This window comes from Amblyomma americanum, chromosome 1 (assembly GCF_052857255.1).
Source record: "Amblyomma americanum isolate KBUSLIRL-KWMA chromosome 1, ASM5285725v1, whole genome shotgun sequence".
Taxonomy (NCBI): domain Eukaryota; kingdom Metazoa; phylum Arthropoda; class Arachnida; order Ixodida; family Ixodidae; genus Amblyomma; species Amblyomma americanum.
In genome coordinates, this window is record NC_135497.1 from 216025813 (window position 1) to 216097652 (window position 71840).

Genomic DNA, 71840 nt, shown 5'->3' on the forward strand with positions numbered 1-71840 from the left:
TTTTGCTTGTTTTTGTAACGCTGCACTTTTTACTGTCTGCTTAATTTCCCCTTTACAATTGCGCCTCTTGAAAACCAGACATCGGCAGTACGTAGTTGGATGTCCACCCTTACATACGGTGCTAACATTCGTACCGGGTTACTGACGTGACTCGTCCACAAACGCGCAACGTTCTGTTGTGCTAAAATTAATCGCGTTTACCGAATAACAATTTACTGCAATGGATTTTTGTTGTATTGTATAGTATTGTATTGCATTGTACTGTGTTGCATTGTGTTGTGTTGCGTTGTGTTGTATTGTATTACAATGTATTCAGCCGACGTTGAGGAGCAGCTTAAACAAAGAAGTAAAGATTGCAAGAACGAGAGGACAAGCGCTTGTCCTGTCGTTGCTTCTGTCGTTCCATCTTCATTTGTGCTCTGCGGACATTCGGTGCCCTCACAAACTTGCCCAGTTTTGTCACTCTGCTCGCAGATACTGTCATTTGTGCTGCGCGAGTGCCGATTCTAATCTGCAAAGTGCGGGAGCCGTGTGGAACAGGCCGGAGCGGCCGGATGCCGCGGCCCACCGTTCCCACGAGACGCCGTCCGAGGCATCGCCTTTCTTCCGCTCCGGCGCCAGCATGGGCCTCTACGGCGTAGCACGTGCAACAGCCGTGGCTTTCGCTCTCACCACTGGGCCTGGAGAATTCCTCGCGGAGCTCCGCTTGCGTCGAGCCTGAGCAATGGCGAGGCCAGGCCTTGGGGTTGTTGACGGCGATACGTTCCAACGAGGTTGCTGCTGCAACCGAATTGGGCTTTGTCACTACGGAGAGAAGGCGATCGGCGCAGTCGACCATGTCCCATGCACCAGCCCCCTCAACCGGATAACCCTCGCATCGCACAACAGGCGAACGCGGAGGCTTCAAGTTACGACACACACGCGCGCGCGCAGCACCGTTTACCCAGAAAGTACTCTGTGCAGCTGTCACTAAAAAAAAAAAAATGTTGTTCCCGTTGAAGTCGTTTCGCTTACGCTATCGAAACGCATCGGGGCATTTTCTGTTCTCTTCTCAATCACCGCGAGCCCGTCATGTTTCCCTACGCAGTCCGGATGCCACGCAGCCCGTATACGTGCAGCACTTTGTACGGGCATCGCCATACAAAATATTTCAAGAAGAGCCCGTGTGGCGACGGTCCTTTTCTGTATGCAGCTGATACAACTCGAGGGAGCGGATGATTTCTTGCAACGAAAATTACCTGTTTGTGCCCAGCATTCCGGACGACTGCGGGACACGCAACGTTTTCCTTTTAGTCCCCAGCCGAGAGAGCCGCCCTGACCGCAGTTCGTTAGCCCGCAGGGTGCAGACTCTCCGTCGGCATGAGTGCCTTTCTCTAGCGAGTGCCGACCGGAAGCAGCGCAGTGAACGCGCGCAGCTAGACGCGCTGCAGCTGTACTTCAGCCACAGGAAGGCTCATGTGCGGCGGGCGTCCAAGGACTGCGCTTCATGCGCTGCAGCTGCGCACACCCGTGCTCGCTGCTAGCCTCCGCTGCTCGCCGGCGGCCTCCTCTGCGCGCGTGGTACAGGCGTCCCTGTTCCTGGCCTCTTTCCTTTTAAGTTCCGGCAGAAAGCAGTTTGAGTGGGACGCATGCGGGACACCTAGAACAACGATCGAGCTTAGAGCAAACTGCCAAGAGGGGTGAACTCGCCGAGTTTTTCCACTCAGACGAGAACTGGGTGCATGCGCGTACGAAAGGAGACACACATCGACGTATCGTCTTTGTCTCGCCATGCGCCGTACTGTCCACAGTCCGTCTCGTGCTGCACTTCCATTGCTGCGAGTCTGTGGAGGAGGATTTCACCCTCAGCCACTCGCGCACTGTCGGAAGCAAAAGTGGCGTGCACCACTCGGTTAGACTTCCTTGCTGCGTCGTTTTCCGGCAGCGCCTGCTGTCGAGAAAAGCGAGGAGGTGTCTGCTCGTTTCTACACTTGGCGCTCCTACTCGGCGAGAAGACCGAATGGCGTTAATTGCTGTACGTCCCAGAGGCGAACTATGGTGAAAAATGGTGCTACAGCAGTTTTTAATGCGAAAGCATCGCTAGTCCCATTGCGAGGAAAGCCGGCGGCATGTGTGTGTATGTGTGTATGTACTCGCAGATGGTACAGAGAATGGTGATGGTGACGCAGATGGTGACGTCATCAAGCGGCCCTATGACGCGCACAGTAAGCCGCGCACCGCCACTTCAGAGAACACTATGCTTGTCGTTCGTCTATATATGCTCCCCACTGGCCGACCTCTACGTGGCGCCATTCATGTGATTGCTGCATTCGTACCAAAATTCTGACGCAACCGTTTGTTGTACAGCGTTCCGGGTGGCGTGATACGATTTCTCCTTGCATGTAGCTTGCAAGTGCTACTCAAGTTGGAGGCTAGCTTGCGACAGGGATTCGAAAAGACGACATATGCACCTTCATTTTTATGCCTTCCCGGAATTTTATGCCTCACCACCCGGAACGCTGCACGACGAACGGTTGCATACGGTTGCATACACTACTCTCATAGAGAAGTCTTTGTTGTTGTTGTTGTTGACCTCACACAATGGCACATACCCACAAGGGGGATTGACCATAACCAGGCGGTACGAATAAAGTTTATTCTTCTTCTTCCGTTACTCTCCTTCAGCAAATAAAAGTAACAAAAAAACTGCAATAGCAACTTTCTGCTATATGGTTTCCACAGTTTCAGTGGCTATTGGCTTCTTTCGTATGATGTGGCCGTGCGCCCCTCCGCACGCTTGTTTTCCTTTGATACGCAAGAACAGCCCTCGTTTATGTAACACGTGAAAAGATACGGTGTTCTCACGTGAACGCGCTTTTGCTACTCCCATCACGACGCAAAAAAAAAATGGAGTACTATACCGTAAAAGCGTATAGTCCAGGGCCGCGGTAATTCGACGGTGCGGCAGGTGTTCAAGTAGGTTCTCAGAACAAAGACCACAAAAAAAAAGGCACGGAGTTTCGTTTTTTCAGCCAAAGTATGCTGGGTTGCTGTTGATCTTAAGGCGGTGATGTCAGTGCGGGAGGGAAGTGACTAATATCACGGAAAATTCATAGTCGGTGAGGGGGTTAGTATATGCTGTGCACTTGCGCGTTCGGCGAAAACACCCAGCGCGTCTCTAATTTCAACCTGCAAGGCCAGCCCATGACGAAAGGCAATCTCCTCACGCGTTCGTAGCAGCCAATAATTCTTCGAGCACCCGTAAGCCTGCAGGCGGTTGCGGCACGATGCTGGTTCGTCTCCGGCGTTAAATAATGCGCGGGAACCTCCACAATACTAGGTTCAGCCCGATGAACGTGCCCGTTTGTTTTGGAGAAACGGCGAGTCGCCATCGAGCAGTTTATAGGTTATGAAGCGTCAGTTTAGAATGTGCAACACGCATTAAAAACGCGTCACGGCGCTGAATGCCCTGGCGGCACCGCCCCGCCGCGGTGGCTCAGTGGTTAGGGCGCTCGACTCCGGAGTTCCCGGGTTCGAACCCGACCGCGGCGGCTGCGTTTTTATGGAGGAAAAACGCTAAGGCGCCCGTGTGCTGTGCGATGTCAGTGCACGTTAAAGAACCCCAGGTGGTCGAAATTATTCCGGAGCCCTCCACTACGGCGCCCCTTTCTTCCTTTCTTCTTTCACTCCCGCCTTTATCCCTTCCCTTACAGCGCGGTTCAGGTGTCCAAAGATATATGAGACAGATACTGCGCCATTTCCTTTCCCCAAAAACCAATTATTATTATTATTATTACCGCTACGCCTCCGAGTGTTGGGCGATGAAGTACAGCGCGCTGCGCGTTCAGCATCGTGCAAAGAGTAAATTCAGGTTGCATTCATACGCACGATTCGAAACCGATAGCGTAAGGAGCGCCGCGTAACTCAACTGCGCAATCTAGTAGACCGTTTATTTACTAGTGGTCTTTGAATCTCTGGTTAAGTCTCGTTTTTTTTTCTTTTTGGTTTTTTTTAGAAAAATAACTGCTGCACATGCAGCCACACCAGACACGGCCCAACTTCGTACAGCCGCCCCATGCGTAGACGCTGTGGGGTGGTACAGTGCACAGATTCGTCATTACGCGTCGGCGCCACGACCGCGGTTCATTCGAACGTCCGCCATAGCACTCGTGTGACGACGAAGAGTCAAAGGGCCAGTATCACGTGGGGGCTCTTCTTGGAGAACGTTGTGGGTGCTATACCAGAACATGTGAGCCTGTTTCGCGTGCGCGTTCGCGCTTCCTTGCATGTGACACGACCGAGACGATCGGACGACGACGTATTAACGGGAACGCGCACGACCTACATGTTTTTCGTTAGAAGGCACAGTGCACGAGCGTGCAAGCGTATGCTGGTTCAACGAGATACCCAGAGCGTGATTTATGCAGCGACGTGCACTCCGGTCTTCCAGTTACCCGCTCGTTTTTCTCGCCGCATGCACGTAACGAGCGCAACGTCAAACTCGGCGCGGTTGACGCATTAGCCATCTTCTTTCGTCGCCTCCTTGCAAGCGCGTAAGTGCGGCGTCGTATGAAATTTCGCTGAGTGCGCGCGAACCAGCGATTCCAAAAAGCGCGCAGTAACTAAAACGAACTTTATTCGCGGCCAACGCGCGGGCGGCGCTGCGCCGACGTTGTGGGTCCCTTCAGCGGTGACGTCGGCGCGTGCGCCCGTAAGCGTATGTAACAAGGCTGCGCTCGTACCGGCTGCAGCGGCGACACCAGCCAGCGGCGGCGGTTCCCTTGAAGCGCGCGCGGCGCGAAGATGCGACGCCGGCGCCGCGATGCAGTGACGGCAGCAGCCGCACGGGGAGGAAGCGCGCCCGGCCGCGCGTAAAAGGAATCCGCGTGGACGCGTTCTATTTGCGCCACGCACGTCCTGGTGGTGTCGGCGGTGGCTGCGAACCCACATCGGGCTGCGCCTGCGCGTCCTGTTGAGTGCCCGTCGGCCCACTCCGGCGTGCGAATTCAGGCGCGCTGACATTCGAGAGAAAGCGGATGGCGGCGGAGAACGCGCAGGCAGGCGAAACCGTTGCCTCTGTTTCCCTCTCGCTGCTTCCCTCTTGTGCACTCACTCACTCGGCAGCGGTCAAAGTGCGGCTTCGACTTCCCTCGAGGTCCGTGTGCGATGCGACGTAGCGCGGTATTCGTGTTACGCGCACATTCCGCGCCTCTGTGAAGCGATACGTATGCTGCCGGAAACGGGACGCAATCCATGGTTCGAGGATTGTTTTTTTTTTCCCCGGCTTTAGGATGTTTCCTACCATTCTCCGAGCCGTTGAAGCTGCGACGGCCACGACACGATAGGGTTCGCGTCCACCGAACGCACTGTGGACAATGCGCCTCACCGCAGGTCGCTGCGACGCCCTTCCAGCGAGTCAGAAACGTGCGAGCCTACTTGAAAAAAAGAAAAATGATGGACCGTCAATTTTTCGATGTTTAGTTTCCAATTATTCGTTATCATCGAGCGCCCACGTTTCTCCCATTAGAATAGCAGTCTCCAGAAAGCGTGGGCAGGAATAGTGGTTGCACTTGTTGCTGTGCTAGTTGGCGTTCGCTCATGACGATTTTATGGCTTCAGGAAGCAGCCATACAACGACAGGAGGACGCGGCACAACAATCTGTACCGCCCTTCTGCCTTTGTTCGTTTTTTTTGTCTAGCGCTGAAAACGAAACGTGAATGCATGAGTAGCTGTCATAAAGAAGAGTTTCTGCACGCTTCACCGCACATGAGATGGAGAGCCACAGCTGGCCTGTCCTTCCTTCTTGAGAATCAAGTGCCTCGGATAACGTGCATGCCTTTAGTTCATTGGCTATGCAGACACAAGTTAGCAAAAAACATGACATTCCTCTCAACTTATCCAAGCGCTGCCGTCGCGTTTTATAAGCCCAGGAAACTTCGCGTTTCTGAGAGCCTAAAGCACGCCCATCTCCCCCACAGCAGACGCGTAGCAGGCCCGGGTATTCTCATCTGGCGCTCCTCAGAGGCCAAGTGAACGCGCCCAACCACCATCGCGTAGTGCCGCGTGGCACAGTCAGATACCACTCGTTCCGCCGGCGTCTCTGTGCAGTCAAGCACAGTCTCATGACCCGGTCTTATTTCCTCAAGTCATAAAACAATTGCCCATCAATGAGCTTCAGTCATAGTAGCAGCTGCTTATAAATGCACTCATAAAAAATAAACATCTCTCTCCCTCTAAATGCGGGAGGGCAGTTGCAGGCGCAGCACTTCTCGTAATTACAGCACGGCATTGGCTTCCACGACGACCTTTACGTTGCTATGGCAATCGAAGGTTGCCGGCGAGCCTCTCCCCACGTCTGTCTACTCGCCAACAGGTAACAACTCCGAAACCCCTGTAAAAATTCCTCCTGCGACTATGGCGACAATAAGTTTGCAGTCTGTCATCCCGCAGCGCTCTAACACATACTCGCAAATAATAACAGCCCCACAATGCCACTGAACGGGGCCATTGCGCGCGCAGCCGCCGCCTCTATTGTCTGCGCGTGTGAGCGAGGAGGTAAGCATAAGGGGGGCCCACGGCCCGCTCTGCAATAGCCTGACCCATGGACGGGAAGAAGAACGCGCTCATCCTACTGGAGAACCTGGCGTGAGCATATGCGTTTGAATTGAAGTCATAACGAAAAAATAAAAAATACAACCAACACTAAAGTTACCACACTACCTTTACATTTATTGGTCTTTGAGTTTCCTAGTGAGATTCGTCATATATGTCTGTCTCACTTGGCTGGAAGTAAGGTTCGTCAGACAGCGCGTAAATATCAACTTTATTTAGACGTGCAGAAAATGTGCATAGAACTAAGCAAAAAAAAAACCGTGTGCAGATCAGTGAAGAGAGTCACTCGAACAAAACTTAAGTTTGGACTGCAGCTGCGTCTGGCTGAGGCACACGACGGATCGGAGACAGCTAATTTTTTTTTATTTCGCAAGTAGTAAGCGTTCAACGGCACGCCTTGTGCTATTTCTAGGCAGATATAGAAACCCTGAACATAAGAAACAAACAAAAACAATAGGAGCTAGAACCCTCTTAACATTTTTTTTTTAACGACAAGCTTCGTTAAGGCTATATAAAACACGTTGCGGAGCAAGCTGATGGTGGATTTTTCCTATAAAAGTAATTCAGCGCTATCCTTGACATGACAGGACGGACGCCCGTACTTTCATGTTTGTCTCTGTACTCGTTTGAAATAGGAGTGGCGCTCAATTACTTTTCATGAGGCCTCCATCAAGCAGCTGCACGCATATGACATGGGCGAGTCAATTAGTGGGAGCACAGAAGCACGGCAGCCCGGCACAGTGCAGGAAATGCACTGGAAACACCTTGCAGGAAATACCTTTAGGAAGGGCCTGAAAACTTAGCTCCGGGAAGCTAGACCATGCGGCAGCGTTTTGTGAGTACAACTGAATATATCACCGCAGGTCAAACATCCTTGACTGCGTCCGTCAGGATAAAGCTATTCTTTGCTCTTTTTGGTTGCGCTGTATTACGCTCCTTGATATCATGTCAAATGCTATATTAGCTACGCGCGCGGTTAATAAAGTTTTGTGCACCGGAGGGTTAATTACAGCTGGAATGTTAAGGATCGAGAAGACAGCGCGTGCTGTATTCTTGACTGCTTGCGCCATTTGAAAGAAAAAACCCGCGTAAGAATCGACCGCGTGGCCAAGGTGGTATGTAATTATAAGTCGCCCAAGGACTGCTGACCGTGCACCAATATTCCTTGCAAGTGGCCGGCAAGACTCTCGGCGCCGCGCGCAACTTAGGCTAAGAGCTTCCGAGGAAGCGTTCGACGTGCCTTTCAGACCGTGCATATAGGTTCCGCTTAAATGGGGATTGCTTCTCTTATTCAGCTCCGAGATACCTACACCAGAGAAGGCGTTCTCGCACGTGGCGCGAGCTTTGTCCAACTCGGTTCATTTGTACGGGTGGGGGGCAAAACTGGAAGCCTTGCAGCGACATCGGGGCTGACAGGTGGAGCGTCGAGGTTTTTCTACCTCGCCGCTGCCACTTGTCTGTCTCTCCGACAGCTCGTTTCCTCATATAATTTTTCACATAGCTGGCGAACGAAGCTGCGACAGTGTGCATTACTCGCGAGCATGCAAATTTTAAAACATCGGTGTTTTCGGGCCGATCAGAAGGGACAGTGCGGACGCAAGGTCTATTCGCAATCGGTCGTTTACTGTGCGCTTGTTATAATCGAGATGGCCCATGAGACGGCAGCCGAAGTAATGATCAATAGCGAGGCAGTCTTATGCGCTAAATGTACTGCGATAACGATTCCCGGATATATACTATAAATGAGAACACCTCGGTAGGTCTCAACGTGTTCCGAAGAGGCCGGTTTCGTTTCGTTCGGGAAAAACATCTGTCCAGTCTTTAGCGGCCGATCAATTTCACTCAAACACCGATGGATGAACTAAAGATGGGTAGTTAAGACATTCAATTTCAAACTGAACTTTGCAAATCTCTTTTTCGTCCTCTACCTTTTGAACATCTCTACTTTTCTGACTGAGTATACGCCTGCGTCTTAGGATATTTGCCATCTTTTTATATAGATGCATGAAGATGACTGAAATGCAGGCAGGAGAGTTTAAAAAAATTAATTTCTTAGTTAATAAGGGATGGCTTCGTTGGCATAATGTTCAAGTAAATTTTCGAAAATTCAAAGCATCCGTAAAGTAAAATTTCTTCGCCATAATGGAACTTGAACTGACTCAATTATAAGGCGGCATAAATCACGAGACCCTAGCAGACGTGCCCCTGAGTGAACACTGCAGAGATGAGTGCGGGCGCACTGGCGAGCTCCGGAGGATTCTCTTTGAAGCAGCGATGGCTCCGGAACTTCTGCCTCCGTGTTAACTTCCACATCTCAGCTGACATTTACTCCGACACAGCAGTACATACAAAGTGGACTAACCAACATTATCCGAGTTTACAAACTTACTGCACGGTGCTGATCATATCGCACTTACTAGTCACATGATAATTTCACGTCATCTGACCTTCGCTACAGTCCCAGATTAATCGCATTGTAGCATAACTGTCGAGTCATACCGAATGGATGTCCGGGAGTCTGGAGGTCGTTAAGTAAACAGAGAAGAATAACATAAAAGTCCCCGAGGACCCCGAGTATTATTCGCGCTCAAAAACGCGTAGCCTTTCCTCCGATGGACCACTTTGATTCGGAGTATTTCAAGCTTTCACCCGCTTAGTCTCGCACAATTCATTTAAAATTAAATTGTGCATTCGCGATACTCGTGGAATAACATGCCGAGTAAACAGTTTGGAGTTTCTGGAAACTTGCGTATTACGATCTGTAAGGCTGGAAAAACGCTACGCACAGCCCTCCTTAGGCGCCCAGGATGAGCGAAAAAATCAGAGCAAACAAAGATCATGGCATATCTGCATGGAAGTTTCGCGACGGGCACGGTTCACCTAAGCCGCCCACACCAGCCATCCTCTGGCTGCCGGTCGCTGCGCTTCCTTCGTTCGTCCCGCGAAGAGCTGCAGATTTCAAGGGCAGGTGTGGCGCAAGTAGCGCTACTCGCCCGCGCGTGTCGCCCGCAGGGCGCTTTGGCCACCAGCGCCGCCCACTGCGGCTCTGACGCGTGCGGTGCGCGCGCGGTCGCACAATGGGTCGGCAAACGAGCCGGTCAAAAGCGACCATGTACGCGTGCTAAGGGTCTCCACACAGACGTACGAACATATCACGGCAGGAACGCGCACCCGCGGAGGACCCGCCAGCAGCAGCCGAATGGCGCTCGTAAAAGTCCTCCGCACGTGGGAAGAGGAGGGGCAGACCACCGGGGCGTCGGAGTGGGCCGCCGAAAAAGCAAAAACAACGGACGGGGCCCCGAATGGAAGCAGCAGCCACGTGCTGCTCTGAGGCCGGGTGGGCAACAAAAGCCCCTACATCCGCCCGCCGGGGCGCACGCGGCAGCACACCGTAGTATACTACCGAGCAGGCGCGCGAAGGTGGTCCGGGGAGATTGGGAAGCCGTGGGACTCGGGCCGGCCTTGGGGTGCCCGCACGTGCAGCTGGCTCGGGGCGAGAACCCCGACTCCACTTCATTGGAGTCGGAGTTGCCCCGGCTTGGGTGGCGGGATATTCGGCACACAAACCGAGAATAAAAACGCAGAGCCCCGAGAAGGGGGAGGGTTCGGGTCGCCGGTCCCTGACCGAGAGGGTGCGCAGCTGGGCGAGGAGGGCGCGCGTACAAGAACGCAGCGGAGAGCGGGAAGCCGGCCAGCCAGCCACGGAGAAGAAAAGCGGAGCAGCAGCAGGCAGACCCTTTCCGGAAGCCGGCTTCACCGCACGAGTCCGCGCGGGCAGGCCCGCTCGCTTCTCCCGGCAGAGCGACGCAGGCCGGCGTTGGTGGCGGACGGTCGCTCCTGTCGGCTCGTCCGACGGTGCTTCTTCCCCGTTGCCGAGAGAGGACGGAGGCACGCAGCAGCAGCAGTGCAGCACTTGCGGCGCACAAAGCGCCGGCGCGCGCGCGTGGCCCGCGCGTGCGTTCCCCAGCGTCGGAGCTCGACAACGCAGCTGTGCGCTCCGCCGCCGTACGCCCCGCAGAAAACAAGGTGAAGGACGGATAGCGCGCGACGACACGGCAGTCCTCCCGTGATGCTCCAGTGCACAGCGCCGACGTCATGACGCAGCAGGACGCACCGCGCTGGGAGCCGCACGTTCTGTGCGTCGCCGGTCTCGCAGCACCAGCGCCGGAAGAAGACTACAGCGGCAGCAGCACAGGCGGCAGTTGCAGCAGCGACGCCACCAGGCTGGAGTCGGCCTCTTCTCACGGCGAAGAGGACTCCGACTCGGGGAGCTGGTGGTCCTACCCCTCCGAGTGTGGCTCTGTGGTCGAACTGAACCGAGCCGTCGCCGCGGCCACCAACGGTTTCGCCGGCGGCGGCAGCAGCAACAACAGGCACCACGATAGTACTGAAAACGGCAACGCTTTAACCAAGCCTTCGGAATACGCCACCGCTCCACCAGTGAGTTCTCCCGATCGGCACGACATAGTCATTGCAACCGCGGTCGTCTCCAATGACGCCGGCCGAAAAGCCCCGAATGGTGTTCAGCGAGGAGGTGCAGTGATTATTCCTTCGTCCCCAGACCGTCCTCCCAGTAAATCACGGTGTGTCAACGGACGATCGCGCAGCGCCAGCGACGACAACCCCCAGGATTACGACGCCCGTAATCGCGGAAATGCCAGCTACGCAGCTACCATTGCAATCGATCGCTCGATCCCTCAACGCGCCGCGCCTCCATCGCCGGCGTAGAAGGATTAACGACAGCTGACCACCACAACAGCCAGGTGAGAACCGGCAGCCGCGCGCTTCCGAAACCGGCGGGAAAGGACGTAAACAGCGGCAGAAGCGTCGCGATCCGCAAAAGCGCTCTCGCGCCAGAGACTCGACACAGCGCGCCATCTATTGTGCGTCACGTCACCTTCAAAGACCTCTCCTCGGCGTCATCTGGTAGCGACGACGATGACTATACGAGCGGGCAAGGCCGAAATCGAAACTCAGCTAGTTACCATGGGGACGATCAACAGAATAACGCCGAAGCTGACCTGGATGACTCGGGGTTCACTTGGACGGGGACAGCACTTCGAGTTCGAGCGATATCTCGCCCCCCAGCAGTCTGAGCTGGGAGTCAGCGATCGATAGCTCCAGCTCGCGCAAGAGCCACGGCCGCTCGGCGGACCAGCAATGTTTCGTCGACAGCGGCGGTGGCGACAGCAGAAACGGCACGCATTCACCTCCGGGCCTCGATGTGAAAGCCGCGCAGGAGTGGCTGAAGAGCGCCGGACCAAAAGCATGAACGGCACGCACCGCGAAGGGCGACGGCAATTCGACGCTGAGCTTCGTGCAAACAGAGATCTGCGTGTCTCAAAGCGTGAGGCGCGAGGACAGCTACGAGTACTACAGGAACGGAACGCGTATAGCCAAGCTCAACAACGTGAACCAGACTTCGTGGAGTGAAACAAGCAGCACCGAAACCACGGAGCGATGCACGCCCCTGGGGAAAAGCAGCGGCATCGAGAAAACTGTGATCCGGGAGCAGACGACGCCGCAGGCGAAACCGCACAGCAGCCAAGTCGATGACGCAGCCAAGACAAGCGCTCCGCCTCAGCCAGCTCGGCGGGTGCTGCCCTCTGTGGACGCGGCGCGGAAGCGTCAACCGGAAGCCGCGGCTCAGGGGCGCCAATCGGCGACGCGGGAAAGTGGGAAGCAGAAGAAAGAGAGCGCCGGCGGCGGTGGAGTAAGGAATGTCGGCGGCAGCGTGAACCCAACCGTCGTCTCCAGTGCGGCCAACGACGCCTGTCAGCAGCGCGACTATCATCGTTGCAGGCAGCAGAAAGCGGCGCAGCCTCCGATCACCGCGTACGACGACGAAGGCACATCTTGCGACTTGGAAGACGAAGAAGACGGCGCCGCTGAGCGACAGCTACTCGAGGATGAAGATGTAAGTTTTTCTTTTCGAAAGCCCGCCGGCCGCGCACCACCAGAAGCAGCGAGCGGGAACAGTGAGCGCGACAGCAACATCGCGCGCCGTCGCGCGGTCCCGCGGCGGCAGCAGCACGGCGGAGCCCAGCCGCGCGTCCGCGCTGGCTTCGGTGCGGGCGCAGTCGCGCGATCCGTTTCTCGCGCTGGCCGTGGCCACGGCGAAAGCGGCAACCACGGCGAGCGCCGAGGCGTCGCGCGAAATCTACGCCGGGTGCAAGCAGTTCGCTCCCCCCTCCAGATCTGGACGTGGTGGTGCGCACAGCCTGCTCGGTCGGCGGCTCCGAAGACGCCGTCGACCGGGCGAGGCACGCGCGAAGTCAGCCTAGCGATGACATCGTCTCCGTCTCTTCCTCGCCGGTGTACCGAGTTGGGGGAACATCGACCCGCTCCGACGTCCGTCTCCCGACTCCCGTGCGATACAAGGAGTTCTCTTCACTACACCTCAAGAAGTCTGGCGGCGGCCGAGAACATGCAAACGGCCACTACGGAGAAGGCGACGTGTCTCCTCTCTTGGAGCGGGAGCCGCTGCCCTGCGAGCAACGCTCTTTTCACGTTCACTCGGACGTGCTGCCAAGCCGAGCGGACAGTTCGCCCCCGACAAGCTCCACGCCGTCCCCCGTGCTTCTCGAAGATCGCGTGCGTGTTCTACAGACCCCTGTAAAGAGCAACGCCATCATCGTGGACAACATTCCTGACTCTGACGACTGCGATGGGCCCCCGATAACAAGCACACCGAAAGTGAGCAACGGCCACTGCAGCAACAAACGTCCTGCTACGCTTCCTGTCAACGGAGCAGCGGGCTCTGTTTGCCACCGCAAGCCGCCACCTTTCCCGCAGCAGCAGAAGCAGCTTGCGTCGCAGCCGTTGCTGCTGCGGCCGCCCAAGCCAGTGCCCCCTCCCCGTTCGCGGTCCCCACTCGACCCAGCCGAGCATCTCGAGCGCATCACGGGCTACGCCACGGCTCGTCGCCTCGCACAGACTCTGCCCAAGCCGCAAGTGCAGCTGCCCGAACCACACGTGTCGCCCGCCTCTGGTCGCCTGGTGTCATCGCGGCGCCGCTTCTTCGAGAACCTCCAGCGACAACAGGAGCAAACCAAGCGCACCAGCGAGGCGACAGCCGAAGAGTCGGCGGAGCGGCTGCTCGGATTCCGCGCCAGCGCGCAGGCGGCGCGCGAGAGTCTGGCCAAGAGCTCGCCCGACCTGGCGGCGCTCGAGGCGGACGCTTGGCGCAGCCGCAGGCTCCACGATCGATGGCCGCCTCCTTCGACGGAGTCGCCGCATGCACCGCGCCAGCCGGCCGAACCGATCGGCAACGCCGCAGTGCTGCCGCCCCGGAGCCCGGCGCCGGCCGTACATCCCGACAAGTTCAACCGGCTCGTGGAGCAGACGCGCAGCCGCTACGCCCGACGCCGCCCGCCCGCGCACGATGAACGCCGCCGCAGCAGGAGCCTGGGCTACCTCGAGACCGACGTGGACACACTCTGCTGTCGCCAGGTGAAAGGACCGGCAGCCGAAGAAGAAGGCGCCCAGGACGCAGCAGACGACGCGTACCTGAACCGTGCGCGCAGCATGGACCGGTTCCTCGAGGACGGCACCGTGGGCTGCCCGCTGCTGGGCGACGACCAGCGGACCAAGTCCGAACACGAGCTGCGTATCGAGCGCTCCCTGCAGAAGCTCGAGCTGCCCGAGTGGTACACGCGGCGTGCCAAGCAGACGCCAGCCGAGACGGGTATCCTGCGGGCGCGGCGCGACTCCGCGTCGTCCGCCACCCGCGCTGGCTGGCAGGGATTGGGCAGCCGCACGCCTTCGACCGCGAGCCTGGCCGCCACCACTCCGGAGAGCCGCAACCTGGTCATCCCCAAGCGAGTGACAGCGCCAGACTGGCGATGCTGGCATGCGTCGCGCGAGTCCCTCACCTCCAGCCCTGGCTCCCACGACGGCTCCCTCAGCCGCTGGGGAAGCGTGAGCAGCGCGCCTGCGGCTGCTTGGTCCTACCGATCCATGCGGCAGCCTTACCTTGGCTGGCGAGCCGCCCCCAGCACCGGAACCACGACCCCGTTGTCATCCGCGGGCAGTCGGCCCGTGTCCCCCGGAGGCGGTTGGACTGCGGCCTTCGATTACACTCAGCAGCAAGATCAGCAAGAACACCGGCAGCAGCAGCAGCAGCAGTCACCGTGCATTCCCCGGGACCGCTACTCGTACGTTCAAGGCATCTACGGGGACGGTGGTGGTTGGAACGTGGACCGCGAGGACGATTCGGCCGCCGTCTGCTCTTCAGTGATCAGTGACGTCGGTGTTCCGTCTACGTCCGCGCCGTCGAACGGTGCCGCCAGGCCCGCCGTGTGGATGGAGTCTTCTTTCGTGGGCTCCAAACCGGGCTCAACCTCCTCGGTGGTGGCCGCTCAGTCGCCCGCCGCTCCCGCGCTCGGTGAGTACGGTCGCAGTGTCGGCATCACGCTCTGAGCGGCGCCACCGCATAGGCCCGGTCTGTCCCTGAAGACGAGCTCACGAGCACTGAGGAATCGCGCACCTTGCCATCCGGGCCTCGCGCGACGCGCGCATGGCAAGGTGCGACGGTTGTTACGCCCGCTATCCAAATTGCCGTGGTAGAGCATGCTGATTTGTCAGTCCTTGGCTGACAAGTTCGTAGTCTGAATGCGCGCGACAGCCGCTTACACCAGCAGGACGCTGTTTGTTCTAGTTGCGTTTCCCCACGTTCGTGAAACCCCTTGAAGGCGCACCTCTCAAACATCGTTGTGACTGCTTGTTGGAAATGTTAACCCGGTAGTTTTGGAGGTGTCTTCCGCTGCGCAACCATGTATGGCTGTCTTGGTGTACTTTTTGTTCTGCGACCGTTTGTGGTTGCATTTGACAAGCTGTTTTTCGGCGCCAATCACGTCATGGGAAACTGGCTGCAGATGCTTGGACTCTTGTGCAGGTGTATTTGGATGCTTCCTACCCTGTGTTGCCGCTACACGTATGCCGTGCAGCAGGTTTTCACATGCATGCACCATGTCTGACCACTCCGGTGCAGCGTTTTTACCTGAGAACGGCCGGCTTGAAGGGGTTTCACGCTTGCGTTGGGTGTCACATCATGAAAGCCACGCTTGACCGAAGTGCTCCGTAGGGAGTAAAGTGGGAACACTATGTGCTTCACGACCTTGCAAATATTTTAGCCCTCCCCACGCGCATATGCGGAAGTGCTGTGTTAATTCCCTTCTGATCGACTTTCGAATGTACAGGTGACTGTCATGAGTGGTGTGCCCTAAATAACGACCGCGCGTCCGCTCCTTTACGAGAGACTAGGGCTGAAGGCAGCGAAATTAACGGTAAATTTGCTGAATATTTGTAGAACGTCTTCGCGCGCTACGGAATTCCTGCCCTGGATAAAGCGGTGCTTTCATAAAAGTGACACCTGACGCAACAATCCTGGATTGACTTGTTTTTGCGGTGCGAATATGGGGCGATCTCTCGTTGCACAAAACCTGTAATCAAGGCTGCCCTACTTCAAGTAGCGACGCTCAATGAGCTTTTGAATCCTTATATCAGGCGAGTGGTGCTCTTGCGTGAAGGATATGGTCGGACAAACACCCCACAAGTTTCTCCCGCCATCTTCGTTCCGTAGCTGAAAAAAAAAAGGGGGGGGGGGTGGAACTTACTACTCTCGCATCTAAGCCTGTGCCTGATAAAAAAAGAAAGATAAAAGTAGTGTTGCTTCCAGGAAGCTCTCTAGGCGCGGAGGCGTTCCTCGATAAAATCGTAGTATGAATAGCGGTGGATTGCCTCTTGACATTCGATGTCTTGTCGCATTTCCTTCTGATAGTCGCAGCGTTCGCGTCGCAGGCATTTCGGGGCGACGCCGAACGTCGCTGCTCGGTGCAGATCGCGCACTCTAGAACTGCGCACGGCAGAGAATTCCTCTAGCGGCACGCACACGTTGCGAAAGCACCCCGCTGCAGCCGAACGAACCAAGGTATTGAAGCCAGGGAACACAATGGAGAAATGATGGAAGTGACAGTGATGTGAGCATTGTTTTGGGATCTTCGCCTGAGGAAGGAAAAAAGCCGCCATATTGTTCCCGGCGTTATGACTCTACACATTCTTCCCGCTTTAGGAACATGCGGTACGTGTTAGCGTGCGACTTTTCGCGCCGTTCGTTTTATATATATATATACATATACATATATACATAGATATTTGCTGTGCTGCCACAGTTGTTGCAACTTCAGTGTGTCGCCGATCATGGTGGTCTGCCATGTTTCCTATAAACTCGCCGTTCCGCGCCTGCCAAAGAATCCCAGCAATGGCTTTCGTGCCCCATTCTTTCGTGTACATATCGAATACAGCTGTCCTGCCACTGCTTTAGTTCATAATTTATTGAAGCGTCCTTATTCGCCCTTAGCTGGCCTTTGCCCTATGCTGCCGCCCCCCCCCCCTTTTTTTTTCATCTTTTGTCCGCTGTTCCTGTTCCTAGTGGCGCGCATACGTAATGTCAGAAAAAAAATATTATGAGGCAGCAAAGCTTATTTAAGCGTACGGACAAGTTACGATTCCTATGCTTACCATACGTTTGTTGAATGTGCTTTTCGCATATAAACAGTGAGAGTTTGTTTCGCTTAGATGCCTAGACAGCCGTCTTGGTCTTCGCAAAAAAAAAAAAGAGTATATATAAATATATATACATACACACATATATATTATATAGTGTCAGGACTGTCACCAGACCAATCTTTCAGCAGCGTTCCTTCTTGTCGTACCACTTTTGCCTTCATTGTTCCCACTCTGGGCTGTAGTGGCTGCGGAAGTGAAGCGTTTCAAGCGGCGGCTAGGCATTTCTTTAGCAACTCTGCAGCCCAGGAATTGCAGGATGCCCGTGTGCTTCGTGCGCCCGTTTTCGGCTTGGCGAGTGTCGACGCCGCGAGCCCACTCTTACTTCATCCCACACTGCCTCATGCTCTTGCATGTTGTTTATATACATGTATAAGGCAAAGGATTAGTCGGTCATTAGCGACCAGTGCATCGTGGAGAGAGGTTTCGCGAAGCCGGCCGTCGAACGCTGAAATGCTCAACACTGGTTGAGAACAAGCTGCGGTACGTTTCGCAGCGTAATCAAAAGAGAGCCGGCAGGCGTTTGCTAAAACCTTGGTCGTTGATGTCTGGTGAGAAGCGACCACCTCGTTTGTACGTGGCCTTTTCGACCCCCTTTCATCGCGCCCTCCGTCCTTAGTGTTGTTGCCCAATTCGTGGCGGAGTAAGTGAAACCTGCGAACCAGTCAGAGCAGTGTTTCTAGCCGCAGGCTGCGAATCGCAGCGGGTCGGTAATCGTGCGAGTAGTGGCCGCAAACCTTCTCACATCAACCACGTGTAGCGTAACTCGGTGACGCGCACAAGTCCCGCTGCCACCTCCTTGCGAAGCTTTCTTGCTGGTAACTCTTCGACACTCAGCAAAGGCGCGGTGATCCGAGGCCTTTGGGAAAGTGTCGCCAAAAGACCGGTTTCGTTTTGGTAGGAGCGCTGTCAAAACGTTACTGCCGTTGCAGACGCTTTAGCGAACGAATTAAATCACGGTCGGTTAGAGAAAACTCGGCCCGTTCCTGCAGATAGCGAAAGTGTTTCATAGGGTCCTCTGCTGCTACCACTGCTGCTGCCGCCTTCAACTTCCGTTTGTGCATCTGGCCAAAGTTTCTTGCGTGAGGTCTGCGCTAGATTATTCGATTTCGGTTCTAGTATTTTTTTGCGTTATAATTCGATTTTAATTCTTGTATCAACAAAACTACGCCCTCAGATAGTGCACTAAAAAGTGAATGGGCAAACAGTCGCCTTTTCCCGACTCAGCAGCCTTATAAGCCCGAGTTTTTTCAAGCCCTGTCTCGTTTTGCTCCTCGGCCAAGTGCGTCGTGATGCAGCGCATCGAAGTCGTAGCAAAAAGGAAATAAGAAACAACACAGATACTTGTTGCATGTCTCTTCTTAATGGAGTTCTCTGTGTTTCGTGCATGCCCCCGCGAAATCAAAGTAGGAAGGAAGAGGGAAAGGATGCGAACATCCCGAATCACGCGCGAAACCGGTCGTAAATCTTACTCTAGGTAATCTTGCTGCGCCGGTGGCTTTTATGCTAACCGTAAAGATAGTCTAGGCATGCGAGAAGGTACCTTTTCAGTTGCGCGACACAGGGACCCGTTAGCGGCCACTACTTTCGCGCTTGACTCTCATTTATCCGCTACTCTTAGCTTTGGGGGTGTTGACACCAAGGCGTTTGCATCTCTGTACCTTTCAAATAGTCTCGGTGATGTCGCCGCTGGTTTTCGTTGTATCGTTTTCTGGTTACTTTGCAGAAACAAGCAAGAAGCACTGATGATCGATTTGGGAATAACTCATCGATCTATCTGAGAAGTTCCTTGAAAAAATAAGTTTCCTTCGCGGAGTTTGTTGAGCGCGCTTCCGTCCTTTCCTGAGTTTCCAAAAGGATTTTTTTTTTAAATTTAGAACCATCTGTTTACTGTCGGGCCCGCCTGACCACGTGAGCTTATTCCGACTCCGCCCCCTGAGAAACACTTCGCGAGTGGCAGCCTCCTCTTTTAATTTCGTCCGCTCCAGGGAATCCCTCCGTTCCGCTGCCCCGCGCATCTCGCACAGGAACGAGAGCGCGGCGATTCGCCTCACCAGTCCTAGCGCATTCTGGGAAGCAAAACACTGGCGACACCATTTATCGGCTGCTGCGTACACACTTCCGCGCGTATCGTGCGCGTTAGGGCAATGCGGGGACGGCGGGGGGTGTTGCTCTGTGTGCCGTTCGTTGACTGTTCCGCCTGCTGCGCTCTCGCCCAACCCTATGCGCCCATTCTCTCCCCTTCTTTTCGCGGACGCCTTGTGGTCGTCGTCGGGGGCGGTCTACGTTAGCTTTGTGACGACTGGGACACATTGCATTGCGCCGAAAAGGCAGCGAACAACGGGCGAAAGCAGCCGTCGTTCGCTCATCGACTGAGCAAACGACGGGGGAAAAAAATAAAATGCAGCAAAGGGAAAGCCAACCGGGTGCGCGAGCGCTGGCCTGTTGTTTGTGTTTGTGTTTGTACTGCGACCGCCTACGTTGTGCGTTTACTTTCCCCCTTTCTGTTTCGTCTTCATCTCGTTGGTGTTCATATTTGTGCGGAGTTTCCGAGACTGGTGCCGACGACGGCAGGAGGAGGGGAGTCCCAGGGTTTGGGAGGGGATGGACAAGCTAAACTTGCCGTCTCCTCTTGTCGTCTCGCTGCTAACGTGCTGCTGCTGCGCCATGTTGTTGTTTTTGTTTGCCGTTTCTCTCTCCTGGCTGTGTTTTGTCTGTTCCTGTAAGAGTGCTGTTCGTCTCGGCTACACGCGCTGCTCATCTGGCGCTGTCATCTTCGGCACGCGCGCTGCTCTCGATGTGGCGGGATAATTTAGGACGGCGTGGCTGCATGCGTTTGATTGGCGGATAGCGGCGGCGCATTTTTACGAGCCGTCATGTGAGGCACCATGTTTTAGTAATCGCTGCTGTTGACCGAAGTCGGGGACAGTAGTTTTTTTTTTTTTTGCATTCATTCATTACGAAGCTATGTAACTTCAGTACTCCGCCCAACCCCGCATCCCCCCGAGAACCCTTAGCGAGAAGCACACGAAGGTGCACTACAAGCTCACGGGTGTAGCCGAGACGAATAGCCGTGTTCATACATACTGTGCTGCTGCTGGTGGTGTGTCTGGTTGACGTTGTTGGCCTCTTCTGCGTATGTGCTGCGTAAATTGCGTGTATACGGCGTGTTTCGCGAGAGAACGTAAGAAAAAGAGTGAGAGTGTTGCGCGCGAGAAAAAAAAATGAGAGAAAGAGAAGCAAGAGAGAACTTGCATAGTGTAGTGTTGCTCACGTGTATACCCGCAGTTGTTTATTTTAAATAATGAATAAAAGCCATATTTCCCCTTTGTTCCCTGTGTTCTGGTGATGGCATCCCTGATCTTGTTCCGTCTCCCGCTTTCTGTATGCCTCACTTTCCTCTTGCCGTCGCCGCTATTCTCTCACGCATATCGTGAAAGGGTGCTTTAGAACACTTTGTTTTAAACCTGCCCCAAACTACTCGCACATACGCGCTTTTAAACGCAAAGTCTGCGCTGCCTCCGAACAGATCAACAGATGCAAACGTTCGGCCAGTCACGACGCTTTCGTCTAAATTTGCCCCACTGGCGCAAAACGTTTCACTCCGGTCGATCCGTTGCAACAGCTGTCAAGGACACACACACCCACAAAGAAGATAACTTTGCGCTGTTCGGTGCTAGTGTAGTTCTCCTACATCACTGACATTGAAACGCACTGTTTGAGGGGCCGCCTTTCGTTATGAACCCTAGGCATTTAAGCGCTGTATTCGAACGTGCGAAAGGAACTTGGACGATTGTCTCAATTGCCGCTGGTTCTTGTACTTGGGTCTCATCTCCTCTATATGTCTGATTTTTCTCTTACCTCCCAGACACGTTGACTGCTTGGAAGATTCTTATACCTTACTCTTTCTCCTTTTATTTCCTTCTCGGTGAACGCCTCTCGCGAAATCGTGTTTTAAAAAAAAAAAGGCGTCTACAGAGCCAGTCCTTAAAAGGATCTTTCCCCCGTCAAACATTTCATTTTTCGCATTCTCTACCGGGTTCATTGAGCTGCTTTAGCACATTGGGCACAAGTCTTCTGTCCTTGGTTGAACATTGTGTCGTGCTGTACACTTTTGTTTAGTCCATCTGCTCATGGCGTTTGTTTATTGCTCATTTCGGAACCTGCTGAACGTCCTGTGTTTTGTTTCACTGGCTATGCTCTGTCCTACTGTGCTTGCGATCTGTGTCGGTTCTGAGGGCCGCAGCGATGGCCCGTTGTTATACCCGCCTTCCTTTTACTGTATCCAACCCACTCTTGCGTGTTGCTGCATCAGCCTCACCGGGGCTGCCCTGTGTATGAATACGTGAATGAATAAAATAAAGGGTTCAGTGGGGCAGAAGGTCGACAGTATCGGACGTTCTGGCCCGCTGCGCCATTTCTTCGCGTGAAATCTTTTGCCATGAAATCTTGCGGTGAGTAGCACACACAGAATGAGCAACAGTGCCGCACACTATAATCGGGGCTCATTTCGCCGGGATCCGCACATTCACATGCGATATATTAGGGGGCGCCGAATTCGCCGCCCGATATGTGCCTCCTTTCTCTGTGGTATACGTTGCGTTCACACGCTCACAGAGTGATGCTATGTGGCGGCGAGGCGGCTGCAACCGAAGGTGTGTTGCGGCGGAGGCGACGTCGGTCTAGTCCTTTAATGTTTTTCCCCCAATCATTGTTTGGTTACTGTGTTGGTACCGACGTGATTTTCGTTTCTCTGTGAGAGTCCTGCTAGAATTTGTGCTTTTGTTTATTACGTATAGTGTTTACGAAGCCTCGCTTGTACAAAGAGCAGTGCATGCCATGGCTTAAAAACCTGAAAATATACTCGTTGCCGCAGTAAAGTATACAGTATGTGGTCCACGTGCTTTCCACTGGTCGCTACTTCAGATGCAGTGGTTGTGTTTATGTTCTTTTTTTGTTTTGTTTTTGTTTATTCCGTGGTCTTCTTTTCACGCTTGAAAAGAAATGCTCCATGATGGCGCACATTGGGCGGCAACAGCCAAAACTGCCGGTTTGAGTAACATTCGCGCATGGGAGCCCTTCCGCGGACCACGCATCGCCAGCGGCTGCTGCACGTAGCCGGTGCGCCGTTCGCGTTGCGCGCGTTCGGCGTGCGGCTGCTTCCTTCGTGCGGATAAAGCGCTCTCCACCGCCTTGGCAATGTTTTCGGAAGAAAAGCTCTCTGGCGCCACGACAGAGAGGTCAAAGTGAAATAAACGCGCGTTACAGCGCAGTGGCCTTCAGGGACTTTCAACGGATACACGTTTCTCGCTCACATTTCGCACTTTACTCTCTCCCGACTAACGCACATAGCACATGAATTCTGGCCATCTTGTGCTCCTGTGCGGTAGGCTAGGAAGCGACTCGAAGCAGCCTGTGTCGTCGTGTTTCATACGAGAAGTCGGCAGCGTATCGGCGCGTGGAAGAGCACACCACATGCGCCGGTGGAAGGGCCGGAGCGCACAGTGGTCAGTTTGAGACGACCAGGCGGCAACTGTAATGCTATACCTTACATCTAAAATTAGGAACCTGCGTTTTTACCCGTGTGCGTTTCGCCCGTGTGCTGTGCGATGTCAGTGCACGTTAAAGATCCCCAGCTGGTCGAAATTATTCCGGAGCCCTCCACTACGGCACCTCTTTCTTCCTTTCTTCTTTCACTCCCTCCTTTATCCCATTCCCTTACGGCGCGGTTCAGGTGTCCGCCGATATGTGAGACAGATACTGCGCCAATTCCTCTCCCCCAAAACCAAGTATTATTATTATTATTTTTACCGTATACCGCCTCCGCTGCAGCATATTCTAGCCGCGAGCCTTCCTTCTGATACGAAAAACAAAGGTGCATACGGCACGAGCGCTGACCACCCTTCTCCCTGTGTCGCTGTCCTTTGGCAATGTTTTTGATCGCAGCCTACAGTGAGCCTACAAAGCACGTGACACCTACAAAGCTGCGCTTAATAATAATTGGTTTTTGGTGGAAAGGAAATGGCGCAGTACCTGTCTCATATATCATTGGACACCTGAACCGCGCCGTAAGGGAAGGGATAAAGGAGGGAGTGAAAGAAGAAATGAAGAAAGAGGTGCCGTAGTGGAGGTCTCCGGAATAATTTCGACCACCTGGGGATCTTTAACGTGCACTGACATCGCACAGCACACGGGCGCCTTAGCGTTTTTCCTCCATAAAAACGCAGCCGCCGCGGTCGGGTTCGAACCCGGGAACTCCGGATCAGTAGTCGAGCGCCCTAACCACTGAGCCACCGCGGCGGGGCTTAAATTTCTCTTTAGGGACTCTCGTATCGTCATTATTGTATTCTTTTTTTTTCTTTTTCATTGTGGACAGCAACCACATTGCCATTTTGTGGCAGTCTGTCTGTAAGGTTCCGATTCTTTTATACATTTTTCTTCGCGGCTGCCTGTGTGCAAACGCGACTTTTGCCGACAGCGGTGCATCCTGGCAGAGTGAGGACGCAGTGGCGCCACCTGTGTGCTCAGCACCCGCGTCGTTTGTCTTGCCGCCGCGTTCGTGCATGCGAGCCACAGGTATACGCAGCATGCGCTCCGAGAATAGCACCGGGCCGATCGACCCGCCGTTTGCATGCTAAGAGCCCCTTCTAGTTGGCACAGCACGGAAAACTGGGAAGCTTTCCATTGCAACCACCGACGCCTGCAGCTTTGTTGTCGTCTAACCGATCGAAAAAGCCGCTCTGGATCGCGTGTCCTTCTGTTTTCTTCTTTCCTTTCCTCGTTATTTTTAAGTGACAATGAACCCGAGCAGAATTATTCGTTGCGCCCGAATTTGAGAAACGAAAATGCGATGCAGTTACGTGTGCGAGGAAGCTGCTTAAGTATGCAATGTTGATGGCGCCTTTGCCACGGCTTTCGGCTTTACAAAGAGATTGCTTCATTGAAGTCAGGATGTTCCTCTCTCACTGTCTCATTTCAGTTCTGCCCGTTTTTATCTTTGTCTTTCTTATATCTTCGCTGGCAGCGAAAACGAGGGCTTGTTTCCTGGAATTCAAACTTGCTGATTAATGTTTGTTTTTTTTTTTCGTAGAAGGCAAAAATTGCCGCACGCGGCTTCTCTTTTCCTCAGTCACCTCGGCCGGCCGGAGGTCGAAGGCTTTAGCTGACGGCTGTCGGGACGCCGCGGCTAGGAGCAGAACGATCACGTTGCGGCGAGGCAGAGTTGGGATGGTGTCAGGCCATCTGCACCCTTGCAGCGTGTATGGCTTTCGCCCTTCGTCGAGCAGCAGCGAGCAATCGGTCTCTGGTACAGCGAATCGAGTGGGAAGATAAATAGGAAGGAATGCCGACGGCGTCAAAGCCCCCGCGCCTCGAGTCGATGCTTTTGTATGCGTTCTTTTTGAAAGAAGAAAAGGAAACAAAGAAGGAGGCGAAAAAGTCGACTGAACGAGGTGGAGTGGCGGCGCTTGTAGACGAGCCGAGGCAGCGGGCGTGAAGGCGTCCGGGGAAGATTCCTGGCTCCCCGCACCGCGAGCGGCGCTGTTCGCCCGCGTGAGGCGCGCTGTATTGCGCGCCTTCCGAAAAGGCAGAGTTCAGTGTCTGTTCCCAGCTGCGTCGTTAGCTTGGCCCCACGCGTGTTGGAAGCATGCGTGATGCGGCCTTCTCTTCGGCGGCCGCAGTGGAGAGGGAGAGGTGGTGGTGTTGTAAGAGGTGCCGAAGCGAAATGTAATCACGCCATGCATCTGAGGGGAATGATAAATGGTATATGTCATATATAATTCCTCTCAATTCTTTGTTAGTGCTCATCAAAACTGCGGCGCAGTTCTCGATAACCTTTCGGAGCTCGGCATGTGCAGTGATTTGTTTTTCGGACTGTAGCTGCCGGCTCTGTACGATGCCGGCGCCTGTTTTAGCGTCGTTATTAAAGTGTACGGGATCTCGGCAGGAGTAGCGCTTCGTGCGTGGGCTAATCGCTGGCTAACTGCCCCCTTTTCCTCTGAGCTCCCACACCTGCGTAGTGTAATTCCTGTTCATTAACCCACTGACTGCGCCGTTTGCCGCTCAGAACCAGTTGTAGCAGTCACCACGTCGGCACAGTACGGCTCGTCCGAGTCCGAAACGCCGGCCCGGGCTAGGTCAAGTTTGCAATGCATTCGCCGTGCGCAGGGCGGTGAAGGCTGATCGTATCAACCGTTAGTTCGTTCGTCCCGTGAAACGGTGACGGAAAAGTGAAGCCCCGGACGCAGCCTGCGGGTGGCAGTCGATATGCAGCACGAAGCGGAAAAGCCTGCTGCGACCCCTCGCAGCTGTGGCATGTCCGCGTCCTCAGCCATTGTTCTTTCACACGTACAGGCGTTGGTGGAAGGGGGCACCATCCTCGCTGTCATAGGATGGCTTACTCGTCAACATAATAAGCCTCTCCTGAGGCCCTAGATGAGAGGAGATACCTGGTACGGCAGCCTTACACATAGAGGCATAATAAGGCGGCGAACCGGCCTTGGCTGTGTGTTTGGGCGGTCTACCATCCGGAAGCTACACGTAGGTTCCGTACTGATATCGACCGCATGGGACTGCTCAACGTGCGCTGACATCGCACGGCACACGGGCGTCTTTGCATTCGGAAAAGGAAAGCGGTGATTATCGGGCGTTCCTCTTGGGCGTGCAGATCGCGGGTCCCCAGTAGCTATCCCACTGGCGAGTTGCGTCCGGTCATTTGACGCTCGCTTCTGTAATTGCGGGACCATAACCGACCGTCTCGTGTGCTCCTCGGACTAGCGCGATTCATATCAGCTGCGGCGAATCCTGTGGCACCGTAAACGCACCTAGTCCAGTGAAGTTACGTGGCCACCGTTTTAACGTTGTTGTTTTTTTGACACGGGGAGTTCTAACGATCCGTTTTCCATAGAGCTCGTGCTTCCCCACACTCTTACTTTTTCTTTTCGTTAATACTGGCGATGCCCGTGGTGCTGCGTCCGCCTTAGAGATTACTGGCGAAATCCACTCGCTCCCGAAGGTAGCAAGTCAACCTAGATAGCCACCTATCAATTAAGTTGCCGCTCTGTGTTCTATTCAATGTTGACATTTCATCAGCTTAACGGAAGGCATCGGCGTACGCAGTGAAACCGCCCGACGGGAACTGAGTCGCGATCTCCTGAGCAAGCGACATCGTTATCCAGCGGAGAAGTACCTCAGTGATGCACAAATTTACGGGGCACTGAAACATAATCGTCTCCTCCATGAGTCGCATAGCGCAGAAAAGTCCCGAACAGCAATATTAAAGTGAAGGAGATCCATTCTTGTTCATTGTGTGTCTATTGGCTGTGGGCAAAAAAGGTCGCGATAATCGCCTTGGCCTCGTAGGCGGCAACGCAGCCCATATCCCCCCAGTGACTAGTGGCAAAGTCGTAGAGAAAGGAACGGCTGTAGTCGCAGCTCTACTGTGGCTCCTGCTCCAGGCGGTAACCCTCTCCTTCACGTTGCCCTCGATCATCGAGGGCTCCCACGCCGTAGTTGTGCGTCGAGCAGGCGTCGGCGGTAGGTCGTGTCACACACGGAGTAGGCCGGTTGGCAGTCACGCTCCTCCTGCAGAAAAACACCCAGTCGCCGCATCGGACTTCGTAGCCGAGCGGCCTAGTAGATCTTTTGGATGCTCGATTAAGCTCCGGCAAACGTTTTTCCTCAATTTTGCCCCCCCAGACTATTTTGGAACGCCCAGCGAGGGAGAGAGCGCTCAGGATGGCACGCTCAATTACACCGCTCACGTTGCCGGAGCTCACGGCGCGTCTCGGAGCTTCGAGGGCGTGCAGCGTTCGGGCCGTCGCACGTTCCGCCGTTCAAGTCGCCGCTTTCGGATCCCTTTCACTCCGGCGGCGATTTTTGTCGGCTCTCCTGATTTCGCAGCCTGCAGCAGCTCATGCGGCGTCACAGTCCCAGGTGACGGCTCTGCCGTCAGTGTCTTGCAGTAGCAGTTTAAATGACGACTACGCTGTTGCACGGTCCCGTAGTACGCGCGCGAAGCGGCACGCGGCAGTTTGCGTAACTGTAGGTTGTGGCGGCCCTCGATTGCCCGCTAACGTTAGCCCGCCTGTCCGGCAGCCCGTGCCAACCACCAGGCGTAACGACTGTACGTGAGGCATCCTGGCCGCCACTGCTTAAAAGATAATATTGGCACGAAATACCATTCAACCGAACCATCAAGGTGGTGGTGCATTAGGCAGTAGCCGTGTGGCTTCCGCATCCGACAACGTCTCTCAATGCAACAGTTCCGCAGGGACTAGTGGCGCCGCGTTAAATTTCAGTGTCATGGTGTCTGGTTGTTGCGTGTTGCAGGCGCCTTACATGATCTGCGTGCGTGCATGCGCATTAGCCATTCATATAGACAAACTCTCGTGATGGTATTGTTTTCGCCTCGCCGTGTCGGAAAGTTTTGTTGCACTAAAGGAACTGCGTTTTCTGCGGCGTAGTTGACACTCTAATATATTGTTCTGTACTACACTGTAATGCATAATAATATATGCTATATTATATTTATTGTCTCCTGAAGTGGTTAGCCCAGCTTCCTCGCCGAAGCGTCTGTACCAGTAACCGTTGCCGCTGACAACAACGAGAGTACTGGGCTTAACCATGATACAGGTGGCGAGGCCCTCTCGATCTCTGCTCGGCAACCAGGGACTTGTCGCTTGGTGAGCATCTGTCTGACGTAGTGAAGCCAAGTCGGCAGCCCGTCTTGACCTGTGCTGGCTCGAGTGTGCTTTGTAAATTATTGCGGCACGACGCCTTAGTAGAGAGAGGCTACGGATCGTTTCGTGGCCAGTGCGTGTTTCCTCAGCAGCATCAGGGTGTTCCGAAGAGCACCCTCTAGCTGCGAGCAACCCGCTCCCTATGCCATAGCACCGGGACTCGGCTACTGTTCAATCAAACACGAGGCGTCCCAGTTTCCAAGCGATGGTCACACTGTAGTTTCAGCGCTTGTTCAGAAAAAAAGGATAAAAAAAGCAGCACTGCATGAGTGCGTATAATTCATTTGCGGTGTAGTTTTACTTGCTGGAACCAGAAATAGCAACGCAGCTATGAAAGCAGCGAGCACATCGTGCTCAACACTTTTCTCCTCCTCGTTGGTGCAGCAGTCGCGCCAGCTCGCGAATGAAGCTTCCCCGCTCTTTTAGCGTCCTTCATTTAGGTACTAACTACATTACCTGCATTAACTTTTCATGGCGCGGTATGTCTCAGCGCGAAACACTGTCGCTGGTTGCGTGCTACGAAAGGCAGCCACACACACACACACACACACACACACACACACACACACACACACACACACACACACACACACACACACACACACACACACACACACACACACACACACACACACACACACACACACACACACACACACACACACACACGCACGCACGCACGCACGCACACACACACACACACACACACACACACACACGCGCGCGCGCGCGCGCACACACGCACACACGCACACACGCACGCACACACACACACGGCCAAACGCACGCGCGCACACGCACACACACACGCACGCATACACACACACGCACGCACACACACACACACACACGCGCGCGCGCGCACGCACACGCACACACACACACACACACACACACACACGCACGCACGCACGCACGCACACACGCGCACACACACGTGTGTCATTTAATTCTTCCGCACGACGCCTGCGGACGTTTCTTCTATCTAATGAGTCGCGCTGTTGCTGGATCGCAAAAGTGTGCCGTGTCCCAGGTTCCGAGGATCGATCCCATTCGGGCCCAGTCCCGATCGACCCGTCCTCGCGCGGCGCAATCGACGCGCAGTGAAAGCCGCCGCGCGTCCATTACGCGGGCTATAGCTATAGCTTAATCGGGACACGCGGGGAAAAATGTCGCTGAAAGCGACCGCTCCCCCGGAGATGGGCGTTGAATCCGGCATGCGGCGCATGATTGAAGTTTCGCTCTTCTCGACGCTTCTTAGCTTCCGTCAGAGAAACTGTTGCGCACGCGTGCCTGTCCCGTGCTCTTGGTGAATCGAAACGCGCTTAACCTGTGCAGAACGACGTCGAATGAGGGGACACTCGAGACCCCCCCCCCCCCCCCCCCCTCCGGCCCGTGACTTTGCTTTTCAAGTGGCTGCGCGACTGGTCATAAGACGCGTCAACTTCGGTCATGAAAACACATGCATGGAATTGTGCCTGCTTGGCCGTTTGCTTTGTTTAATCGTGCACTCGTAACGCTTTTTTTCTTTTCGAAGAACAAGAGCCCACTTTACTTGATCTGCGCTTTTAGAGCCACCAACTTATGCAATGATGTTGCGGCAAGAGCATCGAGGCTTCGCGAGGCATCCGGGCTCTTTTTGTCCGGAAAACTGAGTTTTATTCTCGCGTTTTTAATGCAAAAATAAAATGCAGGAAAAAGAAAAGAATCAGTGTAAGTGTTAAACTGACGCTACATAGAGTTATCTGCTACGCTCGCACTACAATGAAGAGCAAGAACAATTGTTTTCTTTCGTCCCGTTATCCTTGCTGCGGAGTTTTCGGTCCAAGTTATGCATAGTCGTAGTTGTGCGCGGCGCAGTATAATTTTGCACCTGGTGTTTTGCATTGCACTGAATGATCGGGCAGTGTCGCGGTACACGTATGTTCGCAACAATGCCAGTCCTCATTTCGTTCCTTGCCTTTTTCTCTCTCTTTTTTTACCCTTTTTTTATTTCGTTACAGTTCACATAACGATCGTGTATAAGGCAGTCAGACAGCCGTCAGCGGCTCCGTGTCCAGAGGCTACAAAGCCGCTCCACACTCCGGCAACTGAGCCGAACACAGCGGTACACGCCACTCACTGACCTCTAGCGGCGTGGCCAGAAGATGCTGCTTTTGTTACTCCTTTATTTCTCTCTCACTCTCGCCTTCACTATACTTTCCAGATTACAATAAAGGTACTTTGTAGCGCTAACGGTATTAGCACTGCACTTTAAACTCAATGCATCGGCCCTGGAGGTACACGGCTTTTTCATTACAGACCCATATGTAACGAGGTTGGGCTTCCAGCGGCCCCGACTGCGTTCTATAGGCCGGGAAAAGCCTCAGACACAACTCGTAGTGAAGGTGCTGGTTCGCGATGTATTAACCCTGCCGGACACATGCTCCTCGAGGCGAGTGGCTGTTCTAAATGCAACGCTGATCGAAGGCGTAGAGAAGCGGTGTTGCGTCGAAGCCTCTCTGCTGGGCACGTCACTCCTGTCCTGCGTTTGCTGGAGAAAAAGTGAGTCCCAGCGTTCTGTAACGCTTACGCTTATTTCGTTCATGGTGCATGGAGCGGAGCCCGATTTCGGCTTGCGCTTGAATAGACCTGCCGTCGTTGACGCAGTCCAGCTGTGACGGATCTGGACTGCCTCAACGAAGGCGCTTCTTGTGCGCTGCAGTCACTAAGGAGACGCAGAGGGCCGCTTCCGTTTCCACTTTATGGTTGTGCAAGCTGCTCCCAGTCTCAAGAAGTCGTTCTCGGTGCGGACGTGCATCTGCAATCGTACCAGAGGCAGGCACCTAGACAGGAGGTGTATCCCCACCTCAAAGTGTGAATGTCTGTCTGCATTTCGCTTCTACAAAAGGCTGAAAAAAGAAAGGCGTCACCAGCGACGGCGCAGCGCCCAGCCTTTTCGGACTCCAGTTCTCGTTTTACTGTGCCCCGAAGGTATCGGCACAAGTTTCACAAAACGGCTGTGGGACGGCGGCGTCTGCGCACCAAAGATCGAAGGTACGACGTAAATCAAACCCACGTCTCTAATATGGCGGCAAGTGTCAGCGGTGTGGTGGGCACTTGAAGCTAGCCATGACCTGCTTGATGCAGTGCGGGACCGCGCAGTGGCCCAGGGACCCAGCTGGGTCTAAAACTCACTTGCTCAATAAAGTTTTTCTGTCTGTCTTGAAGCGAGTCATAGGCTGCTCCGGCGCAGTCAGAATAATCCGTCGGATCTCCGCGCAGCTGCGCGCCCGCTTCGCTCCAGAGTTGCAGCTGTCACCAGACCTAGCACCGTTTCAGAGTTGAAATGTAGTCCAGTCTCAATACGGCGCCCAGTCGGCTATATCTTGTCTGTCGACGGGTGGCAGAATGAAAGAATTCACTATAGAATTTCCGACCGTCCTAAGATCACGAGAGCGAAGCTATGCCGCATAATGAGGCAAAAGAAAGGGAGGTAAGAAGAGCGTGGTAGGGGTGTACGGCAGCCTGTATGGGAGCAGCATCCTGTCGCGCATGCGCCGCTTCCTTGCAGCCCGTGTACGTGCTTTTCGTTTAGGCTCTCTTTAACAGCGCGAGCCCGCGCTTGCTTAATTTCCCCGTGGGTATACACAGACCGTGCCCTTCCTTTGACAGCGCGAGGAGCAGCAGCTACCGCCGCCAGGGACGGCATGCAGGAAGCGTGCATACGTAAAATGCCGACCGTTCCACGCGGCCGCCCACGCGTACGTCTGTGGGGCGCGAGCTGAGTGTAGCTTGACCTTGACCTTGAAGCACGCCTAGCCCGCTTCTCTTTCTCCCCTGCCGGTTCTGGCTTGCTGCCTGCTGTGCCATCGCCGCCAGCGCTGCCGCGAGCTGAGGAGTTGACAAAACACGGTGTAGTACGCGTAGTATACGTGTTTGTAGACGGGCCGCGTTCGAGCGGTGCGCATGAACGAGTTGCGCCAAGTACAGACGGAAGCTAATGGCCAGCGAAAGAGGAACGCTTGCAGAGGCAGGCAATCAGGCAAGCTTACGCAGCGCTTTGCTCACGTGGTGGAGTTACCGTAATTACAGTCCACCTCGGCACTGCAAAATGAACACTCTAGCTATTTATGTGCGCACCTTCATGCCGACCGTTTGGGTGCCGTCGGCCGAATGGCTGCGTACAAAGTACTACATACAGCGTGTCATCTGCAAGCCACATCGTGCGAAGCCCCTTCTCTCTTTTCATCTTTTTTTTTTCATTTTAATTTCAGGCTACGCCCTATTACCGAAAGGGGCTCTCTACGATAATTGCTATGATTTCACAGTGCGTTGCATCCGTTTAGCGATAAAAGCGCGGCCCTGACTTTTCCTTTCGCCATAGCGCTAGCTGTCTACTTCCTTTCTTTAAATGAAACGTTTCTTCATAGTTTTTTTTTTTTCATGTTCCAGGCTATTCCGGCTGGAATGATCGATTTCCCGAAACATTTGATTCGGCAAGAGCATTTAAGTGTACGCAGCGAGCGCTGCTGAATGCTTCCAGCATTCCATCCTTCTCCCTTCTCTTGGGGACGACCAAATTGCCGTCCGATAAGTGTAACTGCCAACGAGCGGGTGCCATGCCGGGTGCCCCCTGCCCTTGGTCGGGACAAGCGATACGACCATGAGAGAGGCGCCCAAATTAACGCAGATGCTTGCCTGACGCCTCCGCAGCGAGGCATTCGAAAAACGTGGCCAAAACGTGTAGTAGAGGGCGATATTCCTCTAATCGTTAGTGGTATGTTGCGATTTGAAGCGGCATTTGATGGAGGCCGACGATTTTCTTGTTACACCGCTCTTTCTTTGTCAGTGAGCCTTGTTTTCTGCCACCGCAGTATTGTGTAGGTTACAGTTCAAGAGCAAATCGTAACGCTTCGTTCCACCGTTATGGTGTCGTGATAAAGGACGTTCCATGCGCCAACGCAAGCGATCGAAAACCATGCAAACAAATCATTGAAACACCCGCAGAAGAGGGCCAGGTACGCGCTAGCGTTGGCCTCCGGCATAATAATAATAATAATTGTTTTTTTTTTTTGGAAAGGAAATGGCGCAGTATCTGTCTCTTATATCGTTGGACACCTGAACCGCGCCGTAAGGGAAGGGATAAAGGAGGGAGTGAAAGAAGAAAGGAAGAAAGAGGTGCCGTAGTGGAGGGCTCCGGAATAATTTCGACCACCTGGGGATCTTTAACGTGCACTGACATCGCACAGCACACGGGCGCCTTAGCGTTTCGCCTCCATAAAAACGCAGCCGCCGCGGTCGGGTTCGCACCCGGGAACTCCGGATCAGTAGTAGAGCGCCCTAACCACTGAGCCACCTTTTTTTTTCTTTTCCGCAAAACTGCTTTCCTACGTCACTACCCTCTCGGCCAGTCACGATTTTCCAGTCACGCCGACGCCGGGTCTTCCGGCGAATGGGATCTTTAACGCTATCGCTTTAAAAATATGCAGCACTGCAGTGGGAATTGAACTGTACACTGAGGTCGATTACCAGCACGCACATCGTTAAACTGCACAGGCTACAGACTACTGTGATTATTCTTTATCATTCTGCGCCATTCAGGATCATCTGAGATGTAGCCTATACAAGATTCATGTACTGCTAAAAGCAGGCGCCTTATAAGCTTTATATATATATGTAGGTATCCATATCATACTAAAGCATCCTGCGCTCAGTTTTAGAACCTGAAGAGCCCAGGAAACACTCAAAAGCAGCTGACCGTCAAGTATTGGTACCCGTCGGCGACCCGCGGTCACACACATGTTTCGTTCGCAGGGGCACCACTGCGCCAGATTCAACGCCTCGCAGCCAATGCCAGCTCAGGTTTCATACACTGGCGGCGTGGCTCAGGCGTGGTCGACGACGATATGCCCTTGGACTTCAGCCTCCTTGCTGGTCCTGAGCTATTACCAGAAGTCTTCGTTTTAGCCTATATTCTAGGCTCATTAGACCTGCATCGCGTCAGGCGCGTACACATTAGTGGTTGCGTGAGATGTTGGCAGGCGGTCAGTTTGCTAGAAAGGGGCGAGTACTTGGCCTCTTCCACACGTTCTGTGTCGCACTGCCGGGCCTATGGCAGCGATCTTATCTCGTCCCCGGACTAAGCGCCCAGAGTACGCCGAGAGTATGTATACGCCCTACAAGTGTGCAGGTACTGATGCCGCGAGCCACGTCTGCCTGCCACGAGTTTGCGTATCGTCCCCACGCGTTCGCGAGCGAACTACACACTTGGGAAGCGAGCGGCTCGCGCTCGTTTTAGTTTTTGTTTTTTCCTCTCTACTCCGAAAAGCTCTTAGTGTGCACGGTCGCACCTTTGGCCCGGGTGCAGCCTGGGACGGAACGACGAAGGACCAGCACGCCCCCCCCCCCCCCCCCCCATTTCCTTTTTTTTTCGTGCCTACGCATCTTCAGAAGAATGTATGAAAGCACTGAAGTAGCTCGTAAACGATTCTCAACATTCCTGATTTGTCCGTGGTCAAAAAAGAACTTGCAGCTGCCCAGGAATGTTCACAAGGCTGTAAGGTATACATCTTGCGCGTATATTTTTTTTTTATTTATGGGCTATATTTAAAAAAGAACTGCCATGAAAGCAATGTTGCAGGCTAGCTGAAACGCTACTTTCAATGTTTAATCATGACCTGACCTAGGAAATGTGCTGATGATCAGGGTGTGACGCGCAAGGCATGCGAGCAAAATGTGTCTGAAAAGTGTCGTTGGTTTCATTGTCGCAGGCGAAGAAAAGGCTTACGAGATGTTACGAGGTTCATTACCAAAGACGAGAGCTACGAGCCAAGTCTAAAAAAAAAAAAAATCCCGTTACCGAGACGAGCAAAAACCAACAGTTGCAAAATAACACTGAAATCCAACCCGCCGAACCTGTACACTCTAAACAGAAAGGAGTAGAAAGGGACTGAGCGGTACTATAGCGCAATCATTCTTATAAAAGGGACTACACTAGAGTATAGTTTTACTCCCTTTCAACTCCCATGTAGGAGTATTCGTGTTTAGGGTGTATACGTCACAAAAACGTTTGTAGTGCCGGCTACTGCAATAAGGCATGGGATTAACAAAAGCCATCGTTTTTTGTGAATTAATCAATCAATCATTCAATCTCTATTAATAAATACCAGTACAGACGTTATTACAGATGCTATTCAGGATGAAGTCCCAAAAGCTCCGGGGGACCCCCTATGTGAAATAAAACAGGTCAGTTCAGTACACGCGCGCAAATAATCAAGGAAAAATTCTAGTGGTCAAACACGAGAAAAGCTCTCTGCAGCTAACCCAAAGTGAAACGTATGTAAAAAAAAAAAAAACGTGCGGTCGGGGAACAAAACTTCTTTTTTTATTATTATTATTTTCAGCGTGCAGATTAGTTCAACGTTGCAGCAGTTGTGAGGGGGCGCAACAGTGCGTCTGATTATGACATACCTATACACATTGCTTTCTCAACCTCACCGCAGTCATTCTGAGCCAACAGCAAAGCAAATAACAATAATAATAAAAATAAACGCGTCACGTTGGCATGTCGTAGAACTTTCTGACGGGCTAGTTGGTACATCTCTATTAAACAGCGTGCGCTAACAGGACGTACACAGGAAACTTGGAGACAGAGGAAAGAAGCGCAAAAAAAATGCGCTTCTTTCCTCTGTCTCCAAGATTCCTGTGTACGTCCTGTTAGCGGACGCTGTTTTAATAGAGTTGGCATGTCATCTCACAGGTGGGACTCATGAACCACTCGCGTATGTGGTGTGCCTTGGGTTTGCAATTGGTGGTGTGATATAGGACGGTCAATCGAATTATTAGCGTCCAACGGGCCAAATGAGGTGGCAGTGTCAGCGGAGACGTACGAGCCGGGCGTGGTCACACGTTCACATAACGGCAGGAAGGGGGGGCGGGGGGGGGGGGGGGGGCGCTGGGATGATCATCTGCGCACTTCTGGGAGCCCGTGCACGTACACGCAATCACGCCCCGCGAGAGTAGTCCCGAGGCGCGTGCGTGAGTGTGGAGAGAAATTCCAGGGGCCATTGGGCAATGAATGGGAGAGGTAAACACGGCGCGCGCCGCCCATCGCTCCGAGGCAGGGCAGCGGCGGGCGTGTGACGCGGCAGAAGCCACATTTGCTGTGACGTCTGGGATTCCGCTCTTCTCCGGTCGTTTGCGCGCCTGTACATCGCGCGCACACGCGGGCAGCCGACGCGCTTAGATACGACCCGTACGTGCCTCGCCTCTTCACCGCGGTCTGGCAATCGCGCTCCGCGACCGGCTGGTGTTTATGTACTGCGCAGCGTCGCGTGTCAACAGTGTACACGGGGGAGGGAGCTTCATTGTATCCAGTACACATTTTGCGGGAAAATGTCGTGGCAGCTGCAGAGAGCCGCTCTTGAAATTAGGTTGTCTGGCTAGGCGGATGCCTTGCTCGAGCGTACATTTTCGAATATCAATTCATTAGCTAATGGTGTCTAAGTACGGTACAAATCGTTTATTTAATTACCTGTCGGGATAAGCGCCCCGCCTAGTTTCCGTTGGTTCAAAACAATGAGCGATTAGTGCGTGCGTGCGGGTGTGTAGAATAAACTAATGGTAACAATAGTAATATGGTTAATTGGCAGTTTACACCAGCACGCAGTTTTCTGCTGCCGTGGTGGCCGTTTGCCAAAAATCGACATTATTGAAATCAGGCTTCAGACGCAGTGACATTTTTCGTCACAGAGAAGGAAAAAAGGCACGATAAGTACCGGGTAAGTTGACGGCATGCAGGTGTAGGCGCCAAGGAAGGGGATGACAAAACTCTGTGCCAGCATCGGGCAGGACGCCCGCAGGACCGCCAGGACGTCCTGACTACCTCCGGCTGCGGCGCCCCTCTTCGCTGTGGACAACGGAACACGAAATGCTTCTTCGGAGCGCGCGTATAACTTCTCCTCAACTGTAGTAGTGCTACAACAAATGAAATCGAGTGCCTGGTCCCTGAAAATAAACACGTCGCCAGTTCAAATGTCTGCCTGCTCTGTGCACATCAGTCACCACTGGACTCGGTCGAGGTCTCATTTTTTCTGGGCTTCGATGTTGGCCGCGTGGGTCCAAAAAGACGCCCCCTGGACAGAACAACAGGTACCACTGGTCATCGGTGTTTTCTAGTTCAGGCGCATTAATTTTCTGTTTACGAAGATTGAATTGAATTCTGGGGTCGTATTTTGCGAGTTTTTTTTTTCTTTTTTGTCGTCCCACTCTGACATTGGTCAGCCCTGCCTTGATGCCAGAGTCGGCAAGCGGCACTGCACGCTGGCTGTCAACATACCCTCATAGTCGGCTGCTGCCGGTGATGGATCGGGGTGGGGGAATCGCCGCAAAATGCGTCCCCTAGCTGGACGCGCAACCTGGTGCACGATGTGACGAAGAGCGCTTGGATGAAATCGCAGGCACGATGCACTGCGCCTGGCCACACCAAGAAAGCGGTTTTCCTCCGTGGTCAACCATGCGCTTGTTCCCATTTTTTTTTTCAAACTGTTATGTAGCCAGGTTCACAGTAATAAAAAAAAACAATGTCACGCTACGAGAAATAGCTTTTTACGCAATCGATTAAGCCTGAGGTTCCACTTCCACCAACAAACCGCTTTCAAGTGATGGCGCTGGCCTAATCGTGCAGTAAAGCTTGGAGGACAGTGGAGACCGAACAAGTCCTAGAGGTACACTCACGCGAACATGCACCCGCCCAATTTATACTCAGACAAGAAGACGAAAGTACAGGCATTTCCGTGCTATCTCTCCGAGACCATCCGGTACAGAAGTCAACAGCGGCCAGACCGCACCAACAAATGCCGAGAAGGTAAGAGTGGCCCAGGATACTAACTCCGTGGCATGGCTAACGCTTTGAATGTGCGGGAAGGTGACGGGAATTTCGAGATGCTTACGCCTGCCGAGCTGCTTAAGGAAAGTCGCTGTTGGGTGACGTACACAAAAAAAAAATACATGTATAGGAGAAATCCTGCTGCCGCAAAGTGCTCGCTGTGTCTTCCTCCCGCCCGAACGAGCGGCTTCAGCGACAGTGGGGTGCATCGAGAGACGCTCCAGTTTCATTCAGCTGACACCAGGGGGACGCACATCGCCACCGCTCCATTTACACGCAGCCATCCGCGGTCCGGCACCGTGGGCAGCGGCCGCCCCAAATGGAGCCATCTGTACCATCGGGCTGCGCCACGTATCGCACCCCCCGGGTACCATTAGGAGCGGCGAGCGGGGCTCCGCCAGAATGTTGGACAGTCACACTATTATAAGAGCGCAGTGGCTTGATGGCATAATATCTTGTGTTCTTGCTACTTACTGCTGCCACTTTCACAGGAAAAACATGCAAATTCCAGGTGAAAACTTCACGAAGACCGAGTTGTCGCAGGAAGCCTCTTTCTTCGACGGCTCTTGCAGACTCCCACACGGTGGGAAGTACGCCGCCGGGCCGCGTCAGCCTGCAGGGCGCCTTGTCTAAGCGCCGCGGCGTGCGCCACTCGCACACACACGGACGTTGGTGTTACAGCGCGAGAACCAGCCGGTCTAACTTTGTTATGATGCATTCCGGTCGGCGATCCTGAGCACTCCGAATCCGCGAAGGAGCAAGATGTGTAGGAACCATGCCGTCGCTGTCCAATCATAACTCTGGATCTGAATCCCCATCGCCTATTGAAACACATTCTTCGGTTTCGCGGGAAGAGAAAACTTGCTGCGGTTCTCCGATCGGAGCACGCCATTAGACACCATTCGCAGATGTCGGTTTTTCCTCTTTTATTTTACCTCAATGCGCTATTAATAGCGCGGAAATTCATTCCAGGACTTGCGCGACAAATTTTCGCCAACCTAATATTTCTGTTCGCATTGCGCAGTTCGTCTAAATAATAATAAAAACTCCCATGTCTTTATGAGCGTGCACTGAATACATGCCCGCATAGGCAGCAGGATATACCGTATTTACTCGCATAATTTGCGCGCTCCAAACTTTTTACCCGGATTTTTAGAATAAACTTTCACTCCCATATTTTACTGTCTCTCTGTTGCGCCAGGCCACCAGCATGTACGCGGGTGCGCGCATGCAAGGCAGGCTTGGGAAGATCGGCGCGGCCGCGTCGCCGTGCAGCGGCTGTGAAAGCTTCGAGTGGCGAGGGCACGAACTATGCGCCGTTTAACCGGCTCGCTCGCGCTGGCGGTCGTTTTCCCGGGCGATCAGTTGCGCGCGCGCACGAATCCGAAACTACCGAACCGCTTTCCGTTCGGTCAGCCGGGCAGCACGCGAGGGTGCAGTTTAATCGCGCCCGTTATTGTTTTTCCCTCCCACTGCTGGCTTCGTATTGTTATTGCTGGCTTCGTATGGTGCTATTGCTGTGAGCTGCGCACGCACTGCCATGCCATCCCGCGGCAGGAGAAGGAGGAAAGGCAGGGAAGAAGAAGAAGAAGGTTAACCGGAGGAATAATCGGTTTGCTACCCTACACGGGGGAAAAGGGGGGAGGTGATAAAAAATGAAAGAGAAATGAGAGTCACTATGAAAAGTCCGCGTTCGTTAGAGTCACAGCCTATCGTGCAGGCCAGAAGTTCGCAAGAAGCGGAGCAGTGCCTCGGAGGCCTTCACCGCCGACGACCGCCGCGGCCAGTGGCCGAGAATCTTTGTTTCTGTCACTGGGCGTGGATCGAGACGCTCCAGCGCACGGCAGAGCGACTGCCTTTCGGCGCTGTAGGCAGTGCAGGCCATCCCGCGGGGAAATACATAACGTGGGTGTCGTGGGAGGTGGTATGCGTGTCATATTTGGAGCCAGCTAGCTTTTTTCTTGGCCAGCGAGGGATGCGAGATGGGGGCCCGGTCTACGTATAGGCGGCAATATTCAGTATATACTGCGTGTTATGACCTTTGTAGCGTTTCTTTAGGACGTGCTCAGAAAATTTTAGCGTAATTTGCGCACCCCCTTTTTGAAACCTTAATTTGAAGAAAAAAAAAGAGCGCAAATTATGCGAGTAAACACGGTAAGCAATCCATGTCGCGCTGGTGCGCAGCGAATGAGAAGGTAGCCCCGATCGAACACTACACAGATTTCATCATCGCTATTATTATTATTATTATTATTATTATTATTATTATTATTATTATTATTATTATTATTATTATTATTGTTATTATTATTATTATTAGCACGTGTAACGAGACAACGAAACGCTACGATCGTACTTGATGAGGGGGAGGGGGGGCGCATAGCACAAATGAACTGAAGCCGGAAAAAAGCGGGAAAATGCTATCGGACTCGGAAAACGTTCCCGACACGTTTCGACTCTCGTTCAGAAAAAAATCGAAACTAATCACTCGCTGAAATGCGAAATTCAAGCCGCTTCGAACTTCCGAGGCGGGAATTTTACTTTGTTATATGAGTTCTGCTTTTGCCCCCTCGCTTCGTGAAGAGGAATACTCGAGCGGGGCTATTAAAAGTGACGTCCGGACGTCAACGGAGATGGAAAATTGAAAGCCCCTCGCCTGGAGCTCAGCCGCCTTTCAGGTTGCTCTCTCGCCGCTTCCGGAGTTGGAGGTCTCGATTAACGAGACGGATGGCGCCCCACAAGGCGTGACAGGAGCAGAGAGGCGCTCTGATTGCGTAATGAGTTTTGGCGATAAGCTCGGAACGTCCCGTCAGGGCGCGCGGCTGCCGACGGCGTTTCCGTTCTCTCCCCCTGCCCGCAGAGAAATCCGGTGGCGGTGATGCATACTAGACGAACAGCACGCCGGCTGGATAAAGAGCGAGTCGTGGGAGCCGACGGCGCCTTATTTTTTTTCATGTTCTCGGCTCTTGCAGACGGGGCAGAAGCTGAGGTCGCGCTTGCCGACGTAAGCTTATAGGGACATTGAGGACAACTTGATCCCTGTTTCGTGCTTAGAAGAAATCGATTTTATTGCTCTTTCTGGCTACGGTGATGTTTGTGCGGCAGCTAAGGACGCCTTCATTGTTGAGAAAATTTGAATTTACAAAATTTTCCCGCCATTCCATTCAAACTGGTGATGTCAAGACCAAAAAGGACTCCGTAATCCCCGTTTAGAATTCAATGGGTGTAGTGTAGCATCTGAGACCTGTTCCCGAAAAGCTAGTGGCGACGCACCGCACTTTACTTGCGAAATTGGGCGGTGATGGCGCCGTAGTGCATATTTTTTTTTGTATATTCTAACTTATAGCAGCTCCGTTTTCGGTGAGAGTATTCTCTATGTAATTTGAATGCGTTATTTTTTGTTTTCTCCTCAGTATCCACTTAAACGTGCCCTGCAACGCTTTTTAAACACCCTAAATAAACTCGTCCTGTCGTTAAATTGTGCTATCATGGACTTCTCAGCAAATTGCAGTCCATTTCGGATATATCGAACTTCAAGGGGTTCGCAAAATATGGTTTGGTTTATGGGGGTTTAACGTCCCAAAGCGACTCAGGCTATTAGGGCCGCCGCAGTGAAGGTCTCCGGAAATTTCGACCACCTGGGGTACTTTTACGTGCACTGACATCGCACAACACACGGGCCTCTAGAATTTCGCCTCCATCGAAATTCGACCGCCGCGGCCGGGATCGAACCCGCGTCTTTCGGGCCGGCAGCCGAGCGCCATAACCACTCAGCCGCCGCGGCGACTTAGGTTCGCAAAATAGTTCGATAGCACTCATGCTACTTAAGCGCTTCTTGCAGTGACATGCCGCCGGACGGCGTCCTGGTAGCGCGCCACCCAATCACGTGCGCCATTACTGGAACTATCTGCCTCGCGAGGTAAATAAAAATATGAAAAAAGACAACGACGTGATTACGTCAAAGATGACGTTTCACTGGATGAGGCATGTGGAGGGGCACCTAGTATTGAATGTGCTAGGAAGAGGAGAAGGAAATGTTCTAAGAGGGCGAAGGGTAAATTTGAGTTCCTCCTAACTCTGCTTCCACGCTTCACATTACAAAAATTCTTACTGGAGGATATTCACGAAGTAGTGCCTTTAGATATCGAATGCATACTGCACCTTTATTGAAAACTGTTTCTGGGCTCGTTTAAGAATACCTGTTTCATCTGACCATCCTAAGTGCACCGCTGGCCGTTTCTCAATGCCTTGCGCTGTTTCCAGAAGCTGAATTCGGGCCAGTAAGGTGCAGCTGCAGCACCGTGCGAACCAAACAGTTTTCGCTAGCTCACATGCCTATGTATACACATTCTAGTCTAATGTAACGATGTTACCGGATGACTGGATTAGGGAGCGCGGTTGAGGATACTTGGTCCAGACGAGTCACATTCTTTGCGAAGCAGCGTACCCCATCGTGGTCATCACCACCAACTATGAGCGTGTTCCTTTCACATGCCGCTAAGTCCGGCTCTTAGACTGCGCGTTGAACTCAGACACATGAAGTGAATGCAGTTTGCTGCCCTACCTGAGAGTAATTTATTTCCTCATTTTCAAAGTATATTCTGGTGTTTTTACCGCATGCTTATAGCCGTGTGGCTGAAAGCTCACGAGTATAGGCGGCGCTTATATTAGTGTGACACACAATGAAGTTAAGACAAAAAAAAAAAGATATACGCTGTTGCAATATTACGGACACTCACTCAGCCTTGCTCACACATATATCATTCAATTATTATTTTTTTAGGTCAGCACTCATGTTGTCCTTTCACTCACGCTAACGGCCACCCAAGCCCGCCGTTCACAATTACAATAAAAGTGCGGGTCTCTGCGCGCTTCTGAAAGTGCATCCGCCTGCAAAAGGCAAGCCACCCTTACGTGCCCGCCTTGTGTATACATCTCTGATGTCCTTATTCTCGTCCATCATAACCCACTTCTCAACTATATCTCCCCCTCCCCCAGGGGATAGTGGACAGATAATCATGGATAGAGCCGATCTTTCTCTGCCTCTCTCTGTAAATAACTACTCTCCCTTTCAGGTTTTTCTTTCCGTTTTTCTACCAGCGCGAAGCGTTGCGCCTGTCGACAAAAATGATTGCTGGTCGCGGGGAGCCTTTTGAGCCTGCTTCGCGCAGATTTGCGCTGGTACACTTATTAGCCGAGCTGCCCTAAAACGACACTTCGAGTTGCTGATGAAGGACGCAGGAAAGGACCTTGGATGTGCTCTTATATAGAACACTTCGGTACACGGAATCTTTGTCGCATCACACTGGCATGGCTGCCTTGCGCTCCGTCGCACGCCGAAAGTGGGCAACTTTCGAAACCATCGTCAGCGGCGGTGCGTATTATCCACGACCGGCGTAGGACCGCTGCCACGGTCGATAATAACAAAAAAAAAGCTCGCGTTTCTATAAATTTACGTGCTTTCGAATTTCTAAGCGAGAGGGATATCATGACGCTCTGAGAAAAGCGAAACCATTCAAATCCGCACACCGAGCAAACCCAGGCGTGCAAGAACAGAGAAACCGGCAGGCTAACTTTCCTTATAATTGGTTGGTTTTTTGGGGGAAAGGAAATGGCGCAGTATCTTTCTCATATATCGTTGGACACCTGAACCGCGCCGTAAGGGAAGGGATAAGGGAGGGAGTGAAAGAAGAAAAGAAGAAGGAGGTGCCCGTAGTGGAGGGCTCCGGAATAATTTCGACCACCTGGGGATCTTTGACGTGCACTGACATCGCACAGCACACCGTCGCCTTAGCGTTTTGCCTCTAACTTTTCTTACCCTTCCTGGTTTTCAAGGCGACAAACGAAAAGTTAGAGGACCCCCTTGGCGCATAACCGGAAAATGGTTATTTGCCGCAGGATTATGAGATTAAGTTTATCCGCAGGTAGATGGTGACCACGAGGCGGCTGCTCCGAGCCAGCGGGGCTCCACGCAGGCGACTGCGGCCCCGTATACAAGCAACACGCTCGTTTGGCGCAAATGTTACCATCCCCTCGGTTGCGTTTTTCTCGTTGCTGTTACGTGGCAAACGCGAAAAGGAAATCGATGAAAGGCTTCGCCGCGAAGCCGTCTTCGTGGGTGTACAACGAAAACCCGAAAAACGCATGCGGCGCTAAGGTCGAACTGATCGAAGTCGAACACGAGGCGGGGGCAGCAGCACACGAGCGATAAATCTCTACTACGTTGCCCGCACTCCGCCCTGCGAAGTGGAAGCGTAGCCGAAGCCAGATAAGACGAGGACAAGAAAAGCCGACACGAGTGGCTCCTCTTTGTGGAATAAAAGCGCCTTTCATTTCTGTCCTCTGCTCTTCGTGTCTCGCACTTCTTCGCCGGGCAGCGTCGCAAACTCCCGGGTCACCGGTTCTAACTCTGTCCCTGGCAGTGACAGCATTTCGCCTGAGGTGATCAAATTCAAGGCAGCGAAACAAGGAGAAAAAAAAAGCGCAAAACCGGGAAAAGGCAGAAGGCGGTACAGCGATGTGCAAAGGAACCAGAGGCGCAAGAGCCCTATTGCGACTCCGCATTAATTCAGTGTGCACTGCTCCCAGCGTCTGCCGCATAGCCTCCGTTCCAGAGGAGCACGCCACTTTCCTCCGCTGACGATATACGAAAGTACCCGGAGCGAAGCGCGGCTACAGGGAATAAAGAGCGGAGAAAAACTGACATGCACGCGCAGAAGAAGAGAACAAAGAGAGGAGACGGGTGCGCCTAGACAAAGAAGAAAGGAATATCGAAGTCGTGACGAGCGGGCCACTTCTTTATCGCCCGGAGGGGACGTGGAGTGGAGAGCAAACACGAATCCCGGAAGGCGCTCTTCAATGCTTCTTTCCCCAGCCGCACCCCCCCCACCCCCCCCACCCGTACCCCACCGCTCGCGCGCTTCATTATTTTCTCGTATATGTCGCTTTCTCCGTAACTTCTCTGTTTCTCTCTCTTTCCTTCTCTCTCTCTCTTTCTCACACAACTGATTGCGTTGCGTCTTCGCTCAACCCCAGCGGAAAGAAGGCAGCCGTGTCCGGCAGCTGGGCCCGTGTTTAACCGCACCTCCCTTCGCCTCCACGGACACGGGTTCGCGGGCGAGCGCATACTCCTCTCTCGACTCATCTCCCGGTTAGGGCGTGCTCACAGTGTAAGAATATATGGGCGTGCTGCGCAGGAAAAGCTCCCAAGCCCGCTAATCCAGCGTCTTTCCAAACCTAAACGCAGCAGCTGCTATTGGACGCTAGCTAGTTTGCCGTGGCTTATCAACTGGCCATGGAGTTGTAGAGCAAGAATTGGAGGTCGCCTACGTCGTCCACGACGGTCCTCCTGGAGGTAATGTCAAGGTCGGAGTCTCGGTTCAAGCGGTCACTATCCGTTGACATTCTTGGCCTCGGTGCCTTCGCTTAGGCAAAGACTAAACCGCGCCTAACCAGCCTGACGAGTGATACGTAGGCTCAGTGACAAACTGAGGGCTGTCCGAAAACCTCGTTATTCGTAGAACGCAGAAAGTAATGACGTCCGTCTTGGATGGGGCGGCTCGAGGTTGCCATGGGGGCTGGTGCCATTTGTACCGTGCATCCCATAGATTTTGGTCGTTGAAAAAAAAAAATGGCGCGCAGGGAGGTTTTCCAATGCAAAATTGGTCTCCTGGGGTGGAGAGAAAAACTGCCCGCCCCCTCTCTCATTTAAATCAGCCGCTGCGCTCAGCGCGAACGAAAAATTCAGGAAGTTTAAAATCACGCAGGCATAAGCGCAAATACTGTGCGCTTTGTTTTGTTTTTTCTGGGTCACCACGCTGCGCTTTTTTTTTTCATCTTTGTTTCATGAAATCAAGCAAATGATAGCCAAAGTAACATTTTAATCTTCTGCAATGAGCCTGTGACTACCTTACAGCACACGGTAAGTACATATCTAGAGATGGCGCTTAAAACAGCGCAGGCGACCCTTCAAGCAAGACGCCTATTCTTCAAACTATTCATGCCTAGCAGCATTTCCGCCCATCAGATGCTCGCGGAGAAGGTGTGCGCTCAAGACGTCGTTGCCAACATCCGCACCGAATATCGGCCAGCTGCACATGCTACAAGTAAAAAAAAAATAAACGAAGGAAGAAGGTTGAGCTTACGCTCCACTCATTCAACCCGCTTTCGTAAAAGCCGAGAAATGCTCACTCCAACACTGCGACAGCCACGCGGAGGAAATTGCTCACATTTAAAGGAGCGCCGCAAATTCCGCTTTTCGATTGAAATGATGGTGTTGCCGTTGGCCACATAAGATGGCACATACCCACAAGGGGAATTCGTCATAACCAGGAGGTCTGTATTGCAAATTGCGTGCGGCAAACATGGGGGATGTAAAAAGAAATTTTCAATTAGATGCCCAGGATTTGTTTCTTTCCTTCCTTTGTGGCATCTTGCGATATTGTTTTAAGCGATCATTTTAGCAATCAGCTTTCACGGCAGCGCATACCTGCAACAAGACGTCATTAAAATGCTACAGAAATTTGCAATGCTCCCCTGAGTGAAATAGTGAAGTAAGTGAAGATAGTGAAATAAATAACAATGTAAATTCGCTGCTTGATGCTCCGGATATGAAAGCGCTCCACCTCTGCAAAGGTTTTGCCTAAGCGAACGATTCCTCCCAGGCTTCGATGTCGACACACCGCGACGAAATCCCGAATAAAAGCGCTCTTTTCTACGTTCGCGATCAAGGACTTCCAAGAAAAAGCCCACTAGTGCAGTCTACCGTGTTCCGGTCAATTAACGCAGATCGCAAGCAGCACACTGACACAGCCCGTCTCAAATGTTTCACACGTTTTTTGGTACATCGAAACTTGTTACATAAGTGAAAATACAGGAGGTACCATAGCTCATGGCTGCACTGGGACCTCCTGTTAGTGCGAACGTGAAAAGAATACATTGAAAAACCACAACAGCAGGAGTTAATATACAAGGGTAGCTAATTAGTGCTGCGAATGACATTCATAAAAACTTGCAGTGATAAATGCAAAGAGTGACTCACGTTTGAGAAAAGTTATACAATATTATATGTGCTACAAAAATGGAAGCACGCGCTCTCATCGCGTGATGAGCGCGCGTACATGCCATTTTTGTTCCATTTTTTTTCTCATATCACGTTTTAACTCAGCCACAGTGCAGCAGACTTTTCCAGCCCCTATAAATACTGGTCTGCAACAATCATGCACCACTCTAATTAAGACATTGTACCACTCTAATGAAGACATCTAATGAAGACAAAGTGGGACAAATTTGGCTACATCGTGCAAAAATACATGCGTTTTCGAAAAGCATGCGGGCAAAGCAGCCTTTCCAATGCACGTAAACTTTCCAGTTTAGTCGAGCCACAGCGCCAAGGGTAACCGCGTTTTTGGAATTCTAAACAATTCTCCGCCAACACTGTCTCAGTGTTCGACTTAAGATCGTTAGCTGCGGGACCTTTAAGTGTTTACATTGGTGTGCTGAGCAAACCTGGAGAAAACGGAATATAAACATCCGCAGATGTTTCCTTTTCGGAAACATCCCTTCTAAGACACAAGCAGCGCCATCTACCTCAACGGTTTTGCACTACTATTGTGATTTACAGCCACCTTCGCTATATATGGTATATTTCTTCGTCATATCAGTTCATAAATTTTATAAACGTGTGCATCACAACACGACGAATCATTTGACGCCATCCAGAATCCCCTCACCTCACTTCTTACTGTTTTGGTCAATTTGACCTTCATTGCAGACAGACGCGTTCTTGACAAAGGTAAGTAATAAGAGCTCACGCTCTTAAAACTAATAAGGCTATGACTAACAACCGGCTACAAATCTCGAAATGCAAATAGACGCCTAACTATAATGGTTAAAACTTAATTATTAAAAATTACTTAATCAGCTTACTACTTTGAAAGATTCACTGGTTTTCTGCTGACCGCCAACGCTGGTAATACCACGCTGAAAAAAGCCAGATTTTACCTAAAAAAAAAAACTAGTTTTGAGAATTACTTAGTAGTCTTCCCTGAAACGCCTAGTATATTAGCTGCCCCGCCGCGGCATCATCCACGTCCACATTCAGGGTTGGCAAATAAGGTGTTCCTATGCAGAGCATTGATTGTCTCGTGTGACCTCCGCTCTATGCTGCAAGGACGAAGCGACCACGGACGCGTGATGAGCTTCACTGCGGTAAATACGGTGTTACGTTTCGAAATATCCCGAGCCTTGGTACAGTGGGTTTCGGACGGACATCCGCTGGTCTGGCCAAACTGCTCCAAGCTGCTTCCTCGGGTTCCCGGCGCGCGTATGTTTTCAATTGTGTGCATCGGGAAAGCGGCGCCGAGAGGGTCGTGCGCTAAGTGGCAAAGCCCATTACAACCAGTTGCCGGAGGCGGCGAGAGTGTGTCTGGGTGTCCTGTTGGGTGGCCCGTGCCCGGCGGCGGACGCGGCTGCTGTTGTTTACAGCGAGCCCCACCACCTGTGTACCAGCCGTTCTGAAGACGCCTCCTCTTCCATTGTGCGGAACTCTGTTCGCAAGTGCTGCTTCGACTTGTGCCTTGTTTTCGCTCCTTCCACCTGGGTCGCATTTCGTGTTTGTCATCGCTGCTGCAGGAAGTGGCGAGGGTGTGTCGGGGACGTCCCGGTGGGTGGTTCCCGAAGAAAGTGCACGTGACCCAAAAGGGTAGTGATTGGACGCTTTTCATTAAACCAAGTTCCCCAACTAGGGACCTGGGGAGACGGGACCCTTTAAAACGAGCCGCAGTGCTCATTGTGGGACCGGAAATCGCTTCGATCACAATGTAAATAAATCTCTGTTAGTTTTCTCTATTGCTCGACTCGTCTCTGCATCGTCGTCAAACGCGATGCCCGAGTGCCTGCTGCCCGACTTCTGACGATCGGCTCTTCGCTACCCGTTGGGTCCGCTAACGGAGCAGACACAACGCAACAACTGGTTGGCAGCGTCGGGATCGACTCCGCTGGGATCATGGTTGCACAGTTCGGTGAGTGCTGGGATTTTCTTCACTGAGGTTTCACCAGGCTTTGTACTTAGTTAGCTTACAAAGGTTTTGTATATTGTGGCTATCTTTGACATGTTGTTTCAAAGTAAGTTGAAATATTTCCTGGTAAAGTGAAAATCTTGCAGCTCTAGAGGCAGCCATGGATCTGAAAGCATTAAAAAAGCCGCTTTTGCTGGAGTTGGCCATAAATTTGGGTTTGGATGTCCGGGACCAAACAAGAAAGCCAGCCATCATCGCGGCTATCGAGGCACTTCAGGCAGACGACGATGAGCTCTCAGAATGTCTGGAGCTAATTGCGGAAAGAGAGAAATCAGAGCGGGAAGCAGAACAGAGAAATGATAAACGCTTAGAGAAAACGCTTGAGCTTAAGCGTCTTGAACTGGAGGTGCTAAAGGCTCGAAACGAAAGCGGTGAGAGCATAGCACCTAGCGTAGGAGAGCCCAAGTCGGTCAGAATGAAAGCACTCATGCAACCTTATAGGAAAGGAGAGGACATAGGTCTGTTTTTGGTAAACTTCGAGCGCACGTGCGAGAAGGCAGGGTTTACCAGGGCAACGTGGCCACAGTGCTTGCTGACTCTATTGCCAGGTGAGGCTGCCAATGTGATTGCCCGCTTGTGTAAGGAAGATTCAGACAACTACGACAAAGTGAAGTCTAGTCTGCTGAAAAAGTACAGAATGTCAGCTGAGGCATTCCGTCAAAAATTTCGCAACGCCGAGAAGCAGAGGGATGAGTCATACCCAGACTTCGCGTACAAGCTGATGGCTAACCTGGGAGAATGGCTAAAAGAAGCTAAGGCGTATGACGAAAGCGAGAAAATGATGCAATGCTTCGGCCTCGAGCAGTTCTACCGTCGCTTGCCTGAAGACATAAGGCACTGGGTGCAAGACAGGCAAGACGTTACGACTGTCTCGAAGGCAGCTGACCTGGCAGAAGAGTTCGTCTCACGCCGTGCACTCGACAGAAAGGAAAGCCCCAAGAACGAATACCAGAACAGGAAAGCATCTGGAGAGAGGGGGCAACTTTTAATAGTGAAGGAGCAGGCACGGAGTGTAGAATCTTCAGAAAAGGGCGCGGGGATAAAAGAGGAAGCACCTGAAGCAGAAGAGCGCCAAAAGAAAGCATTTGAAAAGAGACGGGCGCCGGTGTGCTATAACTGCCAAAAGCCGGGACATATGGCGGCGGTGTGCAAAAACCCAAAAGTTGTTTGCTTGTCAGTGGACAGCAAGGAGGAAAATTTGAAGCATCTAGAGCCCTACATCCGAGATTTTGTACTGAATGGAAAGCCGTGTCGCGTGCTGCGAGATTCGGCAGCTACAATGGACGTAGTCCACCCATCGTATGTAGAGCCAGAGCAATTCACCGGGGAGTGTGCCTGGATTAAACAGGCGGTGGAAGCCAATAGCGTGTGCCTTCCTATTGCTAACATAAGCATTGAAGGCCCCTTTGGAGTACTTCGTACGGAGGCTGCCGTGTCAGCCAGCCTGCCGGTGCAGTACCCCTATCTGTTTTCAAACAGATCAGATCAACTGCTGCGGCAGAAGGACCTCGTGTTCGGGGAGGGGACTGTCTACGCGCTAACTCGCCCGAAAGAACGAAAAATTGCCGCTGAGGCCATGCCGCTGGAAGCGTCAAGTAGCGTTGGTACAATGGAAAGTGAGCCTTCTGACGCGTCAGGAGAGGTCCCCGCAACGGCGACTGAAGAAGTAAACATTCTGGGCAGGCCTGAAAGTAGCAAAAATTGTATGGAGCTTAAAGAGGCCTATGGTGAGCTTCTGATAACACCGGCATTTGATAGCCTGCAAAGATTGCTAGGGGTTGACCGATCGTCCTTGATAGCTGAACAAAGGGCAGACTCCACACTGCAGAGTCTTAGGTGCCGGGAGGAAGAAGGTGTTGCAAAGAAAAATGTGCTATTTCAAGAAAGGTCCGGGGTACTCTATCGTAGGTATCACGTGGTTGCAGAGTATGTCCCCTAAAAACGGCCGACTGCTCCGCTGGAGCCTCGCACTGCAGCAATACTCTTTTGACGTTCGGTACAAAAGAGGTAAACTGAACGGCAATGCCGATGGCTTAAGTCGCTGCTTTTAGTGTAACTGATAGCCTCGGAGATTCTGGCTTGTGTGCATTTTTTTTTCCTGACTTATGCGTACTATCACTTTCTTTTTATCGGGCATGTTCAACTTTTGTTTGTATGTTTGAAGAATGCTCAGGTTGCTTCAATTGCTGCCGTAATTGTGCAAGGATTAAAACCGTTTTGGTTGAAAAGAAGCCTGGTAAATTTCAGGGAGAGAGTCATGGCACTTGCTTGCTTTGCAGTTGTGGTTTCTGTGTTGTTCAACTGATGCTGCCTTCCTAGGAAGTAAACTGGCCTGCAGAGAACAAGAAGCCGTCATTTTGAGAAAAAAAAAAAGGAGCTGCAGAGACTTCCTGAAGAAACAGAGTACCAGCATCAGTGAAGCACATGGTGAACACCATCCGCCCCAGTTATCCCTCTGAACAATGATTGTTGACCTTTGTCCATCGGGATCTCGGACGCCGCCGGAGAAGCTGTTACGTTTCGAAATATCCCGAGCCTTGGTACAGTGGGTTTCGGACGGACATCCGCTGGTCTGGCCAAACTGCTCCAAGCTGCTTCCTCGGGTTCCCGGCGCGCGTATGTTTTCAATTGTGTGCATCGGGAAAGCGGCGCCGAGAGGGTCGTGCGCTAAGTGGCAAAGCCCATTACAACCAGTTGCCGGAGGCGGCGAGAGTGTGTCTGGGTGTCCTGTTGGGTGGCCCGTGCCCGGCGGCGGACGCGGCTGCTGTTGTTTACAGCGAGCCCCACCACCTGTGTACCAGCCGTTCTGAAGACGCCTCCTCTTCCATTGTGCGGAACTCTGTTCGCAAGTGCTGCTTCGACTTGTGCCTTGTTTTCGCTCCTTCCACCTGGGTCGCATTTCGTGTTTGTCATCGCTGCTGCAGGAAGTGGCGAGGGTGTGTCGGGGACGTCCCGGTGGGTGGTTCCCGAAGAAAGTGCACGTGACCCAAAAGGGTAGTGATTGGACGCTTTTCATTAAACCAAGTTCCCCAACTAGGGACCTGGGGAGACGGGACCCTTTAAAACGAGCCGCAGTGCTCATTGTGGGACCGGAAATCGCTTCGATCACAATGTAAATAAATCTCTGTTAGTTTTCTCTATTGCTCGACTCGTCTCTGCATCGTCGTCAAACGCGATGCCCGAGTGCCTGCTGCCCGACTTCTGACGATCGGCTCTTCGCTACCCGTTGGGTCCGCTAACGGAGCAGACACAACGCAACAACGGCCTGTGCGGTGAGGCACCGCAGGACTGGGCTTCGTATAACAGCTCTCGCTCTAAACAAGAAAAAAAGAAAGCGGACTGGGCTATATATCTAAAAAAGGACCACCGGCTCGTGCACAGAGAAGCGGCGGTTTGTAAATCACAGAGCGCTGTAATGCCTGGCGTGCCTTCCAGCCTAAATGGATAAAGACGCGGACTGCCTTGACCAGAATTTCTAGAAAACCAACGTGAAGGCGAATGAGTCTTCTGAAGAAACGCTGGTACCTGAACGGACTGGCGTTCGCGGAAGCAGCGGCGACAGTGGCGGCGCCACGTGGCCGAGTATTATGTCTTCGGATCGCCGGACGGAGCGTTGCTTTCATCAGTCACGCCGGGGATGACACTTGATGGACGGCGGCGTCTCTGACAGTTCTTCGTTTCAGACAACAGGCAGGGGGGGGGGGGGGGGGTGCAAGGTCGTTCACCCCCTCCCGTGCTGGGAAACTGCTTGGAATTCCTTTGCCACGGGGGTGGCGACCTCGAAGCTGTGGTCACTGGCGACATCGACGCGGCAGTGTTCGAGGAACTGTCTTTTCATCTCCCCTTCGACGAGCTGTGCGAGCATCAGAGCCGCCACCTGCCGTGGGCGGTACCACCAGTGCCTGCATCGCTATATTGATTGGACATCGTTCTGCAAACTGTATTCCCCAGTCAGGGATCTGGGGAACAGGAAGGGTATTTAACGGGCTGCAGGTTTGGCACCTATAGAGACTCCCGATTGCGGGGAGACTCCGCTTTGCTAGGAGGCTTCCGTCGGCTAAGAAGCTCCCTTTAACTTAGAGGCATTCTCAGTTGCTCCTACTTGCACATTATGTAAATAGTCTCTGTATAAAGTCTTCCTTGTCTTTTTCTTCGTAAGCACGTCTCCGATCATCCTCGTCTCTTCTCCGGCCCGACCCGCTACCTGCATCCCAACAGCATGCACAGAATAAATCTGGCCAGAAGGCTGAGCGTTTTAGCAGTGTTCACATGCACATGATTTATGCTTCTTAAATCGCAGCGTGCTCTCCTTTCTTTCAAACCATTGCGACCGGTCATCGCAGCGCTTGACAGCTCGAGCTTTATGATCAGAAATTTCTGGTTTCCCACTCACGCGAGACACTTGTGAGTGATGACACGTGCGACTGGGGAATGCGCTGCTTGCGCAAGATGTCGACAAGACCGTCGAAATATACGCACGCGGAATTGTGATGTGCGGGAAGAGAGAACGAAAGAAGAGGGATCAGGCGTGTCATCATCGCACAGCCGAGCATATACATGCTTAAGAATTTCACCGCATACAGAAGCGCTGAAATGTCACACCTCTGGGCTGGTGATTTCGAAAAAGGGGGAAAAAAAATCTGGTCATACAGGATACATTCCCGACGCTCGCGCATTTGAGAGCGAAATATATGCTCATGTTTGCATGTTCGTGCGTCTTCAAAAATAAAAATACGAGCTATAATCGTCGGGCGCACGGGAAAAACAAAATACTAACAGGTTCAGTGTTAAGATAAAATCCTCAATTTTAATGCGATATCATTATAGAGGCCCCGCTCACGAAAAGCTGGCGACCGTCTGTCCGTGTGATGAAAAAGTTGCCACGGTAGGCAGATGGGAGCCTGCCCACGATGGCAGGTGACAATGAGATTAATTCAAATAAATGCAACTGTCACCTGTCTAGCGTTGGACTGCGCATCAGCTCATTGGTCGACAGATAGACAGCCTCTTGAAGAACTATCTGTGAAAAAAAAAAATGAGCTAACGGGAGCTCGGGAGGAGCAGCCCGAGTCTCACAAGCCGTGTTTGAAATGGCCACCTGCAGGAGCAGCGACGCATCGCTTGTGAGGACTCCCCGCGATCTATGAGTCTATGAAGGTTTTTTTGGTGCAGATGTCGCTTTAAGGTCTGCGATCTCTGTGCCATGACGACGGGAACGGAAGGCAAGAGAACGGGTTGAAGTAAGAAACACGCCAGAAACCATGTCTGTGACGAAGGGTGATGCTGCCCAGTTGTGCAAGGCCTACACACCGCGCAGACCGGTCGCTTTGTTAACGACAGCGTGCCGCTTCGAGTTAACAAGCATGCCGCATCCGTATACGCTTTGCAACGGCAGGTCCCGTCTTCCGGGGTATTGCAAAACTTGCGGTTGCAATACCTTCTGCTGAGTAGCACCCATATGATTGGAAAACACGTAAGAAAGCTGGAACGCATGGTAGCTTCTGTAGCATAGCTGCAATACTCTAAACAGAAATATGCCCTTATGGGAGTAAAAATAGCGTAAGCTATCTCTTTTGGGGCGGGGTATGCTTCCCATGTCGCGGAGTAGGTTTAGTTCACTACGTATACGAAATGCTTACTATTGTCAACGGACGCATATTCACACTGCAAAGCGTAGTAACTTGATGCAGTTTGCAATGTGAGGAGGCTTTTAAACGCAGCACCAGGGGTCTTGAGGTAAGCAAATAGAGGAGGTGAAACCAGAGTCTAAATATCCTTAACTGCTACAACTTCGCATGTTTCGAAGAGGGGAACTTGTTTCCGTTGCCACACCGTAAGTGTCCTGTATTTTTAGTTATTGGAAATCTGCCTCAGAGATTGGGCTGCACCCCTTGCCCCTAAAAGGAAGCGCGCTAGAGGACAGCTCACTCCCTTTTTACTCCCATATAGGCTCATTAGTGTTTAGGGGGAAGATTTTCGGAAAGAGAAGACTATATTAGCATGGCCTCAGCACACGTCTGTTAAAGAACATATAACATAATCTCGTAAAACGTTTACTTCATGGTTTTGTCACTGCAGATGCTTTCGCTCTCTCGCATTTATCGTGGAAACCCATTTACTTCAGTGAATCGCGAATCTGAAGCAAACGTCTCAGCGCATGCGCGAAAATGCTTCCAGTAAATCAATGAAATTGAACGTTCAACCTTCTCTTTCCTTGGGTCTTCGTCAACGCGTGCTGATTCCATTTCTGCACATCGTACTGACAAGCCCAAATTCTCTCGCTTCCAGACAGAATAGCTCCATAATTCTCCGCGCAAGTTTCCATGCGCAGCCGGCGTTGAACTGGCAGAGTGTTAGTACAGCAGCCGCTTTTGCACGGGACAGGTGATGTCTCCGTTCGTCTTAGGTGGCGTCCATTCTAGCGCGTGTTCGGTTTTCTCTTCTACCGCAGCATCAGTCTGGCGTTTAACGATTATATATACTGGGGAACAACTTGCCGTGGCTGCGTCGTAGGAGGTGCGAGCGCGATGCAGCGGCTTCCACAGGTGTGCCGTCTTCACGCGCTCATGATCCAACCACACAGGTCCGAATGAGAGCTGTGTAGAGCAGCATAATAGTGCGGCTTACAGGCACGCTACTCAGATGTAAACCCTCGAGGACTCTCCGTGTATGTGGCTGGCGTCTAATCACCACCAATGTACTGCGAAAGCACCGGTAGTTGATGCGAGAGAGAGAAACTGCAAATAGGGTGACAGAAAAGAACTAATTGAAATTAAACGCCGTCGCTGAGCACGGTCTGAGCGCATACGAACGCGCGTTTTAACATAAGCGGCCGGGAGGGGATGGGTGTTGAGGGACGATCTTTCACTTATCGCCTTTCGCACGCGATTTCCCAATTCAGGGGCACAGGGCAGACAGGAAAAGGCTAGCGAGAGTGGGAGGGAGGGTGTAGGAGCTGGGTAGACAAAAGGTGCCATTTTGCGGCCGCCGTCGTGCCGACGTTTACGATGTGGCGGGGAAGACGGTGACTAATTAATCAGCCTCCATGGCGGGCGGCCTTAGCGAATGCGAGGGGAAGGCCGAGTCGGCGAGCTGCTACCGCACTCGCTAGCGCCACGGGCACGGTTAATTAAAAGCGCCGCCGCCTCCCCCTCCGCGCGTCGCTAGCGCGGACGCTCGCGAGATCGAACTTGGCGACGCAGATTACGCTCGATTCACGCGCTTTCTTTATTGCAGCCTGCTCCCCACATCCGCCCTTTCAACGCGCACGCACATACGCGCAGATCATTGCAGGTACGAGCGCTCTTGGCCGGTGAGGGTGACCCGAGAAATTAATTACTGGCGTCCTTTGCTTCGCACAGCTTCAGGTACTCGTTGCTCCTGCTGCGCACATTACCGAAGAAGGGGGAAAGGGAGAGCTGCATGAGCAGCGAGGACTATTCATGCAATCGCGCGCTTGCCCGCATTTCGGAACTCGCGAATGTCCGCGAATGCGTCGCGTGGCCGCTTTGCGCGGAATGGCGTTGATAGAGGGCGATGCCCTGTTATTTCGTTTGGGCAGCGAGCGGCTGCGGCGCCGCGAAAATGAAGGGAGGCATACGTTGAGCAAGAGGCTCGGCTCTGGCCCGCCCGTTAGGATTCACGCGCACGCGCGTAGGCGGCAGTACAGCTCTGCGCCGCAGTAGCGCGGACGGAATGAGTTCCATTGCGAAACAAAGCACTGGAGTCCGATTGCCACGGGTTTTCATTAGCCCAGTCAAATATTTATGAAGAAATGGCGGCGGATTGCTGCACGTAATTTTTTTCTCCGCCGCTATGCGCACAATTGTGAGCGCTTTGGCGACGAAAGCAGGGGCAGAAAAATTCGGTAAATAAAAAATTCATCCCAGTAGTGTGAAGGCTAGTGCGACATATAATATGCACCTTCGCTGTGCTTGCGTCAGTTTTACAGCACTTGCAGGGGGACTGTTTCAGATGCTACGGCCGTGGCTTCCATATAACTGTCAATGTATTTTTTTTTATTTGCAGTCGGAATAACGCTACTATGCCTTGAGTCATCAGCTGCCATGGTATATTTGAACCGGCTTGCGAAAGCGTTTGCGGGTCACATAATTTTCCGGCCGAAGATCTTTGTATTTAGCAGGACTTAAGTACTTCACGCGCGCTGTCCCCTGTGCTTTTCGCTCGCCGTATTCTTGGTTGCTTCTGCGTCGGTAGCCGCATTGACCGCGCACCGTCCATCACGTGACCGTGCGGTCCCTGCGCAAGCACACCGGCGTGTAATGCTCTCCCGCATACAGGGTGGCTGACTGCACGTTTCGTCGAATCGAAACTCGCCGCCTGTATACAGGTTACGCATACAACCCAAAACGCTGTGTCAGCGCTCATCAGCATTACCTGCTATTTGCTTTGGCTATTCGCCGGCGTCTGTCGGGGCGTGCTCTTGCTTCGTTTGCTTTGCCTCGTTATGTTTGGCATTCTGCTGAGGCTCGAGCCCCGTTGGGATAAGCGGTAATGCGAGAGATAACGCACGTGCTGCGCAAGCTCGCAACGCTATTATACAATCCAGAAAGGGAGCATGCCCTCCAGAGACTGCACAGAGTCACTGCATCGTAAATGTAAATGGCAGCTTACGTCGAAAAGGGAGGTAAACAACGAGCTGCACCCTGGTGAAGCCCTTTTGAGGATAGTGGAAGCCATGCCGACACCAAGAACGCTTTGGCGGAACGATTTGATGCTGTCTTCGAATTTTGCATAGACGTCTTGTGCGCAAAACTTCATGCTCACGAAACAAGAACAATGCGTGCGAATTGTAGGGACGAAATAAATTATTATTATTATTATTATTATTATTATTATTATTATTATTATTATTATTATTATAATTATTATTATTATTATTATTATTATTATTATTATTATTATTATTATTATTATTATTATTATTAGCCGCGTATCGCTCTATCACTCGTACTTCTCGAAGCCTCGGTGAGGGTTTTGACGAAAACATGGAGCGGTATACGGCGTCATGCTTGGAACTGCAAATCATGGGCAAGGCAGGCAGCCGTTCAGTTATTGAACCCTCTCGTTATAACTCTAACGTATAGTGAACTACTTTTTTTGGCGTGGATGTGGTCAGTGCAATTAGACGTGCCAACCGTGTACCACTTCGCTGTCGGCACTCTTTTTCTTCGAGGTCTCGATGACAGGCTGGACGGAAACGTGGTAACAAGTGAAACGAAGTGCAGGGCGTTGCCAGTCGCTGTATGTGAACTTCGTCACAGCGGTAGATCCATGCCCGAATACGTTGACGTATGACGAAGCACTTTTTGGGGCGCGGACACAGGCAGCGTTGCACACTATGGATGAAACAGAGTATATACTCACCCACTCCCAAATAATTGAATGTCGATAACACAACTGGTAATGCGGAAAATCGGCACTAAGTGGCATGCGACAATTATTGCGCACAGAAAGATGCAGCCTGTGCGGGGTCCTTGCGCCCCCCCCCCCCCCCCCCCCACTACCCTTTGCACCCCTCCCCCCGGTTATGTCTGGCTGAACGGACGCTTTCTAAGTAATACTACTACTACTACTACTACTACTACTACTACTACTACTACTACTACTACTACTACTACAACTGCTACTACGACTACTTTTGCCCGGGAACCTTCGCATTGCCAGCTAACGCTGTAGAACAGGCATATTAGCCCTGTGTTTGGGGGGGGTGATAGCCACAATCTTTATATTTCGTGTCTTTGCTCTTCCCTGCTTGTTCCTTCTGATATTGGTTGCACAGTGGCTCATGTGTAACTTTTCAGTGTGACGGTGGGTCGATATGTCGCAGAAAGTGAAGACATAGACCAACAGTTAGGAAACAAGAAAACCGGTAAACAGGGTTCAACGGCAAACAAGCCACCCTTGAGGCCGACGAATGCCTTGTCTCCTTCGACGTGGTGTCCCTTTTCACAAACATCCCCGTGAAGCTTGCGGTGGCCGCTACCCGTGACGCCCTACAACGCGACGACACACTCAGCGCACGAACCCCGCTGAGAGTAAATGATGTGTGCCGCCTCCTGGAGTTGTGCCTATCAAACACATACTTCTCGTCAAACGGGGAATTTTACCGACAAGTGAAAGGAACACCAATGGGAGCATCCACCTCTGTCGTCATGGTCAATTTAACAATGGAACACGTCGAACAACGAGCCCTCAACTCATTCCACCCGAAACCAAAGATTTTCCTCAGGTATGTCGACGACTGCTTCGCACTCATCAAAAAATCCGATACTCAAAATTTCATTCGTCATTTAAACTCCTTAGAACCTGACATTCAGTTCACGCGTGTGGTGGAACAAGAAAACTCCCTGCCGTTTTTGGGCGTCCTCGTGTCCCGAAACGACAATACCCTTTAATTCTCCGTATACCGCGAACCAACCCACTCAGGCCGGTATCTCCACTTCTCTTCGAACCACCCGATAGTCCATAAAACATCAGTGGTGAAGACGCTGTTCAGAAGAGTTGAGACACGCTGCAGCACAGAGCTTGACAGAAAAAAAGAACAACGCACGATATTCAAAGAACTCATCATGAGCGGCTGCCCAAAAGGCTTTATTCAAAAAACCATTCGACGTCAAAAACACAACATTCGTAAAGAAATCAACGCACAAATACCAACGCCACCACCAAAATACGTCACTTTACCTTATGTCAGCAAAACCATCGCCCGAATCCTGAAAAAAATCGGGTCTCCAGGTTTCGCACAAGCCCACAAACACTGTTGCGTTTTGCCTACCTGTTCCCAAAGACCGGCCGCCGAGAGAAAGAGCCCAAGGCATTGTCTACCAAATTCCACGCACAAGCCCACAAACACTGTTGCGTTTTGCCTACCTGTTCCCAAAGACCGGCCGCCGAGAGAAAGAGCCCAAGGCATTGTCTACCAAATTCCACGCACAAGCCCACAAACACTGTTGCGTTTTGCCTACCTGTTCCCAAAGACCGGCCGCCGAGAGAAAGAGCCCAAGGCATTGTCTACCAAATTCCATGCGCCGACTGCGACGCAAGCTACATCAGCGAAACCAAAAATTTCAAAGAAAGAATTCGGCAACATAAGAACGACGTCAGGAAATTCTCAAGAGAGCGCAATCCAGTAGCCGAACATTCCGAGGACTCCGACCATAGAATCAACTTTGAAGAGACCCGCATCCTCGGAACCGAAACAAATTACCACAAGAGGCTCCTCCTGGAATCCTGGCATATCCAAACCACACCGAACAATATCAACCCCCCCCCCCCCCCCCCCCCCCCCCCCCCCCCCAGGGACTTTGCTCTTCAACGCAACGAAAAAAAGTCGCCATTCAGCACCTACCTGCAGTGCGCCAGCGTGACTAACAGCCTAAACCCCCCTCTCCCTCCCCCGCGCCTTTCGCGACACAGCTGTCGTTCTTTTCACCCCCCCCCCCCCCCGCCCTCCCCTCCATACTCCATAGAAGACGCTAGCTACTGCCCTCAGTCACCCCTGATGAAGGAGCCGAGTCGGCTTCGAAACGTCGGGTTAAAGTTAAAATTTTGGTTGGAGATGTGCAGTTTAATATAAGTCTTCAAACCCAACCAGAAAGGCAAATCTGTCAAAATGTTTAGTTTTCAACAACCTAATGACCAGCAAATAATCTCGCGGCTTTCTTCCAGTCCTCCTGCATCTTCAAAAGACCCCGCGTCATTTCGGCTATAGCATCGCCGAATGCACAGGCGAGCGGCAAATAACAGCCGCATCGCGAGTCACGTGCCAAGGATAGAACGGCGCGGTGCACGGGGGCAGCACCCGGCGGCGGCGGCGGCGGCGGCGCGAGACGGGCGCGCGCACAGCAGCATCCCCGCTCCCAGCCGCCTCCGCTTTCTCCCAGATGAGCGCCGCCGGCTTTCGCAACTACTGCGCGTTCGGCTACGCTGCATTCACCTCGGCGAGGGCGGACGAGGCTGTCTGCTTCTGCGGCTGCTTCGGAAGCAGGGGCAAGCATATCGCGCACAAGCACCCACGGCCTCCGCGGGCCGAAATATGCGAGTGCGCAGTCTCTGCTGCGTCGCCGAAGACGCCATGAGAAAAACCGCGGACGCTTCCTGTTTTGTTTTGTTTTGTTTTGTTTTTTGCGTTCTTCCCCTTTGGCCCTGGTATTTTCTCTCCGCTAAGCTTTCCCCTCTCTCCGGCGCCGTAAGGCCGGAATGTAACACCGGTACGCGAACAGTGCGTGGGTCGATGCCGGCCACGGATTGCGAGTGGATCGAAAAACGTGTCGAGTTGCAGCAATCCATTTGCTTGCGGTATATGCCTATATGTCACGCGAACGTGTTGGCGTACGGCGGTTTGGGAAACGTTTAGCCAGAGCAGATTTTTGTTAACGCTGTGTCCTGCACAGCGTGTCATGCAATGTAGTGCAATCAGTAAAAATGTGAGTACTCGTACTCTGAAAAGGGACTTCCTCACATTATTGTAAAAATAGCGTTTCCGAATATATTTATCAAAACAGGTCGAAGTGTCAAAGCTGCCAGATGAGGCAGACAGGAGACCACCTGGAAAGTCTCTGTTTGGAAGAACTACCCCTGATCGCAAAACAGCCCAAAATTTCAATGCGTGTACTTCAGCGTGGGCAGGCGATGGAATAGTTCTGAATTTTGCTACGGATTTCAGGTGCATGCATGCCTATGCCGGGTGTTTCAACGAACACTTTCAAAGGTTTTCAAAAATAGGCTTCTAGGGGTAAAATATGGCTTTTGCGGCATAGTATTAACAGTGTTAGCGTACACCAGAAAACCAGTGAATCGTCTTAAGTTGTAAGCTGGTTAAATAATTTAATAATAGGCTTTTTAACTAGTAGAGTTAGGCGCCTAGTTACAATTAGAGATTTGTAGCCGGTCGTTATTAAAAGGCGTATCAGTTTTTAGAATTTCGAAAAGCGATTATCCTCGCCGCTGTGACTCGACAGAATTTGACTGCATCGTGCGAAAATGCATGCGCTTTCGAAAGCATGCAGGCAAATAAATTCCTCCAGTGCACGTAACTAGTCCAAAAATCTAAATTTTGTCGAGCCACAGTGCCAAGGCTAATCACGTTTTCGAAATTCTAAAAACTGATATGGCTGTTACTAACGGCCGGCTACAAATCTCTAATTGCAACTAGGCGCCAAACTTTACAAGTTAAAAAGTTAATTACTAAAAATTAGTTAAAAAGCTCATTACTTAACACGATTCACCGGTTTTCTGGTGTTAACCAACACTGGTAATATTATGCCGCGAACGCCACATTTTTACCCCAAAAAGCCTGTTTTCGAAAATTTCTGAAAGTGTTCGCTGAAACACCCGGTATATGCTAGCCATGGTAGAGAGGGTGGGCAGAGGGTTCTTGATAATCACGAAGTGAACGAAGGAATATACTTGCGCAGTTTTACCGTCTTCAGATGATAAGGAATAATGATAACGTGACAATTTGAATGAACCACCAATTGGTTAATTGTCAAGAAATCTATAAGTTTCTTTTCTGTTTTACGTTTCTGCAAAATTCTGGATGCTCGTGACCTTTACACGGCGATTTCATTAATTGAGCATTACAGGGTTAAGCTGGGAAAGGCGATTAAGATTCGGCGAAGCTATGGGTCGACTATGGGTGCCCAGCGCCCATTACTTTCAGAAAATGAGATTCAATTACAAAAAAAAAAGAACGTGGCAAATATAGAATAAACAGGAACGCTAAGGTTGCTTTTGCGCACGCTAGAAACCACTCACGCGGTACTTTCCGCCCACCTTTGACCTCGCCGCGACGTTCACACGGGCTGCGATGCGGCCGTCATTACGAGGCCTTGACTGGACCGTCCCAAGTGTATGAAGCCACAGGTCTTCTTTTCCTTGCTTTTGTTTTTATATCACCTTGCACGCCCGTTCCATCAGGAACAAAGTTGCATATTTTTTTCACTGCAGTCATCTTTACACGCGGGCTCCAAAATTCGCTGTTCTCCTCGTGTTCAGCGGATCAGACCGGCTTGAAACGCGAAGAAATCACCCTGCCTCCGCGTTTGGCGATAACCTTGCTCGCTGTCAGTATAAGCTGTACAAAAGTGTAGAGAAAAGAAAAAAAACACAGACCGCCGCCGCGTCTGCGATTTGATACCGAACGCCATTCGGAGACCATTATATCTAAGCTGTGTTGTATCCGTAGGCCACTGTATTGTATGTACATATTTCTTTTTTGTATCTGGCTGCTTATTCCTTGTATGAACGTGTTATGTGTAACATCCCTGCCAGTAATGACCCTCATCTGAGGGTTGACAGTATTCCTAAAATAAAATAAAAATAAATAAATAAATAAAATTCCTCCTCCTTCGATAAGGCCTACTAACGGCCACGTCGCCACGGCATGCCTGGTGGCCGGCCTACTATGTCCTCGAGGTGCATGTTCAACGTTATTCGCATATGCGGGGCTCGCCGCTGACGCCCTGCGCGGATCGCGACAGCTGCTGCCGCCGCGATCCAACAATGAAGAAATGACTGACAACCAGGGAGCGAGCACGTTTTCGGCGGCTGCCCTGGGCGCGGGAGGTTGTGCAACCCCTTTCTCGCGCACGCGCTGCATCCTCCTTTCGCCGCGACTGGCGCTCCAGGCACGACGACGCCCCGCGAACCAATTCGCGGTGCTCCCGCAGACAGCGCTCTCCATCACCTGCCTGAGGAGTCGCCGTTGCTCCTTTCTCTCTCCTTCGCTCCATCTGCGCTGCACACTATTACATACCCTCCCTCCCCCTCGGCCGGACGGGCTCATCGTCCTCTTGTTGGTTGCCCGCTATCTGCACCGAGTTCATTCCTCGCTGCTGCGCGGCCACACGTATATATCTTCTTGTTCTTAGGGGAGGACGCGATCAGAAAGAATGCGCATTTCCGGAAACGTGATGCCGTATTGTTTGCGCGTCCTTCGCTGCCGTACGTGATGATGTCTGCCTTGGCAAAGTGATCCCACACTGCGGCGCCGGCTCTATATGTGGGGATGGATTGCAGGCGTGTGGGTGTATGAGAAGAAAGTGACTGAAGAGATCAGATCACCGGCGGAAACGCTGTAAGCTGATCGACGAGGGAACATGCCACGGTCTCTCTGGCCAGCCGAAGGGAAGGAGCAGGCAGGCTGATGGATAGCGATGCACAGTCTTCCTGGTGCGCACCTGACTTGTTTTATTTGTTCCTTACCTTCCCGGTAGTCTCCGCTTACGTCCCGGTCCGCTGCGAAGATGAGAAACCTGCATTTATTTCCTTCTTTAATTGGGCCTTACGAAATGAATGCAATTCGACGAGCACTCTACCCAGCATCAATAATCAGAATGATAGTGACGTGACAGGCGATTAGCGACTGAGATGCTGCCGGCGCTTTCGCCTTACCTACTCGAGTATCCCGCAGTTGCCACCGAGTTATTGGCTCGAATGAACGCATGCAAGTGTTAGCGGTCGCATTACTTACACGCCACGCGGACCCATCACGCCAGCACAAGACACTTAACGCTCCTTCGCAGCGACCACGAGGCGTCCCTCATCCGGCTCTCTTTCCGGCTCACGAGGTGAGCGCCGAGCGGAACGACGCCTGGGGAGACCGCCTTCGAGCCACGCTGACTGGGGATCGGCTGCACATCCATTCTGAATCCTGTCTAAACACACACCCCGTGGCCCAAGACATTCGACTCCGCGCCACATAAACCACGCGTTCACGAGGGCTGCCCGCGCCCGTACTCCGAACTCCTAAATCTCCCAAGCCTCGGCATCACGCAAGCGTAGAACAACGACGTAACATGAGCCCTCGACAGGCGCGCTGCGAAACTCCAAGCTTCGACCGAGAGCATTTTCCGAGAGAGACGAACGAGAGACGCCAACGAAACGAGACGCGTCAGCACGGTCCTCCCAGCTCTGCAGATCCTTCGAACCTAATACGTATGAATGAACAAGTTCGTTTTACCCTTGTATCCGTAAGCTCAAATAAACCAGTTGCTTTTAATCGAGAAGAATCCGGCCACTTCCTCGCTGACACAAGCAATGCTTAGCATGCGCCCCTGAGTTCCCACTGCGTATACCAGAACAAACAAACAAACGTAACGGAATGGTTATGCCACACGCAGGGTTCTGAACTAGTTAACAAATGAAATAATTGGTCGATCACTCAATCACTACGCACCAGTCAATCAATCGACAGGTAGACACGTCATCTCTACTGATGGAGCACTGTTTTTATCATTTGCTGATTGATCAACACTGCGAGTCACCACGTTCTTGCGGATTAATATCGGCAGCGTAAGGCAACTGCTTATGATGAATTAAAATTGCTTCTACTCATTGAGATGTGGAATAACGGTTCGGATGATTTCTTCAGAACAAAGGCCTCTGCTGCTGCGTGACTGAAACGAACCCCTGTTCTTTCCTGCTTAGCGTCATTATCATCACTTATCGCCCGACTGAAATATCAATGTAGCCACCACAAATTCAGTCAACAGGAAAGAGCTCGTAACAGAAGGGAAAATTAGAAAGTGTTTTGTCAGCTGAATTTCGAGCCCATTGCTTTTAGTTTGAGAGGAAGTGGCCTTTTAGTACCTAATATCCCGACGTTCAGCTGCCCTGCGCTCCTCGTGTTCCGTGCTCCTCGTGTTCGGCTTGTAAACGGCGGAAGCAACGAGACAAGGAAAGAATGAAAGGCAGGAGAAACGCGTTCGGGGGGAAAAAGGAAAGACGAGCGACTTCCGCCGTTTGTCACCGCATGCGCGGTGTGCGGAGCGGCCGCAGCTGGCACAGGAGCCGCGCGCTTTTTGCGGCTTCTCTCAAAACTCGACTCCACACCTACGCAGAAGGAAGGAAGCTTGCGAAAACAGAACGAGGGTCGCTTGTGAGAGGAGCACCGCCCGAAATAGACTGCTCTGAAAGGAGAGGAAATATGAAATGAAGCAACGGAGCCACGCCTCGCCGGTGCCTTGCATGGCCCTGCTTGGTAGGCCTAAGGATGCGCTCTTCACGCACTGTTTCATCTCCAGATTTTTCTCATATATATATTTCTACGGCTTTGAGCGCCGGCCATGGGCTTGCGGGAGATGCTTCGAGAGTGAGGTAGAAAGCTCTTGAGGACAGGCAGATATTTTTGTATTAGTGTCTAAAGCCGCCAACGTGGTCCTCTTGCGTAGGTAGCGGGACTTGCGAAAAGTAAGGCGGTGTATTAGAAAATACGGGGAAAATATTTTTTGAAAACATGAAGAGAGTAATGAAAATGAGGTGATAAAATTCGGATGTAGAATACTTCAGTCATGGCTATCACTAACGCCTTGTGTCGGTCGAGCTCCGGCTTTTCTTGGTGGCCTTGTTTTGGCGCTGTGTTCATTCGGGGTTGGCTTTCGGGCTGACTGCACGGTCAACGCCCAGTGTGCCTACAGCGGTCATGCGCGTTCGCTGATAGGTATGGTAAAATTTTTGAATGACATCGAAAACGGAATATACGGCGAAAAAAGAAAACGCCATTCTAGCAGCGGAACTGATACCGAATATTTCATCTTATAAGCGGTACGAAAAAAGAACGAGGGAGCAGAAAAGCAGTGTAAACATGTTGCTACGGTTATACCCTTCAAAGAACGCAATGTCTTTTCTGAGAATAAATGAGAGTAAACGAAAGCGAGGAATATTCTGGCGTGAAGAGGGCGACAAATACACGCCGCGCACGCAGAAAGAAGACAGAATATTCTTCCCTTAAAAGTATGCATCGACTAGCCAAGCAACGAGTCCTAAGAAAGAGCACCGAGGTGGAGAGCACGCATGCGAGCGAGCAACAATTGCGAAAGGCCGTAGTTTTCGTAATCGTGACAGTGATGCAAGAAAATGATTGCGCACAGCTATATAGATACGCACGTGAAAAGTGGCGCTGATGTAGCGATGAAAATGTTAACGCTCAAAATTGGAAGCACAATTAACGCGACATTAGAAGACTAAATGGAACCGTAATAATCGCACCCCGCTCCTGTTTTGGGCCAGCAATAAGGATTTTTATCTGCCAGCGAATATAAAGCTCCTGAATCGAATACGAACCGAAAAAAAAAAATTGAGACTCGGTTCGCATTCGAAATCCTGAATATTCGCACCCCTCTACCATTCGCCCTCTGCGCAGCTCTGTCGGGGAGACTGTCGCGCCATGCGACAATCTCGACTTCCTTGCGGCAGCCGGAACGAGACATGTGGATGAAGACCGCGCTCAGGTTGGCAACCTTTTCGATAAGGAGGTGCTCAGCTGGCGCTGTTGTCGCGCGAGTGGAACTTAACGAGGTACTGTTGTGTTTATTAGAAGGTTGCATCTGCTGCTCGGCATAAGTTTACTGCCACTGCGAGTCTCGAACGGCAAATGACTCACGGCAAGCTGTAGTGCTATAGATTATTTAGGCCCGAACAGACCTCCTCTGCCAGCACGACGGCCAGCTAGGTTAGTATAGCGGCGTTTATTTTACAAGCAAGCCCCCTACAAGCTTGCTACAAACAAGCCCCCAGTTTATGGAGGACCTCCGTAGTGAACTTGCGTGTATCTGTGTCCCGTTAGGCCGTGCGAAACAATAGCAATCTTGTGAAAGTGGTATATTAGGTGATTCGTCTATTAATGCCATTGTTAGCGGTCGCATTACTTACACGCCACGCGGACCCATCACGCCAGCACAAGACACTTAACCCTCCTGCGCAGCGACCACGAGGCGTCCCTCATCCGGCTCTCCTTCCGGCTCACGAGGTGAGCGCTGAGCGGAACGACGCCTGGGGGGACCGCCTTCGAGCCACGCTGACTGGGGATCGGCGGCACATCCATTCTGAAGCCTGTCTAAACACAGACCCCGAGGCCCAAGACATTCGACTCGGTGCCACATAAACCACGCGTTCACGAGGGCTGCCCGCATCCGTACTCCGAACTCCTAAATCTCCCAAGCCTCGGAATCACGCAAGCGAAGAACGACGACGTAACGCGAGCCGTCGACAGGCGCGCTGCGAGATTCCAAACTTCGACCGAGAGCATTTTCCGAGTGAGACCAACGAGAGACGCCGACGAAACGAGACGCGTCAGCACGGTCCTCCCAGCTCTGCAGATCCTTCGAGCCTACTGCGTATTAATGAGCCAGTCCGTTTTACCCTTGTATCCTTAAGCTCAAATAAACCAGTTTGCTTTTCATCGAGAAGAATCCGGCCATTTGTTCGCTGACACCATTGTTCAGTCTCACAACGACGAGGGTGAACAAGCATTGATAATTTACTTTGCCGGATTTTCTCCAGCCTATACGTTTTTCTGAGGGCGGAACTCGGAAATATAAAATCTAAGGAAATATTAAACAGGAGAAACCATCGAATGCAATGGCCACGAGTGAAACCTTCGCTTGCTTTAAGTTTAGTACATGTTCACGCCGCTTAATGGAGGCGGCAAATTCTATTGGAAAGCGGAGGGGAAACACGGCAGGTGGTGAGAAGATGTATGTATACCTGCGGCACTACTGTGGTGCCCACGACACTCTTGTCATGTTCTGGAGTTGTGCCGGCCAAATTAGGTCGGGAGGTGCGTGCTCATCCAGTGTCGGTGGGCGCGCTGTGCGATGTCCGTGCATGTTAAAGAACCCCAGGTGGTCCCTCATAGCCCGAGTCACTTCGGGACGTTAAACCCCATAAGCCAAGCCAAGCCAAGGAGCGTGGGCCTCTGCTCTCTCGACTACCCCAGTAGTCGCGCTTTTAGGCCTACTGCGTGATTAACCGTGCCTTCAGAGCTCTTCCGGCAAAGATTTCGGAGGAACATCCAGCAGCCGGCTGTGTTGTCCAAAACACGGCCTCCGCATAATAACAACAACAACAGCATAGCTTCGAGGCGCTCCTGCGCCATCCTCCTGCAGCGCAGTAGTTACGCCACATCCATCGTGCTGCTTCCTACGCGTTGCGTGTGCCCTTAGTGCCTTTCATCCTTTGACACCGCGCAGCTCGGCGGCCACAACAGCAACGAGGGGCGGCCGCACCGGCGCTGCCCGTGTCATGCGCGCGCGGGCATCCGACGCGAGCATTCCGCGCAGCCGACGGACCGCGAAGCCCCCTTGGCGCCGCGGAGATCGCGATCTCCGCCGCCGTTCTTAGCGCCGCCGCCGCATGCGCTGACCGCGGAGGGGAGGCCATTGTCCGACGCCTCCGTCTTGGCTTAGCTGCGTGCTGGCACGCGCTGCGGGACACAATGGCGACCCGCACGCGCGCGCGGCCCTGCGGAGGTCACTTTATTCTGGGCAACGGCTCTCACGATGACGAGCACGGTCGCGCCCGCATATGAGCAACCCCGCCTTCTCTGCCTCCTCCCGTGCGCCCGGAAACTGGGGCCGCATGCTTCTTATGCGTGAGAAAGCTCGAATCAGGCGGCTGCGTGAGAAAAGCAAAGGGCGTCAGCATTATAGGAAAATATGCGTGGTATTCTTAACGGGTTTCCAGCCGGTATCCGAGGGTGGGCAGTGATTTATCCAACAGTTCACGGGTAACTAACTGCACGGGGCTTCTTGGTAGAGGGGAAAGTAATTTCCGAGTCACCTCCGCGGCCCCAAAAGCAACACTAGGAGCGCGGGTACATGAAGTTCGAGCTTCGCGCCAACGCGCCTCATGGGTGGGGGGGGGGGGGGGGTCAAAGCAAGGCGAGAGTTATAAAGCCGAGCTTTCTGGTAGTGCACGCCACGGCGTCGGATCGGCGGCAATATTCTCGACAGTGTCGCGTGCACATCGGCCACACCAGCTGCCCGAAATAACCCTCTGACTGACCGCGCATTTATCTTGTGCCGAGAGCGAGCACACGCTAAACGCCAACGTCCTATAGCAAGCAGCCTTGAGCTCACGATTTAGAGATGTTTTTCACCTCTTCCTGCTTCTTGCTTACTCCTTTATATGAGCTTTGCCATTGCGAAACGTCGTTTTTTCATACCCAACAATTCTGGACAAAAGCGGGAAACCGTTTTTGAGCGGGAAACCGCTTATGAACGCATTTTTTTCGTATAATGCAAGATTTCACTATAACAATATATCCGCAGATCACCCGACGGCAGTCCTTTTTTTTTCTATTAACGCATTTGTTATCGTCAAAACTGTTCTCCATAGGTTTTCTATGGCAGTCTTAACTGTTCTATGCGATCGATGGAAGCACTTTAAAAGAAATATTTTGCTACATATCAGAAGAATGGACCATTAACTTCAATGTTTCCATAACAGTGTCTTACAATTTTCCAATTTTCAAAATGTTTGCCCGAGAATGTTGGAAATGTCCCTTCGTTAACTTCATCATCATCTTCAGTCCGCAGGACAAAGGTCTCTCGCATATCCATTCAATAAATCCTGCCCAGTGGCAGCTGCAGCCACCGCATTCCTGCAAATTTCGAGCCGTCGCCGCATCGACAACCACCCGAACCGGAGTCGTCACTTTGGCCCCCGTATGCTTACTGTCCGCCGGACTTTTCCTTTTTCTTGTCTATGTAATGTTGTGGTATTCCTACATCTAATACCTTGTACGCCTCTCTTGTCCTAATTGGACGGATTAACTTTTCCGCTGTCTGTCTCCTGCTTGTCGCATTTCATGCTTTGTATTGTTTCTGCCGCTCCCCCTGTTCGTTTTTACCTTGTTGCGTTGTTCTCTGCCGTCATGTAAAGACTTTGTTTTAAACCCTCAACCCATCGAGTTCCTTGTCGATGACCGACGCATCCGTACACGTGCACCACGCACGGGCTGACCGGCCTTTACACTCGCTTTCAGGCCACCGGGAAGCGTAAAGCGGCCCCTGTGCCTGGTCGGCTTGCGCCAGGCAGTCGACGAGCGGTATAGTTGTGACGTGAGAAAAGAAGAAGACAAAACCAATGGGCGACCCGTACTGCATCAGCTTCACAAGTGCTTCAAAGTGGACAGTCCCGAAATGAGTTTGTGAATCAGTTTTATGACGGCCTCAGGTGCCCGCTCGGAAGAGAAATTTAGGTCAGTGGTCTGCAATGTGACACGACAGCAATCGGGATATTCCCAGTATTGTGCTAAACGCTGTATGGTGGAGACCGTGGAGGCAAGCAGAATGGCCCAGTATGCTGCCCCAGCGTCAAGATCAGCTGCTGTGTGGCACGCTGACTTGTCCTGCTAGTCCTTGTCTGCCCACAAGTTGCAGTTGGTCGCTGCCCCCTTCGGCCAGTTCGCTTGCGGCGAAGTACACCGGGGGAGGGGGCCAGCCGCAGTGGCCGCTCGTCGTTGTCCGGGCACAACATCGTACGCTTCAACGCTGTCGCCTCAAAGAGAATTCGTTTTCCTAGGCGTTTGCGTCGGGATATAGGCAGCATCCGCTGCCAGTGCACTATCGCACGAACATCAAGGCATGCCCAGCTAAAATTTCTTTCTTAATACTCACAAAATGCGTCGTAGACGCTATTTTGTACCCAGCTCGGCCGGCAACACGACGCAGTTTTTTTGTTGTTGTTTTTTTGAGGGGGGGGGGGGGGGGGTACGCTGGAGCATGAAATCTAAGGTCTGACGGAAGCCTTGTTCACTGAACAAAGCTTCCGTATGGAAGCCTCTGTTTTGACAAAACGTCTGTTTTGACAAAAACCTTTCGTCGGCGTCTGCCTTTTTTTCTGTTGAAATGAGTTACGCTGGAGCATATATGCATTGAGTACTTTTACGCAAGGGCCCAACTCCTCTACTGCAGCAAAGTACAGCGTGTGAAATAGCTGGGATCCGGGAAAAACCGAGTAATCGCAGCCGCGAAAGGCGGCCATCCTCACAGAGACGAACATACGGGGGGAACAGCCCCACCTCGAGCGTATACTTTCGAAAGCGATCGCTAGGCACCTTTGAGTGGCGCCCCTATTGGCGATTTTCCCGGCCTAGAGGAAACACCTCAGTTGATCCAATGTGGCAGCGCTACGGAGCCCTTTTTCGTGGCCAGCCTAGGCAAAATCTCGCTTCTTCTGATTTTTCGCGA

At 52.3% G+C, this 71840-nt stretch overlaps 1 protein-coding gene across 1 annotated transcript; it reads left to right on the forward strand.

Moving 5' to 3' along the window:
• The first annotated feature begins 10555 nt into the window (after nt 1–10555).
• On the forward strand, nt 10556–30160 carry LOC144114611 (uncharacterized). The gene is given in 8 exon segments (XM_077648464.1): nt 10556–11267; nt 11270–11631; nt 11634–11805; nt 11808–11881; nt 11883–12521; nt 12523–12777; nt 12779–14978; nt 29901–30160. Coding segments are annotated over 8 exon segments (4404 nt in total). The 5' UTR covers nt 10556–10687; the 3' UTR covers nt 30023–30160.
• The last annotated feature ends 41680 nt before the right edge of the window (nt 30161–71840 follow it).